This window comes from Cibotium barometz, chromosome 21 (assembly GCF_041138505.1).
Source record: "Cibotium barometz isolate CiBa-2024 chromosome 21, ASM4113850v1, whole genome shotgun sequence".
NCBI classification, from domain to species: domain Eukaryota; kingdom Viridiplantae; phylum Streptophyta; class Polypodiopsida; order Cyatheales; family Cibotiaceae; genus Cibotium; species Cibotium barometz.
The window spans coordinates 29,735,127-29,807,215 of record NC_141066.1 but is presented as its reverse complement, the minus strand read 5'-3'; positions in this window follow the sequence as shown (position 1 = coordinate 29,807,215).

The following is a 72,089-nucleotide window of genomic DNA, read 5'->3' as shown; positions in this document are numbered from 1 at the left end:
TAGCCCACGACTTGGTCCAAAATGACAAACTGATTGCATCATTCAACTGGGACAACAATACTATAGCTGAGAAAGCATCAAGAAGAATGACAAGGGCAGGTCCTCGTCAAATAATCATATAGAAATGAAGCTATTATCTTACATTGATTTAATGTATCCAATTAGAAATTGAGATTCAAACTCATTCGAATTATTATGTCTATGTTCCTCCGGAATCCCCCATCACTAACTTCTTCATTTTCTAACAAGACTTCCCCTTGGAGGAGCACTAACATTGAATATTCACTTAGTATCAAGTCAACACCATTAAGCTTCTCAACTGAGTGAATGCTCAATACCCATTAAGCACTTAGTACTAATAAGCTTCTTAATCAATTGAATGCTCAAGACCCATTGAAAACTTACTCAGTATCAAGTATTGGGGGCATTCACTCAACACCATCAAGCTTCTCAATTCTCCCCATAACAAAGTCTTCTACTTGATCACGAGGACATAATCAACATTAGGAAGGGGAAAATGTTAACCCATTTTAAGATTAACTGATGTCACCATTAATATTCTACATCGAAGAGCAAAGATAGACACACCAAAAGGATATACAATCAAGCTACTATAAAGCAATGATGCCCAAATATACAACTTGGACATGCATTGTAATGGTCTCATGGTGATTGTCTCTTCAAGAGCCTATGGTGGAAGCAAGCTAGGATGACCCTTACCAATTTATTTCATTTATATATTTTTGATATAATGCATTATATACAAAATTGGCCACAATTTAAGTATGTGTGAACACTTATAGCTTTGTATATATCCTTATGTTTGTGTAGCCATAGGTGTGAGATAGGAGTGTGTGGCTACCCAAGGAACTACAGCCAAGCTAGTGTGACAACAGATCAAGAGGAATATGATATAGACTCTCTAAAATAAGATCCATTGTGGCATAGTGGTAAGATTCCCATGATATGTTGAGTTTTCTTCTTTCTTCCTCTTGTGAATGTGTTTGGGATCGACCATAACATTTTTAACTCCTCCTAATCCGTTTTCACACCGGGTCACATATGATGGCTACATTTTTAACTCCTCCTAATCCGTTTTCACACCGGGTCACATATGATGGCTACACAAGCATAAGGATAGAGTAGAGAAGCAAGAATCATATACTCCTCTCTCTCACATATATGATGGCTACACAAGCAATTGTCCATCATGCTATTAGAAAGATCTCAAAGAGTGTATTCCTTAACATGTCACATCATCACCAATTTGGGAGCTTCTTGAATATGAAAAATCACCCGTCATGCTATATATCATTGGAATGATTTCAAAGAGTAGATTCCCAATATACAATCTTTGATAAATGTTGATTTGATTTACAAAAAATTAACCATCAACCCATTTTTAAAAAGAAAAAGATGACATGGCATTTATTAGAGGACCCTTCTTGATTCCAAAAAATTCCTAATGGTATAGTTTTCACGAGCTTTGTTATAGTCTAATATGGTCCTAGATGGATGATGGGTTTGGTTGGTCATTTTGGACTAAGACGATGTGGCCAACCAAAGTCTACAATCTATGTCTATGTTAACCCTAGGTACCATGTATAGATTACTTTGGTAGCCTTAGTTCATTATCGAGTTTCATCATAAAGCTCCTCATCACCTAAACCCTAAACCATTAGAGAGGCTAATGAAAGAATTTAATCATCGTACAAGGCTAATGGAGAATTTCTTAATTATTCTTGAGAGTGGAATGTGGGTTTTATGGTGAAGATATATATAACGTGAAGGTTGAGGCTCCCCCATTGTTGGAAAGGTTGGAGTAGTAGTGGTAACTTTAAAGATAACCTTTTGTGCTTGCACTTTTCACTAGGTGCTGGGTCATGCCATGGATCAAGGTTTCCCCAATAATGGCCCTCTAATCCAAAGATATACCTAAAAGGATGTCGATTTGGTGCTTATAAACTTTGTAGTTCTTTCACATTTACTCACGAAGCATCTACTATAGTAGTTAGCTAGTTGAAATAAAGAATGGCAATCTAATTCGCTTGTATTGATATGGTTGATTGTTGATGATTTAGGATCTATGTAGGTTATTGAAATTAAGAATGGTGAGCTAATTAGCTCACCCATTTATATGGTTGGCTTAGAAGATTATTAGATTATGATGAGTATTTGAACTCCTATTTATGGACTTGTGGTGGTTGAAGTGACCATTTCACGAGTGTAAAAAGCTAGATATTTTCACGAGTATGAAAATGAAGACATTTTCAAGGCAATATCATGTGGTATTTTTATCTTGGGGATGATTCTGGATGATGTTAATACTTCCCTTTGGTTATGAAAAAATCAATTGGTTTTTCACGTCACATAGGGTCTTCTAGAAAATCGTCAGAACCATCACGTACGGTTGTGAAGTTAAAAGCATTATGAAATTAGATAACCTTCCTTGATGTAGCATGGTTATTTTTTAGGTGACCCTCTATGATGTGAAAAACTAGTTGAGTTTTTCATGATATCAAGTTTAAGCTTATTTTGGGTTTGTGGCACCCATGAAGTAAGAGAACCATGTAGATACACTTATGATGCTAAATGTGCAGTAACATCTTATGATGGTAAATGTGTACCACCACGTAGATATGCACTTATGATGCTAAATGTGTACCACTTTGTGAAACCAGAGTTTAGTTTTTCATGGCATGAAAAACTAGAGTTTTTCACATTGAACCAACTTCTTTCTTTTGGTGGTAATTGCATGATTCCATGTTAGTAAAACACATTAGTGATGATATATCAATGTTTGGATGCTAAATATCAAGCTTGATTTTTACATGAAAACCCAAGGTAGTTTTTCATGACTTCTTCCCTTTTTGATTGTTAATTGATCTTGACATTCAACAAGTCAGTAAAACACATCAGTGATGATATATCAATATTCGGATGCTAAACATCAAGCTTGATTTTTACATGAAAACCTCGGGTAGTTTTTCATGGTGTGAAAAACTAGAGTTTTTCACGACGACTTCTTCACTTTTTTATTGTTAATTGATCTTAACATTCAATGTCATATAGAAGCATTAGATCAATGAGGACTCAAATGTGGTGTGAAAAAATAATTGAGTTTTTTCATGGCATAAAAAACTATAGTTTTTTCATGGTGCTAAATTCTTAGGGAAATGGTTACTTGAGATTATCATCCTGGCACATTAACTTTTGATAAATCGCCATTTTAAATGTCTTTCTTGATGGTGTGAAAAACCAAAAACACACATGTGATTTTCATGGCATGAAAAACTCTTGGATGGATTTGAGAGTTAATGATAAGGTTGGGGAGAGGTAACTATTATTTGTAGATGACTATCAACTTCATCTCCCTTTTTATGTTGATTTTTACTCGCCTAAAAAATGATTTGTTTTATGGCATGAAAAACTCCATATTTTCACAAAGATGAAAATGCTGACTTTTCCAAGAGTTGCATCTACCTTTGATGAACATGCCCAGTGTGATGACTAAATATCCAACTTAAATTGCAGAGAAGATGGGTTTAGATTATCCATTTTAACCTTGGTATAATTCAAGTTATCTTCCATGATCCCTTTATCAAAGCACCATCAAAGCACCATGAACACTTTGATAGGTTCCTATCTCGGGCGGGGGGGCGGGGGGGGGAGGGGGGGGTCCCTCATAAATATGTAAGCATAGCACGTGGGTTCAGTAGAAGGGGTTTTTTTAATCCCTTTTTTACACAGTTTTTACATACAAAAGGGGTACCAATTAAATGGGGTATTTACAGATTGAATAGAAGAAGGGTGTGTTTTAAATGAAAAAATTATAGATAAGGGGTTTTTGAATTAGGCCTTGAACGCACATGATATAGAGAGTTTACATATAGTGAACCCCCCGAGGTTCCTATTTGGGTGGATGCATGGTAAGGTGGACTCGAAACCTATGTTCTGGACATGGCTTTTAAACTTGTTTTTAGACATTTGAAAAATTCATTTTCTCCCACATTTTGTACGTTTAAAAAGTTTGAAAACAAAAAACAGCAGCTCATGGTGCACTCATTTTGCCACCTCTCCCATGTCTCTCTCTCTCTCTCTCTCTCTCTCTCTCTCTCTCTCTCTCTCTCTCTAATAAGCTCTCTCTCTTTCGCTTACCCACTTTGTCTCTTTCCATCTCCTCTGTACCCTAAACCTACTGTCGCCTTGTTGTTTAGTCCTCTCTCTCTCTCCCTCCCTCCCTCCCTCTCTCTCCCTCTCTCTCTCTCTCTCTCTCTCTCTCTCTCTCTCTCTCTTGCTCGCTCTTTGTGCCTATTTGCAAGCCCCTTATTGTTGTTTCACCGACACACACACATACACATGAACCTTTCACCCATCATAGTTTCCTAAGCATTTAGAGACAAATGTAGACGTTTAGCCTGTGTAGAGGGTTTCTAGTGACACATAAAGTTTTCTGCCAATGCAATCAAGGATTATCATGCACAAAGGAAGCAAGAACAACGTGCAAGGATGAAGTATAAGGTATAAGAAGAACAAGAACACAATACAAGTCATGGTGCAATGAATGGCACTGGCACAAATACATCCTCTCTTAACATTGCAGATGCTTCAAGGTAGTTGAACATACGAAGACGTAATTTCTATGGAGCTAGAGAGCGTTTGCAAACCTCTACTGATGGTATTTTCCTGTTATCTTCATGCCATCGACGACAAGCCTGTGCAGTAGGCATAACCAGTGATGAGGTGAAAGAGCTTATTTTCAATTTTTGGTTAAGCCATACTCGTGTTTCACCCAACAAAAAGGATGTGTCACAAGCGCCTTGGTCTTATGTGAAGCATCCGACACACCTTCTTGATCAATCTCAGGTAACAACAACAACCCATGCTCCAACACGTGCTGATTTGGTGTGCTTTTAAATTACATATTTCTTTAGTATAGACGAGATACTAGATTAGATATTTCCAATCAGTATACAAAAAATGCCAAATTCCCTACTCTTCCATGATTCTATCATCCTTGTATACATGTGCGTTGTTTCCTTCTTTTATCATGTGTCTATGTGTATTGTCTGACTGTTAGATTTTCGGTCAGTCAACCCATAGCTCTTGGACTACTTGGTATGTTTAGGACTAGAAAATGTAGCAAATAAAAAGAAACCATCCTCCCTCACAAGGTAGGACATGGCTCTAAATGATTTTCAACGTGGGGTGGTAATAAACAAATCCAAGAAAACCGGTGTAAAACCAATAAGAGATTGGTGTTAAACTAGTAAGATACTTGATGGAAAATAAGATGTATACACTTAGGCTATAGCAAAAACAAGCTTAACAGGCTTTTCACCAGTATCATACTGCTCCCAAACCAATATGATACCGGTTGTGGAACGATAGTTGTATACAACTAACACTACCACCAATAGGGAAAAGACCAGCTATCGGTTAAACACTGCTATCATACTGGCTTAAGATTATGGTCTCCTCTAATGTACTTTGTATTTAGAAAATTTTCTAGCCACCGATATTATATCGGTTGAACAGTGGTATGATACTGAGTAAATACCGGAAGGAGAACTTGGGATGGCTCTATGATACCAATGTTTTGTACCGATATGATATTGGTTGTGCCTCCGATTCTAGTTGTGTCTGAGGTTCTAGTTGTGTGGCATCTTGCTGCGATTGGTCTTGTGCTTTTGCTCTTCTTTGAGTCCGAGAGTGGGTGTCCCTATCGTGACCAGCATGGGTGTTCTTAATTGGCCTTGCACGAGGATGGAGGGGCGCGACTATAAGGATCTCCAGCATGCGATGATCACAAATAGAAATAGATGCTAATAAATGGTCATATCTATACCTTAATCTACGTAGTGTATCAAAATCCCTAGGAATTATTGTAAGTCTATGGGCATGGGCAATGAGCAAGGAAATATACATCTTCAAAAAACTCAATGAGCCAATCTTCAGTAATTTCCTAGAGACACAAAAGTGCAAATGCTTGCCATCACATGCCAGTACTCCAATGTTCACAAATTTCATGCACAAGCCTTTGAAATGGTAACTTGGATATTGCAGGTTGCATATGTTGCTCAATCTCTCAAAGCTCTCATAGAATTGCCGTGTGTGCTTGATATCTTCTCCTCCTACCTTGCACCTGAAGCGACTTTGTAAATCTTTCACTTGTATCTACCCTTTGGGCAGTTCGCTTGGTCTGACAACTGAAAAATTATTCAGAGCCAGTACCAAGCGATAACAGACAAGCGGGATGTCCGCTCATAAAAACTAATCTCTTGGTAGTGACCCCCGTTATCTAACAAGATCTTATTGTATAGTCCATGACCAACATGACCCAAAGGGAAGTCAGTACCAAGCAATATGGGGCCTGCAGGAGGATGCCAACGAGCCTCTTATCGCTTGGTATTGACCCTATGAGCAAAATGACTGCAAGGGGTAAGTACCAAGTGATATGGGGCCTGAAGGATGCCAACGAGACTTGCGTCACTTGGTACTGACCCCGTGAGATAAGAGACTTGCGTCGTAAAAGATGGTCAGTACCAAGAGATATGGGGCCTGTAGGATGCCAAACGAGACTCTTTGTCGCTTGGTATTAACCCCGTGAGAGCAACATGTCCCAAGGGAAGTTAGTACCAAGCGATATGGGTCCAATCCACTTTAAGCTCTAATGATCTGTCTCATCAAAGTGAATCTTTGACCGAGTAGGGAATGTCTCCCACAACTTCAGGGCATCGCGTAAGCTCATAATCACTTGATACTGACCCCTTTTTGTTTTCTTTTGTTTTGTGGTCAGTACCAAAGCGACAAGGTTCTTGCATGCATTGCCTAAACCCCTTATCGTTTGGTACTGACCCCTTGTATATTAAGAGTGCTTGTCCTAATCCATTGAAATGTTTCTTTAGGCATGTTGGCAAATGAGTTGGACGTTCTCTTGGAATTGGATGACGAGATGGAAGAGTCTTGCGCAGAAAATTGTATATGTTCCTACAATACACATGCCCACCACCGTGATCCTAAATCATCTTTAGTGTTCAATGTAGAATTTCCTTTTTTTGAGAACATTATCAAGATTTATAGGATTGTTCTCGTCGGTGGATCGGGAGCAAGATTATGAATAGATAGTTTCAGGCAACATCACGATGTCTGATGGTGGTGAACAATATGTTCATCCATCTAATTTGCCATGAAAAGAAGGCTTAACCGTTGTCTTGAAAAGATCCCCAACTGTGGCAGTAGAGTAAAGGAGAAATGCCCATTACACTCAAAGAAGTGTTACCTTCTTTGATACAATTATGGATTTCTTTGTTTTTTGCATCTCCTTACTGAGAAGACTTTGAGCCCCACAAAACGGATTTACCAAGCAGTTAAGTGCAAATCGAGGATGATGGATTTGAAGAAGAGGTGGCTATTGATCCAGTAGAGGAGAGGGTAGATGCCAAAAAGGAAACATTTCTCACTAGTACATCCCTTGTCGGTGTCGATGCAGCAGCACCTATCAGTATAATCCCATTGGAAGCCAGTCCACCTAATGAATGAACAGGGGGACTTGTCACTTCCTTCTTTGCCTAGCTTTACTATGGCAGACCAATGTGATTATATATTATTAACAGACATTATTCATCATTTTAATATTCGTGAAGACTATTTCTTGGTTGCTTTAGTAAATTATAGTGAAGCAGACATGGGGTAGGTAGAGCAAGGAGTTGACAAATAACTCCTAGTTGATTTTGCAGTCTAGGACTCTGAGTATTTGCATGGTCCATGTGATCTCCTATGATATATCAACAAGAATGACATGAATGCCCTCAGGAGGTTGCAAAAATTCCAAGATATTTTGCTCCTTGATGGTCACTACAAGAAGATCACCAAGGAGGAGATGCTTGCACTTCAGAGGGAGAAGATTGGCCTTGATTTCCTCTCTTGGGTTGCCACTTTCATATACCTTCGTGGTGAGCAAGACTCTAATGAAAAGGTAGAGGTGGAGGATGTCTCAATTGGAGGCATGGAACAAGGCAAGGAGGAGGGTCCTAAACCTAAGGTCTTCAACCAGCTTGTTGAGGCCGTTATGGTCAAAGATCTCCTCCTCCAAATTGAGGCAACCTCAATCTAGTGAGGCATCCTCATCAAAGGCATTGGTGGAGAGGCAAGTGCCTCAGCCATAACAGAGGGTGGAGAAGAGGTGGGGGAGGGTCGTATAGAGGAGGGTACCTTAGATGTACTAGATGTAGTGGGCAAGGGAAAGGAGGGTACCTTAGATGTAGTGGGCAAGGGAAAGGAGGGTACCTTAGATGTAGTGGGCAAGGGAAAGGAGGTTACACAACATGAGATGTCAGAGCTTGAGCTTAGTAAGCTCAGCTCTGTGGTGATTGAAGAGGAGGAATTCCTCTTTTTATATGACCTAGAAAAGGTCTACAAGCTCAACCAAGACGAGTGCCTCTCCTTGTTAGCTGTGAATGATGAATTTCCAATCAACAACAAGGGCTTGAGAACTTTGCAACAAGGGCTTGTTCCGGTGTGGTGTGCATGAGTTGGTGATGATCCTGAAATCAGCAATTGCAAAGGCTGATCAAAGCCTTGTGACTAAGGAGGAGTTTAGAAAAGCTCAGGAATAATTGCCGTTGATACCAGAGAGTCTGAGGATGCTACATTAGTGTCGTTGGAGGAACACAAGTCCTTCAATGACATTTGCAAGGCTGAGGTGGTTAGCTCTGATTTCAAACACATGGTAAGATAAATTATGTATGAATCTAATAAATATAATTGATAATACTACTAGAATTCCACTAATCCTCTTTCTTGTGTGCAGCATATATAGATGCTTGGGCTCAACGTAAAGGTGGCACATGCGAGGGTTTTGAAAGAGATGTTGTGTTGGCCCATTACATGGGTCGTATTGCATTCACATGTACACCTTGTTGTGGTGCACAATGCATTCACCCCCATGGTGGCAAGCTTCTACATGTTAGCCCTCAAAGTACTTAGCAAGGTCTTATGCTTGTCAACGATTCCAAGAAATGCTAACAAGATAGTGCTCATCAACAAAGCTGCAACGTCGTACGCTGCCTTCCAAGGGGGTTACGCTTCTAAAGTGCTCGCACACACTACATTTGTGGAGAGTATTGGTGGTCAGAAGGAGCCGGATTGTGTCGTCAATGCCATATTGTCGGGGACCCCTTCACTTAGCAAGAAGAGGCACAAGACTGTAGCTAGGCATCTCAAGAACATTATGAGTTCACCTAGAAAATTATCGTAGATACTGTGTTCGACACTACTAATTTGTTTAAAGACAATTAATGTAACTCCTTTTTATTAATACGAGCGGGTTTTTCTATACATAATGTCTACGTAAAGTTTGAATAATTTAAGTTTCCATGATATGAGAGAGAGAAAGAGCCATTATGGATAACACTGGATTGCATGCATGTTTAGTTTGTGGTATCAATGGTGATTAATTTGGGCCAACTTCCCATGATGTCCCCTGTCCTCTCTAACCACAATGGGTGTGTAGTTCTGTCCTATCCAGCCATGATATGAGAGAGAAATGAAATGAAATGATATATTAACATCTCTAAGAGGCCATAATGGCCTATGAGACCAAAACTGCGAGTACATCTGAAGTTGGTGTCTCATCAAAGAGAACAACTTAATGAGACTAAAAATTCCAATAAACTGATTGGCCTACAGTTATAAGAACAGAACTATAAGACTCCGAGATGATATTGAGTAGAAAATACTGGAAAATACTGAAAAATGTATATCAGGTAGATCCATGTATGCTGATCAGTTTGAAGTGTTGCCCTCTCCTTAGATCAAGTATCTCCGCCATGGGGCTGTCAAGAATGGAGAGGTCGTAGAAGCGAGGTAGGCGCCTCCCGATGCCGAGAAATAATGGCTCTGATCTGGCGATGGTGAGGATGTCGTGGTCGGGATCCTGGTGGGTGTGGCCAATGAGCATGACATAAGATAACTGGGAGCGTGGTCGATGCCCTGATGGCCCAATGGAGGAGGTATCAGGAGGTGTGTGGGATGGGTTGCTGGTGCTAGTGCCGAAGAAATCTGTTAGGGTCCTCTGTCTAGGTACATCATGGCTCGGTCTCCTGTCTGCCAAGAGGGTCTCTCTGTGTCTCCTGAGCTCAAGTAGAAACAATCCCAGGCATCTCTAATCCTCAAACTCCATGACCCTGTGTAACGGCCCAAAACCCTCTCGTCGGAAGAGGTAGTTATATCTCCCTCGGATCTCATAATAGACTATACATCGGCAAATGTAGTGTTCCTCTGTATCTACCTCCTAGTAGCATAGCTACAAATGTGGTCATCCAAGATCTGATGCACATGTTGCTCTGCCTAAATCCGCAACTGGTGTGATAAGGTCCGAATCTATCCAATGGCACAATGTATCCCATGTGACAGGTGTACATCCATGTACGCCAGGCGGGTGATAAAATCATCTGGTGAGAGGTGTAGAAAATGGCTCTTGTAATGAGCCATTTTCATGCCCAAGGGCTCAAGGGGGCTAGTCCACGTCCTCTCTGTGTCCACTCTGATGATATTCATCCTGATGATGCGATTTTGCTCTGAGCGGGTGAGATCAAAAAATGGACAATCCAGAGTGTACTACTGTGAAAGGAGAGAGAGAGAGAGAGAGAGAGAGAGAGAGAGAGAGAGAGAGAGAGAGAGAGCCATTGTGGATAACATTGGATTGCATGCATGTTTATCATGTGGTATCACTAGTGATTAATTTGGGCCAACTTCCCATGATGTCCCCCCCCCCTCGTCCTCTCTGACCACAATGAGTGTGTAGTTCTGTTTGATTTAGCCAACGCCCAGCTCTAATTGATATCAAGGCCTATGTGTATGTGAATGTGAATGCTTGTACATGTGACAATTGGAGGCCACCAAACACAAAAAATAGCCCCAACCTGAACAGGGTGACTTTTGCCCAGAGAGGCTTGCTGTCTGGGCAAAAGTCGCCGTGTTGATATATAGTGCTCTACAATGTAGTATTAAGATCGTAAAAGATACCCTTTTACATGATGAGAGAGTTCTTACACATGGAAGGAGAGAGTTTGATTAATGTGAACCATAGATAAATACATTTTTCCCATGATGAGCTACCGCCGATAAAATAAAAAATGTGGTGTCTTCACACTGGCCCTGACATCACGAAGCATATTTTGAGAACTATCTATATCATACATTGCAAGCATGTATCATTTGAAGGCCTAGAAAAGAAAAAAAGCCCCAACTTGAACAGGGTGACTTTTGTCCAAAAAGCAAAAAAGCCCCAACCTGAACAGGGTAACTTTTGCCCAAACAGGCTTCCTATCTGGGCAAAAGTCGCCCTGTTCAAGTTGGGGGTTTTTTGCTTTTCTAGGCCTTCAAATGATACATTCTTGTAATGTATGATATAGATAGTTCTTAAAAGAATTTATAGTCTCACAGTTAGAAATGCAAGCAAGAGTGGGATATGGTGGATCAAATATGGGGCAAGACATGATTAAGCATGTGATTAGAAAGTGATTAAGGTAAGATTAGTGAACAATAGGATAATGTAGGCATGGATACTCAAAAACCAAAAATTTCTCATTAGGCTAATGCCTCAATTTATAGGTTTTACATCCACAAGATGCCAAGCATCTAATCCCACTGATTTCTCCTTGATTTGTGCCACCTCCCCTACATGTGGGGGTACCTATTCCTAGAATCTTTCCACACCTCTATATTCACTCATGCTATCCTTGATTCTCCCACATCAGTAGATTCTTCTTATCTTTTCACTGCTACCCACTCAATTACTAACTCCCTTTTATGATCTCTAGCTAAGGGCTTGTTCCCGCACACACCCATTCACTTGCATATTTCAACACCTCCCCTCAAGTGAATAACTCTAGCACACCTAGACCCTATACCAAGTTTCCCTCTTACTTGGTTGCGACTAATGCCTCAAGTCCCTAACTCATAGTCCTTGGACACTCTCTCTCTATGTGTCCAAGGCTACTACAAGTGCCCGTGACCTTGACTAAAGTGCTCACACATACATCTACCACATGGCCTACATCATCGGTGGCTCAGAGGTGGTTTTACTCTATTGGGGCAGGTTACATTGGGTTGTGGGGTTTCTCTCTCTTTCTCTCTCAGAAAAGATGTCCTGACTCCTCTACCTTAGGAGTCTCCATGAAGTTTGCCGATGTCGATCCTTCTTCATTTGGTTTGCTGTAGAGCAGTCTAGCCATGTGTCTTGGGTTTTCGGAGTTGTGTGGCAAGTGAAGGTCCTTCCTCCTCCCCCTGCCTCTTCCTCGTCCTCATGCAACAAGGCCTCCTCGGGTGTAGAATGCTTTCTCCTCTCCAGTTATTGGTTCCAATCCTTTCTTCTCTTTGACCTTGTTCTCTTGCTCTAGTAGAGCTCCTTCTATCTCATGCAGCTTCAAATTTGGTACAGTCTTTAATGTTGCCACAATGTTCTCATACTCTCCCTTGTCCACACTCTTCAGAAGCACTAAAAATCTATCACCGCTTCATGATTCTATTATATCAGATCAGAATGTATCAGCAGAAATTGGTGCTTGCAGATAAAGCTCCTAAGAGAGATATACTACAAGAGGATATAAGCCACAAGAATGAAGAGGCAACCTCTGCACGTCCGAAGGCCCCAAATGAAAGCCAAGAAGTGGAAAAAAGAAAGAGAGCCGAAGAAGCAATAAGCCTCAGCAAACAAGCGACAAATAGCTGGATGATGAAGACCAAATCTCGGTGGATTCCTTTTTGCATAATTTGGATGATGACCGCTTCTTGACAAAGACTATGGAGGGCTTGGACGGCTTGCTACAATTACCACTACATGATTTAGACGGTGCAACTTCAACTAGTGTTTCCATCTGTGAACAAGAACAAAGAGTGTGGCACTACCATTTGTTAACTACTCACATTCTCAAAGACAAAAATGCAACACTCTAGAGATAAGCCCAAGAAGCAAGTGACCATGTCCAGATGCTCCAAGAACAAATGGCAACAGCAATGGCCATAAAGATGTCATCCTCAAAAACTTAAAGGCTGTAGAGAAGAAGAGGAGGCAAGATACCGAGTTTTAGAAGGCAACAACCATGTACTCAGTCAAATAATTGTGTAACAGATTAAGGAAAATACGGAGCTGAAGGCACAAGTAGAGCAAGCAAAGGATCAACTTCAAAAAGAAGTCACACATACTAAGGAACAAGAAAGGCAACATGCTCAACAGCTTCATGAGGCTAACAAAACATTCCAAGCCAAAGAAGAGGCATTCACAAAGACCATGAAGAGGACTGACACTTGTAAGACCTCTAAGACTCAGAGACTAACCTACATAGCTCGTGCTTGACTATCCCTGGACTAAGGGCTCACAATGGGGTCATGACGTACGACAAATATTTCTAAAAAAGGTGCTACTTTTGTACAAATGCTGCATTGATAATCATGTGTAACATGCGGAAGCTTCGGAGAAGATCGGTAACTTCAATGCTCAAAAATCAGCACTCTTTTCGCGAGACGGAATTCATGCACAAAATTGAATGAAGATGTGCAGAAAATAGAGAGAGGGAGAGATGGAGAGGACACATTATTGGGTCCCAAATACCCTCTATAGGGCCCCACCACGGATGGTCTATTTGCTTTATTAGAATGATGTAAATCTGAAAAGAAAATACAAAAATCTTGACCTTTCTTGGCTGAGAAATCTCTGTCCTTGACCTGCAGTCCTTCACCCCTTTACTTTAGCAACTCCTTGGCTTGTTTGGCCCTTGTTTGCCTTGGCTCTTGGTGAAATATGAGAACACAAATGAATTGTGGCTCTCCTATTTATACTACTCTAGGATGACCAGTCGGCCTGCAATACTGTAGTCGGCTGTCCTAAATTTAGCGCACGACTGGAAAATACAGCAAATATTATTATTAAATGCTACACATGCATTCATACCTGGCTGGGCAACTATGCACTTGGATAAAAGTGGATGGGCACTATGCTTGTTGCTTGGGAGGCTCGGCACTGATTACACATTGTCACATTGTTCTGAAGGCTGAGCAGCCTGTATGGGTTGCCCCATACTTGCCCTACACCCCTCCTAGGGCTGGATAACCAATCGACTATCCCTGGCCTATCCCTAGGGCTGTCCTACGGTCCTCCATGGTCTACTCGTGGGCTGGTGGTACATCCAGGGCCTTCGTGGCCCTCATGGTGGGGGTGGTTTCACACCATCCCCATGTCCACACTAAGACTTGGGGTAGCCCTATGGGCTGGCCTCTTTTCCTAAAAGCAAATCCTAACTTTCTATACAATGATCTGGCATCCGGTGTACCATACCAGATACACAGAATCACTGACATCATTCCAGAGGAGGGAGACTCACAGCGCGGACTGGCACTGTTTCATGTGCAGGACAATGCACACCTAACCTTGGACTCCTGTGAAGGACAATGCACACCTGACCTCTCGGATGACTGAGATGGATCCCTAGATGGCTGACTTGTCCCGGAGTGGGCTCACATGGGACCAGTTTACCATCCCAGGTCCTGCACCTTCTGTATAGATATGTCTACATGGCATCCAAGTGCGGGACACACATGACATCCCCTTCTGCTTAACTTGACATGGGACCAGTTTACCATCCCAGGTCCTGCACCTTCTGTATAGATATGTCTACATGGCATCCAAGTGCGGGATGCACGTGACATCCCCTTGTGCTTAACTTGACATGGGACCAGTTTACCATCCCAGGTCCTGTACCTTCTTTATAGATATGTCTACGTGGCATCCAAGTGCGGGATGCACGTGACATCCCCTTCTGCTTAACTTGACAAAAGCTGCATAGCCTCCAAATAATCCGTCAATAACGCCGGGTAGTCTTCGAAAAAGTCTTTGTCAAACCATACGGCTTCGTGGGTCCCTCAGTCTTGAAACTTCATGAGGAACTATCTTTGTCTTTGGCTTGAGCCATGCTTGAAACGGTGCAGAAGGATCTGTTCTGGAACCATATCTTTTGCTTCATCAACAATATCAGGTTCCGTCTCGTCTTTAACTTCTGAAGGGATTGGACCTACATATGGCTTTAACTAACTGACGTGAAACACATCGTGTATAGTCCAACTCCGAGGTAACTTTAACTGCATAGACACCTCGTTAATCTTCTACCTGATGGAAAAATGTCCGAAGCTCCTAAAAGACAACTTTGGGCATCGCTTTTCCACCCCTATGACCACCAGTAAAGGCATCATGGGCATCATGGAGAAGAGCTACCCTGAACAACTTCATGACACAGAGTCAGTCTTTGTAGAAAAGCCAACCATCACGTATTAGAAAGTCACATGGTCCTGTGGCATCCAATGCATGTTCCCACTGTGTAGTACCGAACTCCTCAAAATCCATGTACGTGCGCTTCATGTGCAGGACAATGCACACCTAACCTTGGACTCCTGTGAAGGACAATGCACACCTGACCTCTCGGATGACTGAGATGGATCCCTAGATGGCTGACTTGTCCCGGACTGGGCTCACATGGGACCAGTTTACCATCCCAGGTCCTGCACCTTCTGTATAGATATGTCTACATGGCATCCAAGTGCGGGATACACATGACATCCCCTTCTGCTTAACTTGACATGGGACCAGTTTACCATCCCAGGTCCTGCACCTTCTGTATAGATATGTCTACATGGCATCCAAGTGCGGGATGCACGTGACATCCCCTTGTGCTTAACTTGACATGGGACCAGTTTACCATCCCAGGTCCTGTACCTTCTTTATAGATATGTCTACGTGGCATCCAAGTGCGGGATGCACGTGACATCCCCTTCTGCTTAACTTGACAAAAGCTGCATAGCCTCCAAATAATCCGTCAATAACGCCGGGTAGTCTTCGAAAAAGTCTTTGTCAAACCATACGGCTTCGTGGGTCCCTCAGTCTTGAAACTTCATGAGGAACTATCTTTGTCTTTGGCTTGAGCCATGCTTGAAACGGTGCAGAAGGATCTGTTCTGGAACCATATCTTTTGCTTCATCAACAATATCAGGTTCCATCTCGTCTTTAACTTCTGAAGGGATTGGACCTACATATGGCTTTAACTAACTGACGTGAAACACATCGTGTATAGTCCAACTCCGAGGTAACTTTAACTGCATAGACACCTCATTAATCTTCTACCTGATGGAAAAATGTCCGAAGCTCCTAAAAGACAACTTTGGGCATCGCTTTTCCACCCCTATGACCACCAGTAAAGGCATCATGGGCATCATGGAGAAGAGCTACCCTGAACAACTTCATGACACAGAGTCAGTCTTTGTAGAAAAGCCAACCATCACGTATTAGAAAGTCACATGGTCCAATGCATGTTCCCACTGTGTAGTACCGAACTCCTCAAAATCCATGTACGTGCGCTTCATGTCCTCTAGTCCTGTACCAACAAGATCGAGTCTAGTGGTCTGAATCGAAGTCACTCGTCCCTTCCTACTCAAAGCATCGGCCACTGGATTGGCCTTTCTTGGAAGGTACTCAATCATACCACTGAATTGCTGGAATATCGCAATGTTATCTTCGTCTTTCCCTTCTTTGTATATATCTGTAAGATTAAAATAAAATGCTATTACTTTTAGGATTTAAATAATACACCAAGGCTAATACAATACTAGTCATTTTTATATCTACACATATACTTTGTATCCAAACTTAGATTACTCAACATTGAGTGATGTACCATAATGAATTAGGAACTATATTACCTGCCAAGACTTTCACATAAGGGTCAAACTTGAGTTTGTTGAGCCTCACTTACAAGGGCAAAGTAAAGATCGCTCAACTTGAGATTGTGCCTTGTGTTGGAAGACATCCCCAAGGTTGGACATAAGTGGAGGTATGGCTTAAACTTAAGTTTGAGCCTCACCGCTACACTAGGATATGGAGTAAGTGTAATTTCTTAATAGTAAGTGTGCATCATCATTTGTATTAGGCTCAAACTTAATTTTGAGCCTCACTGCTACACTAGGATATGGAGTAATTTCTTAATAGTAAGTGTGCATCATCATTTGTACCAGACGTTGGCATGAAATAAAGGATAATTAGAATAGAAATATTCACTTTAATAGAAAAATGTTAAAAGTGAATCCAAAAAAGCCAATGTATTAATCAAAAGACTAATAATTATTTTAACAAATCCACACTTTGAATAAGACCTATGTTAATATTAGTTGTTGATAAGCTCCTTTCAATGATCACCATTCATTGTACATTCATAAGCACTATCAATGCACTTTTCTACCTTTCTTTGGTTGAGAGCTTGATGGGCTATGAGCATGGAAAGCCTTGTTGACATCTGTATCCCCAATCTTCTCAACGGCCATAGCAACCCCAACATTTGAAGCTTCCATGGCTTTTGCAATATCTAATATATCATCACCATTCCCACCTTCATCATCATTTTCATGCCTTGCAATATCTTCAAAATTGTCTTCGGCATCCTCATTGAATAGAGCATCATTCCCTTCATTCCTTTGCCCTGCATCTTCAAAGTCTATAGCATCCCCAACTTCTTTATCATCATCTGTGTCATTTTTGTTGTCAATATCATCACCTTCGTCTTCCTCCTCTGTACTTGCCGGGTCGTCAATGTGAAGATTTTGAAGGTTCTCTTTTTCTGCATCATCTAGTGTTTGCTTTTTTGTGCCGCCACTTGCACCACACCACTCTTGCAACAAGGACGGGTGACCGTCTAAAAGAGAAGAGCACTTTGATTCTAATGCCATCGCTTCCAAATTATCTTTGCATAAAGAAATACATCGTCTCTTCTTTAGCAAGCTCTCCTCTAGCACAACTCCACCACAATATATCTCTACAACATAGCTGTGTTCAAGACAAAACCCTGTGATGAGATCGTCAATAAAGCCTTTGTCGATGAATTCTCTATTTTGGCCACTAGAGCCTAAGATGAATACATTTTTTGTGAGAACCTTATCAATGGCCTCAAACTTGTCAACCTTGCTGATGAAAAGAATAACAGTTGCAATCTCAACTGTTCCAGATGCCCAGGCATCATCTTTTTGTGTGTGGATCACGCCAAATTCATAGTCCAGATGTCCAGATGTTCCAGATGTCCAGGCATCATCTTTTTGTGTGTGGATCACGCCAAATTCATAGTGCACCTTTGTTGACTGGCTAGAAATCCCTTCGATAAGCATTCTAATGGTGATGAAATCAACAAAACACACAAGAATATATTCATATTGTGAGTTTAGTGTGTTCAAAGCAAGTGCCAACTTGGAGAAAAATTCTGACGAGAGCTGCTCCTTTGTACCATGTAGGTCCATGATTGCCAGTTGAAATGGTACATGCTCTTCATTACAGAAGGCTATAATATTTGTCATATCAAAACCCACCCCCCTAATTGTCCAACGAATAGACTCTTATTGAGATACAATACCCATAGATGCTCTATATAGGTGATTCAGTAAAGTTACTACACTTTTTGGAAGTGAAGGATTTTTTTTTGAACGATTGAGAGCGTCCCTAACAAAGGACTGGCTGTAGCTCCTCAATTGATTATACTCATACTCCTAGCTTATATGTCTCACACACCTATTCCCAAGTCATCTTTTCCCTTATCAGATCAAAATAGAAGGCGGTTATTGCATCTTTGAGCACTCGATCTGTTTTTAGCTTCCAAGCCATCTCCTCCATATCCATTCTTTGATGGGTTTACTTTCCCTTCCTAAGCAATATTCTCTTGTCAAGAAGTGCTATTTGAATGTCCAAAACTTCACTATTTTGAAGGCCTAAAATGCACCTAAACAACGTTAGGCCTAGCGTGACTGTTCCTAGTGCCTGCTGAATTTGCCCACTCTTCAAAGTTGGAAGTTTGGGATTTTGATCAAGACCTTTAGTTTGAGTTTTGCCCTTTGTATTTGGTAGCAAGCCTTTTGCATATAGCCTCATGATCTTAACCCAATTCTGCCGCCATACATCATCATCACATAGAAGCAAGTGTAAATCATTTTTGACAAAATTCTTATGTAGTGTGTGCTCCGTGGTCTCCACAAAGGCTTGCAAAGTTGCAAAGTAAGAAGTTAGACCCCTTACTATAGATATCACAAAATATTAGGAGGAATCATGCATCTATGGGTTTTCAATTATTTGGAGCTTATGCTTAAACTTGAGTTTGAGCCTCACTTGCCACTACTGCTAAACTAGTATATAATGGTGATGCTTGATCTTAGGTTTGAGCGTCACCTCCGTATGCAAATCTAGCACTTGCAAGTGAGGCTCCAACTTAAGTTCGAGCCACAATTAGATATGCAAGTGCTACACCATCACAGAGAGGTAAGGCTTGAAGTTCAATTTCAAACCAAACTATTAAGTTTATGCAGTTTGAGAAGAAGCCTCACATGCATCTTTCTTATGCTACTGCTACACTTAAAACTATAGATCCGTAAAAGATATTATGAAAAGTAAAGAAGAAGTAATGTATGTCTATGATTTACCAAGGTATAGCAAAGAATCAAAAGAGTACCTTCCAAGACTCGTCCATCTTGGGTTGATTGACACGAGGCAAAGGTTTACTAGGATGACCGTTTGCATGCCATTGTGCTCGAGCTTGTAGAAGTTGATCGAGGAATGGCTCCTTTTGCATTGACTTTGCAACAGATAAATTTGCATCCTTGGAAATGTCACGAGAAATCTTGGGCGGGTAATTTACAATTATCTTTGATCTCCTGAACCTAAATTGTTGACACAGTTGAGGGGTCACTTTAGCCATATTTAGAGCCTGCAAGCTTTTTGCAGCACTAATGGAGTGTTGACCAGAGATAATCCAATATTCAACTTTATGAATATATTTTTTTGTGAGTTTATCAAGGGGTTGTTTCGTAGCACGATTACAAGGCATCAAAATTGCAAGTATCTCCTCTTGCTTTGGGTCCTCAATAAAGTCTTGGGTCAAAATACGAACCCAATCCTTATTTATCCTTCTATACACATAGTTTGAAGGAGCAGGATAACATTTCATCACATCAATGTTGAAGACCTCATTTAGACCAAAGGGATAATACCCCTTCTTTATTTCTAATGAGATCATTGCTTTGCTGCCCTTATTTGGAGTCTCAACCTTCATTAGCTCATCATCGGACACATCTATCTCCTTTGAACCACTTACTGGTTTTGTCCTTTGCCTCTTTGAAGAGATTTCTTGAACCTTTGTAGAGTGCTTTGCCTTTCTCTTCTTTGCAAGCGCTTGCTCCTCTTCTTGCACCTGAGAGCCTGCCATGTCTTCAGCTGTTATTGTGCTTACATCAAGGATTTTTGTTTTGTCACCCTCCTTTTTATGTTTTGAAGAAGTTGCACCAGCATTTCTAGATGCTTCAAGTGCACTCTTCACTATGGCCCTGTCTTTTTTCTCCACAATTTTCCAAACTTGAGTGGTTGTTGTCTCCTTTTCAGGTATGGACTTTTTTCGTGAATCCAAAGCCTTCTTTGCATGCCTCACCGCATTCACCAGGTCCTCCACATTATCCACCCCTGAGTCTTCTTGATTGGAAAAGTCAATGATCTTCAATCCTAGCTTTATAATAGAATTATCCTTTCCTAGTTTACTGCCAGTCATGTCTGCTGGGTGAAAAGTGTCCAATGATAAGCAAAACTTATTTGCTTTTGTAGTTTCTCCTTCTGGCAATACATTTTGCATGTGAAGCATGGGTTTGCTCTTGCATCCACATCATCCTTAGTGCCTACCACAATCCCCATATCTCCATATGATGTATCACCTTGAGATAGAAACAAATGGAGGACTCCTTTGAAGTTTGCACTAGCATCGTAGCTATCCACAAACCATTTTACTCCTTCTTTGTTACTCAATTCGAAGGTTTTATCCACCTTAATTCTAGGAGTGACACTTTTAGCTTGAGTTGTTGTTTCGAGAGCATCCAGAGTAAAGATTAGTGCACCATGTGGTTGTGAGGTAGCGGGCGCTTTGCCAGCTTCCGTTCCTGTGAAGCACAAAAAAAGTTTCAAAACCTTAGAAAAAAATGGATTTAAATGCTGCATATCAAATCAGAACCTATCAAACTTAAGAAAATGCATGCTACAATTATTGATGCTTCACTTAGTTTTCTTGAATAGCGGGGGCCTCACTTGCATTTACTTAATCCATACAGAAGCTCGAGTTAAGCTAGAGCCTAGATCCAAGTTCTGCACTCATATGCTAGGGGTACGCTAGCATAGAGAGGCAAGGCTCAAACTCAAGTTTGAGCCTTAAGGCGAAGTTCCATGTATGGGAGGCTTCAACTTAAGCTGGATTCTATATCCAAGTTGTGCACTCAGATGCTAGGGGTGCACTAGCATGGAGAGCAAAGGCTCAAACTCAAGTTCGAGCCTTGAGGCCGGAGTACACTAGCATGGAGAACAAAGGCTCAATCTGAAGTTCGAGCCTTAAGGCCGGTGTACACTAGCATCGAGAGCAAAGGCTCCAACTCAAGTTCGAGCCTTAAGGCCGGTGTTCACTAGAATGGAGAACAAAGGCTCAATTTGAAGGTCGAGCCTTAACACCGGGGTGTACTAGCATGGAGAGCAAAGGCTCAAACTCAAGTTCGAGCCTTAAGGCTGGGGTACACTAGCATGGAGAAGCATGGAGAACAAAGGCTCAATCTGAAGATCGAGCCTTAAGACCGGGGTGCACTAGCATGGAGAGCAAAGGCTCAAACTCAAGTTCGAGCCTTAAAGGGCCGGGGTACACTAGCATGGAGAACGAAGGCTCGATCTGAAGTTCGAGCCTTAAGGCCGGGCCGGGGTGCACTAGCATGGAGAGCAAAGGCTCAAACTCAAGTTCGAGCCTTAAGGCCGGGGTACACTAGCATGGAGAACGAAGGCTCAATTTCAAGTTCGAGCCTTAAGGCTGGGGTGCACTAGCATGGAGAGCAAAGGCTCAAACTCAAGTTCGAGCCTTAAGACTAGGGTGTACTAGAATGGAGAGCAAAGGCTCAAACTCAAGTTTGAGCCTTAAGGCCGGGGTACATTAGCATGGAGAATGAAGGCTCAATTTGAAGTTCGAGCCTTAAGGTCGAGGTACACTAGCATGGAGAACGAAGGCTCAATTTAAAGTTCGAGCCTTAAGGCCAGGGTACACTAGCATGGAGAGCAAAGGCTCAAACTCAAGTTTGAGCCTTAAGACCAGGGTACACTAGCATGGAGAGCAAAGGCTCAATCTGAAGTTCGAGCCTTAAGGCCGGGGTGCACTAGCATGGAGAGCAAAGGCTCAAACTCAAGTTCGAGCCTTAAGACCGGGGTGCACTAGCATGGAGAGCAAAGGCTCAAACTCAAGTTCGAGCCTTAAGGTCGGGGTGCACTAGCATGGAGAAGGAAGGCTCAATCTGAAGTTCAAGCGTTAAGGCCGGGGTGCACTAGCATGGAGAGCAAAGGCTCAAACTCAAGTTCGAGTCTTAAGACCGGGGTGCACTAGCATGGAGAGCAAAGGAGCAAAGGCTCAAACTCAAGTTCGAGCCTTAAGGCTGGGGTGCACTAGCACGGAGAGCAAAGGCTCAAACTCAAGTTTTAGCCTTAAGGCCGGGGTACACTAACATGGAGAACAAAGACTCAATCTAGGTCGAGCGTTAACACATAAGTTCTATGTAGGGGAGGCTCGAACTTAAGGTGGAGTCTATATCCAAGTTGTGCACTCAGATATGTGACCCATATACCATGTTTATATAGGGAACCCTTGTCATTTAGATTATATAATGTGACAAAGATCAGTTTTACAGGTTCTCGACATATGTGAAGACACAAAAGAGAGCAGCAAGAAGTGCATATGACGAGCAATGATTGACAAATAGCACACTTAGCGTGCAATCAAGTAAGCGTTTATATTGATTACTGTAATCAATTAAAGAAGGACTTACTTGTTGCATAAAGTATTCAATTAGATGAGGGAACACACGAAACGCAGATGGGCGCACGAAAGTCTCCGATGTCGCATAGACGTGACGGATACTTGAAGTCTCCGATGGTGTGTGGGCGTGATGGTTTTGCAAGAAATAGAGGTCGGAACCAACACAGACATGTCGATTGTTGCGGGAGGAAAAGAAACTGTTTGAAACGTAGGGCTGAGCAATGCACGATGGTGATTACGATGACGAGCACTGTACGCTCACCACACAGAATCGCTTTGGGTGCAGGGTGCAAAATCGCGTCCACGATGGCGATTACGATGACGAGCACTGTTGTACGCTCACCACACAGAATTGCTTTGGGTGCAGAATCGTGTTTAGGATTTGCAGGTCATTTGGTTTCGTTCAAACGCGAGGTCGGACACTTTGCACTTTGTTTCTAATTAAGGCGGTTGGGGGGGAAGGGGGAAATTCAAATTTCAAAGTTGGGGGGGAAGGGGGAAATTCGAATTTCAAAGTTGGGGGGAAGGGGGGAATTTCAAACGAGAGGGTTGGGGGGGGGAAGGGGGGGAAATTCGAATTTCAAAGTTGGGGGGAAGGGGGGAATTTCAAACGAGAGGGTTGGGGGGGGAAGGGGGGGAAATTTGAATTTCAAAGTTGGGGGGAAGGGGGGAATTTCAAACGAGAGGGGCGGGTGTCGCAACGAAGGGGGTGGAAGAGCACCGCAACAAGAGAGACGGGACGGGGCGGGCAGCAGCAGCGGCCGTGCGGCGAGGAGAGAGATGGGACGGGGCGGGTGGTAGCAGTGCAAGGAGGGAGAAAGAGCGGTGGTAGCAGTGCGAGGAGGGAGAAAGAGCGGTGGTGCGCCTTCGGGACGGGGCGGGTGGCAGAGCAGCCGTGCGGCGGGAGCACGAGTGCGCCGGGACAGGGCGGGCAGCAGCGACGACGAGGAGAGGAGACGACGGGGGCAGCAGCCATGCACGGTGGGAGCGCCTTCAGGACGGGGCGGGCAGCAGCGGTGAGGAGAGGAGATGGCGGGGGCAGCAGCCGTGTGACGGGAGCGCCTTTGCTCTTTTTCCTGATACCCGAGCAAAACATAACCAAATTTTTATAAAGAAATCCCACCAATGCAGTGGTTGGGCGGTTGGCTAACCCATGGTCCGGTTGGGGTCAGACTGGATCGGGGGATTCCTGTGATACAAATAAGTTACGATTAGTTATGTTTGTTAAATTAAGTGCTAGGAAGACCCTTGTTCTATGGGAGGGAATTAGCGGCTATGCCTCGTTAAAGGAGGAAAAAAGCGATGATTCTATGGACCAAGTGCAAGTCTCTTCTTTGATCTGACCATGTGACTTCACGTTCAATCGGATCAATTTGAATAGTTAAGACTTTGACCCGTTAGATGATTTCTTGGCGAAATCGCCCATGTCTTCCGGGCGAGGGAAGTTTTTTCGAACTCGGTTTCAAAGGAACTGCCGAGCTAGTCTCTTATCCGGATATCCGTAGGCGAGGCCCCGAGTGTGGATCCCTGCCCCGCGCGAGAGGCTGACACTGCTTCCGTCGCCAGCGACCTTGGAGAGGGCACCACGGAGGGGGCAGGGATCTCACATGTTTTGACAAATAAAGCCGTGAAATGGGGCGGGCGGTAGCAACCATGCGGCGAGGAGAGGAGACTGTAGGAGCGCCTTCAGGACAGGGTGGGTAGCAGCGGCGACAAGGAGAGGAGACGGCGTGGGCAGCAGCTGTGCGACGGGAGCGCCTTCAGAATGGGGCGGGCGGCAGAGCAGCCGTGCGACGAGGAGAGGAGATGACGGGAGAGTGCGCCTTCGAGACGGGGCGAGCAGCAGCAGTTTGAATTTCAAAGTCGGGGGGAAGGGGGGATTGGGAGAAGAAACCAAAGAGACAGAAAAAAGGTTTCGATTTCTTCTCCCAATCCCAATCCCAATCCCAAGCCTAGGCCCAGGTCCCAGGTCTTTTGATTATAGTTAGTTTCACTTTTGTTTATATACCCTTCTTCACCCACACCCCACTTGTTCTCTGGGATTATCCTAGCTTCCCTCTCTATTCCTACTTGTTTGTGTAATAGATAAGGCTCAAACTCAAGTTTGAGCCTTGAGCTTGAGCTTGAGCTTGAGATTTCTTCTTTTCTTCCCTCTTTCCCCATACACCAAAATATACTTATAAACTATGCGATTAAAAATTCAACTAAAATCTATATAATGCATAGTGGCTCAAACTTGAGTTTGAGCCTCACGAAGGAGAAGAGTCTCAAATCCAATGTCCATTTGCTCATTTCCATGTCACATTCTCTTCACTAGCATATTATTTCTCTCTATTGCTTTCTCTTTGCCTTTGCTATTGTTGTAACCACTCACCTTTGCCTTTTGTAGCTATGAAACATTTATGGCTAATTGACACGATACCTTGACTCAATATCCCAATGAAACGGTGTGGCGAGATGCAAAGGGTGATGAAGCCTACCTCTTGGGAAACTAGCATATACATGAGGTGAGGATTATCACTTCAATTGGGACCTCTTTAATAGCAAACTAGCATATGAAGGTGAGGCTCAAACTTTGGTTGGAGCCTCCAAGCAAACTAGCATCTGTGGGTGAGGTTCAAACTTTACTTTCGACTTCCTAGAAGCGAACTAGCATCCATGGGTGAGGCTCAAACTTTTGTTGGAGGAGCCCACCCTTCTAGCTAACATATGCAAACTAATATATTATGCAAGTGAGGATGATAACTTTAACTAGAGCCTCCTAGCAAACTAACATATGATGGTCATTGGTGAGGCTCATGGAGCCTCCTATTATAACAAGCTAGCATATGTAGGCAAGGCTCAAGCTTTAGATGGAGCTTAGCCTCCTAGCAAACTAGCATTGATAGGTGAGATTCAAACTTTGGTTGGATCCTGAACTCATGTTGAAATTGAATTACATTTATAGTTTTGTGTACTATCGTAAAAACATCGCTTCAATCTTTCTTATTGAGATCTTGATTTTCGCAGGGATTGCAGGGTCTAAAACAAGGTGCTTCAGTGTTTCTCATTGATGGTTCTGCAAAGGAAGGCACGCGAGGTTATTCATTCCATTGATGCATCTCAAACATGTGGTTTTCAATTCATTGGTGAGACATGTGCAGCAATACATGTTCTCAACAAAGCTTTGATGACACATTTCTCATTCCATTTACCACAATGGATGTAAGAACAATGTCTCACGCAGTTGGAAGCATCATCAAATGGCGATTGGTCAACCTTGTTATGGACAAAGACATTACTAATACCAAAGAGGATAATTTTGCGAAACTTCTTTTGTTGATCAAGAAGATCACTTTATAGATAGGGAGAGCTGGAAAGAGAAAAGTGTCATCCTTTGGGGATGACAACAGATCTACAAAACTTGGCAATAGAGTAGTATTGTTGGTCCACCCATACGAGGCTATAAATTGTAGAGAACTAAGGGAGAGTAGCTTGGGTGTCATTATAGAAGGATCTTTGCGTCCAAGTTCAACTTGTGTTTCAGGTCTGAATTTGGTTAGTTGGCCAATCAGGCAACTCACATTTGAGAATGGTGAACCATTAGTGAAGGACACAGAATCTTCTTCTATTGATGAGGGTATTCAAGATCACTTCATGCAAAAAAATATTGACAGCCTAAACAATTCAAGTGATGAAAAAGAGGATGATGATGTAGAGGGCAATGATGGCGATAGTTCTGATGACAGACACCATGATGCCATGATCACTGACTATGATATCATTGAAGGGACAAATAAGAAAAGGAGCTATGTCCATAGGGTAAGGGTAATGAAAAATTACGATAAAATCCATGGAGCTAGCAAGAAATGTGATGTTGCAAACATTCACAACGTTGCAACCATTGATTGTTTGCGAGAAGCGATCTTGTCAATTTGGAGATAGATCCAAAATCATGCAAGCTAGGGTACACTTTTGGGGACAGAGCTATAGTACACGATACACATTTGTACTGGATTGCATGGGCATGGCCTATACACAAGGTCAAGATGACGAGTGCTTTGAGTTCACATTTGATGGGAAGAAGGTTTGTAATAAAGCATGGTATGTAATGCATGGCATTGGTAAGTCAACGTTCTATAGGCTCAGAAAGAAGTTCTTGAATGGTGCATGTAATGTCAATCATGGCAACAGTGGGATAATACGGAAGGGCATGACACATGTTGAGATGGCAAAATCAATCATACAGGGCTTCATAGATAATAATGCAGATCAAATGCCACATAGGTAAAGGACAACTATACATGGAGCCCGCGAGACCCAACGTGTTCTACTAGCAATGTACAAATAGTGGACATATTGCGTGAAGTGAATGACACACTTGTCTCATTCGAATACCAGCCACTGTCACAACCATCATTCTCAAGATTGTGGAACACAGAGTTCAAGACAGTTAGTTTATCAAGAACCAGCACCTTCTCAAAATGGGACATTTGTACGGAAATCAAGGTCAAGTTGAAATCAACAAAAAATCAAGAGGAGCGTGCCAGATACATGGCACAAAGAAGGGCACACATGTCGCAGCAAATGAGTTGTAGAAATCTATACTATGCTTGGAGGAGCTCTTCCGAAATGAACCCAAACAGGTATTTGTGTATTATACATGATAAGATGGACCAGAGCAAGACTGCCATACCACAAATTAAACTAGTTCCTAAATCTCTCAACGGGGTTGAGAGGCTTCTAGTATCCTTAACAGGAATGCTCACTCATGGACATGGACAAACAGCTTATGGTCACTTTGCCTTGGGGTTATGGCCAAGTGATCCCAACTTCACAATTTCATCTCTCTCAAAATATTTAAGAAACTTAGAAAGAGGAGAGAAACACATGTATGGTGACTTAAGCTCACAAAACTCAGATGTAGAACCACAAACACATCTTTTTAATTGTGTTTTCTCTACTATGGCCCTGTATTAGCATATGGAAGTGCTGAAGGAGAGAAACACATATTGCAAGCAGAGCATTGAGGATGCAAATGCAGAGACACATGTAGAAACAAATGTGGATACAGAGGGAAATTGTTCTTCACATATGCAGTCAATCTTTCATACTAACACACATGTGCAGGATAGGGGCAATGGCAATGCCTCAAGTTTAATGCCATCAAATTTAAGGACATTTTTCAAGAGATTGCCAAGGACGTTGTTGTTTTTGCAACCTGACAATTGTGGTTCTGAAAATAAGAATCGTTATGTATTTGCCTATCTATCCCTATTGGTTGCACGAGGAGTGTTTGACATGGTGCAGCTTGGTTTTCTTATGGTTGGTCATACTCATGAAGATATTGATGCATTGTTTAGTCGCTTCTCTGAGAAGTCGAGGAAACAAACCATTTTCACATTTTCACATTTGATGAAGATCTTTAATGAGTGTGTTAGCATGCATCCAGCACCCTTTCTCCTACAAAAGGTGGCAGACTTTAAAGGCTTTGTAAGGGATGCTTACATGATGGAGCCGATAGCTTGATTGGACATTCAAAGCCATTGCAATTCATGTTTTATATGAGTGATGGAATACCTTTGATGCAATACAAAGTACACCCCAAAAATGTTGATTGGTTACCAGAAAGCGGTATAGAGTTATGGAAGAGAAATGACCAGGGAGGACCGAAGCTTCCTGAAGGTTTTCCAAAAGTATTGCCACCCTTTGAGTATGTTAAGGAAAATGAGAAGGTTGTGGAGGGCTTAAAAAAACATGTCAATTGGTGGAAAGAGCACTTGCAAGAGAAAAGGAGACCAAAGTGATTATGCTAAGTGGATCAATTCGGTCCTTGCCTATTGGGAGAATCTTATGCTAAACATGCAAACCCCTAGTGCAAGGGAAGACATTGGATTTCATGACTTTTGGCCAAGGAGTGTATGCGAAAAAGCTGAGCCTCTTAACCTTCAAGTGGAGGATAATGTAGATGAAGGGTTTGATGTAAATGAGGACCATTATTGTGGTCCAATGTGTAGCTTCGTAATCTTTTAGCAATGTTGTGTGAAGCTACCAAACTCATAGTTCAATCATTATTCAGATTGTAAGGCTTTCTTAAGCTTTTAGATTTATGGTTCACCCATTGTTCAAGTATTTTGATTCAATACAGATGGTGATCTTTTTAATTCTATCACCTAGTCTTTCTTACAACTTAAAGTTACATTGAATATCCTTTCTTTGTTAAAGTTTCTGTGTTTGATGGTCAATTGGAGGCTATGTGATATAAATAAACTTAATTCTTGGTGTGCATGTGTGTGTGTGTGTGTGTGTGCAGGCAAATTTACATCCCACCAACATCATATATACTTGTTACAAATGTACAATAGTACATACACCCAGCGATCCTGAGGTATGTAAATCCCATCTATAGTCACAGAGGTGTTGGCCGTGGGGTACCGACGAACCAAAATAAACGGATCATCTTCAACTTTTCAATCTAACGAATCCGCTTTAGGTCGGTGGTAAGGTTCCCAATTCGATCTGCTCGGATGAAGAAATATCTCAGCCCACGACTCCAAAAATCTATACCCCATCCTCTTTCAATACGAGAGAAATGAGGGAGGAACATCTTCTCTAGTATGTGCACCATGGTGTCACGGAACTCGAAATTTGAGGAGTGACTACTAGCAGTCTCGAAGATGCATTGGAAAACTAGAAACTTCGAGTAGGCATCTTCCTCTTCCTACAATCATTCAAACATCAATTCAACTTGTTTCTTTAGTAGGATGTTTTTATTAATTAGCATTATGTTAGGTAAAACATTCATTGCAAAACAGTTCTTAAATGGCAAATCCTAGGAACTAAGATTGGCTTCGATACCAATTGTAAGGTTCCCCCTTCTAAAATAGGGAAAACACTTAAGATAGTCCACTAAGTCTTAACTTGGAGAAAATTTCCTATTCATCGACACCTTGACCATGTAGAGATTCAAGGATACGATTCATAGGTAAGACCTAGTCCTATCCCGCAGGGGGAGCGTGATCTTCTAAAAATCAAATCACCCATAGGGTAATTAATCATAAATTGGGCAACTACTAGACTTGATTTTTAGAGGCAACGCTTTTTTCCTTATCCATGCAAGGCACAGCCACTGGCCTAGTCTTCGAGAATAGAGTTACCCAAGAACCTATTTATCTAGCGTAGGGATTTCACTTAATCTATTGGAAAGCTACCCGACTAATCGGGTCCACCCGTCCGTAGGATGGTACCGTCGGGGCATTCCATCCTCCCACTTTCCACCCTACTCACGCGTCAATTTGTTTTCTAATTAATCCTACCACACTGTTAACATAAATAAACATGTTCCTTAATCAAGGCCCTTTTCACAAGGTTTGTTAAAACAGTCTTTTTCCTTAATACAATAATGCCAAAGACAAGATTTATAAAAGAAAGTTTATACATGAATGAATTCCATATAAGCCAGACCGGCTCTCTTATTCTTTTTCTTTATACTGCCGATGATCTAGAATTCGACCTTCCAGCCTCTACATGCTGGGCAAAACCCTACGGGACCATACACCTCATCGTCGGCCCGCTGGCGAGGACTCAAGCCGGCCTGTCGCCCTCTCGAGCTCCATCGCTCGATTCTCCCGCTCCTCAGAGGGATATTTGTGTTAAAATTACACCAATGTGATGAGCTATGGTCCATCAAATACTAGAATCAACATCATTAACAAAGTGATTAGATGATAATTAAGATGTGATTAGTGAGTAATTAACAAATAGTTTAATGTAGGCATGGATAATCAAAAACCAGCAAATTCTCATTAGGCCAATGCCTCAATTTATAGAGTTTACATCCAAGCATCTAATCCCACTGATTTCTCCTTGATTCACTCCACCTCTTTAAGAAGTGATTAGTGAGTAATTAACAAATAGCTTAATGTAGGCATGGATAATAAAAAACCAGCAAATTCTCATTAGGCCAATGCCTCAATTTATAGAGTTCACATCCAAGCATCTAATCCCACTGATTTCTCCTTGATTCACTCCACCTCTTTTGCTTGATTCTCTCCACCTCTCCCAGAATATCTCCACACTTCCTAAATCTTCTCATGCTACCCTTTATTCTCTCCCAGTAGATTCTTCTCATCTTTTCACAGGTTCTTTCACATTTACACATTCTCTTTTATAACCTCTAACCAAGGGCTTGTTCTTGCACACACCCTATTCACTTGTATATTTCAACACCTCCCCTCAAGTGAATACTCCTAGAACACCTGGACCCTATACTAAGTTTCCCTCTTACTTGATAGTCCGCGACCAGTGTCTAGCACACCTCCCCTCAAGTTAACTTAGCACACCTGGACCCTGTACCAAGTTTCTCTCTTACTTGATAGTTTGCGACCAGTGCCTCAAGTCCCTAAACTCATAGTCCTTGACACTCTCTCTCTCTCTCTATGTGTCCAAGGCTACTACAAGTGCCCGCGACCTTGACTAAAGTGCTCACACATACATCTACCATGTGGCCTACATCATCGGTGGCTCAGAGGTGGTGTTACTTTGTTGGGGCAGGTTACATTGGGTTGTGGGGTCTCTCTCTCTCTCTCTCTCTCTCTCTCAGAGATTTTCACATGGCTCCTCACTCTTTGGAGCCTCACATCTTCTTTGGTCTTCAGTCTTCTTGTCGTGGCAGCTTCTCTCCACGCGTCCATGTCTTCCTCTTCTTTCAGTCTTCTTGTGGTGGCAGCTTCTCTTCTTGTGTCCATTTCTTCCTTAAATGCTTCCTTTAGATCTTCTTCTTAGTGTGGATCCTCTTCTTGGAAAGAGATGTTCTTCTTCTTTCATGGTTGGGGCCATGAGCTTGTCCGTCAGGTCTTCTTGCTCCATGTGAGCAGCATGTTTAAATGTTTTGCTGACAGTTCCTTTGGGTTTTTGATGTTTATCTTGTGTCATTATGCAATGCAAACCCAAATCTATGCAGGAGGTCTTACCTCTTGCCTTATTCTGGACAAGGGCAGTGTCTGATCCCATTTTTACACTAATGCAATGTGCCCAATACATAATACGTATAGCATTCATTCTTATGCACATTCCCAAATGCAACTCTGGTTGTGAATAATCTTGAATTTGAGTGAGATTTACAGCCATTAACCAAGGGTTAAATGCAAAATGATGATTACCATAAATTTATCAGCATATTTTTACCAGAAATTACATTAAATCAAGGGTAACCGATTTGTACGGAATGATTGGAGTATCAAACCAACTCCGAATTGTAATCTGAAGTTATAAGAATCTGTACCAGATACCTAATGGTTAATTTGAACCCTCAATTGCACCAAAATATAGTGATTAGCACTGATTAATCATTGATTAGCAAATTAATCCTCTGTTTTGTGTGCAGAAAACAGAGTATGCGAGGAGTCCAGATCTGGGGCCTTAGACTTCAAATGAGCTCAAATGCTTTCAAGGCCATCAATAGCAATTAGGCTAGTAGAGGATTAAGCCAAGAAACACAAGATTTGACCAAACATTGAATGCTTAATCTCTGTTTTACCAAAGTCACCTGCAGATTTGATGAAGAGCTTGGATCTCACTGTAGACTTGATCAAATCAATTTCTGACTTCACCATCTTGTAGAGCATGCTTGAAAATCCCCGAGGCTAAGAGGAATTAGGCTGATTTGATTTGATGAAGTAGAGATCTTTGATTTGCTGCAGAAAAAAGGTGCCCACTAATCAGCCAATTTTCGGAGTTCTACGTGGCGGTTTGACGTTTTGTCTTGATGGGCTGAATCATGGGGATCATGGTTGTTTGTGGCTAGAAGGGTTTGGCCTAATGTTGAGTGTGCAAGGAGATAGAGCTCCTCCACCACCTGGGGGTACAGAGGCTAGTTGAAAAATAACTAAAATTTTGATTATTTTCTAATTATCTACTAATCCTAGTTAACTAGATAATGGGCTCATAAACGTGATGAATTCTAGGCTTGGCTTTGATACCATGTTAAAATTACAGCAACGTGATGAGCTATGGTGGATCAAATACTAGAATCAACACCATTAATAAAGTGATTAGGGATGATAATTAAGATGTGATTAGTGAGTAATTAAAAAATAGCTTAATGTACGCATGGATAATCAAAAACCAGCAAATTCTCATTAGGCCAATGCCTCAATCTATAGATTTTACATCCAAGCATCCCACTGATTTCTCCTTGATTCACTCCACCTCTTTTGCTTGATTCTCTCCACCTCTCCCAGAATATCTCCACACTTCCTAAATCTTCTCATGCTACCCTTTATTCTCTCCCAATAGATTCTTCTCACCTTTTCAGTTCTTTCACATTTACACATTCTCTTTTACAGCCTCTAACCAAGGGCTTGTTTCCCGCACACACCCTATTCACTTGTATATTTCAACAGTTTGCACACTAGGGTGGGCTTATTCACTGCACTAGCCTGGGCCCTCTCAGAACTAGATAATATCATAATCTCTCGCCTCAATCGGCAAACCTTATTCTCCCAATGGTATGAGGGATACCTTGGTCCATTCCTGGGCTTTGCTAACGACGCCGCCCGGCTACACAAGCACGGAATGGAGTTAGCATCGAAGCCAGGAAAAACTTGCACTCTTTAAAGATAACAATTTCAATGCAATTCATTGAATACAACATCACTCAATTCGTAACTTCATACAATTTTATGTCATTATTAAAAGGAAAAGATACACATTTATTAACACTAATATTTTAAAAAAACTCTTCTTTAAAAGATAACCAAGCTAACCTGGCCACCATTTTCTTGAGGAGCTTGTAAAGGGAGGGTTGGAGCCGCATCATCGGGAGCATCTTCTCTAATCTCGTTGTTGTGCGCTCCTCTCGAGGTAATATTCTGATGTTTCCGGGAAGGGGCCATCTTGGACGTCGTCTTGTAGGGCTCGCTGTCGCGGGTCAAAACGCTCTAGTCAGATCTCAATTTTGAGATCGTTTGCTCACCGTATGAGCAAAAGACCACAGTGCATGAACCCTCTCAAGGCAAAAACCTCTTGCTAAAGTCCACACAAATGGGGGAGGTTGTGAGATGTCAACACAAAAACGTTTTGCTGAAGGGGAGAAGGGCTGCTGTAAGTCTCTTCACACGAGGGGGGGTGGCTGGGCCGCGCCGCGGGGAGAAGAGTTAAGGACACTGCCTCCTAGCAAGAGGAGGATGGAGGAAAATTGCCTTATCTGAAAAGTGGCAAATGAGGGGGTGTGGAGAGGGGTGGCTGCAAGGGGCGGCTGTGCTATAGCAAGTACACTGCATTGGGACAGAAGGCGGTACGGATGGCGGCACAGCAGAGCATAAGCTACGCAGAAATGCGTGTTGCTCATGGAGCACCTCGAGGGTTTATATAACTGTGGGGTATGGGTGTGGACACTGTGCAAAGCAGGGACGAAAGGACGATGTACCAGCAAAGTCTGTGGATCAGTGGCCCGCATGGCTCAGGGGGAAAGGTACGACGTCGGTTAACAACAAGGAAAGGAGTGGTACGCATGTACCTTATCGGGTCAGGGGCAACATAGGTGTCCACGTAGCATCTCTCCTCATATAGGGTTTGACCCTCGTTTGACCTAATTACAAGCTCCAAATTTGAAATCCTCAATTCAAATGCTACTAATCTTAATTATGAGATATTTCCTAAAAATCTCTATTTTTTTATAAAGATTCATCATGAATTATGCTATTTTGAGTTCAACTGTGGAGCCCCTTGATCAAGATTTGTGTGCGCACTCTTCAATGCACGATGGCCATGGATGCCACCTGACAAGGGTCTCTAAGACCTCGTGGTCTATAGTACCCCTCCCCCCCTCCCCTTTTTCAAGGCCTTAACATCTAATTATGAATGACATGTTAATATGGTATGCAAGGCATTTACTCCTAGCCGCTACATGTCATGTAATATGGTGTACTCAAGAGTAAATACTAACTCCATCTCTCTGTTCTTTTTTGTAAGTGTTAGTTTTTGCTTAAGTTTTCAATCATCATATCTCCATCTCTTTGTTCTCTGTAAGTGTCCTAACAACTTCTCAATATCCTAGCAGTTGCTCAAATAAAGCCTTGTATGAATTAAAACATATGGCCAAGCAGTTAGCGAGATTTGTGTCTTTGTTGGGAGGGGAGGAGAGCTTGGTTGGTACGTGACCCAACGACTTATTAAAGGGTAACCCATAGTTTGTCACAAAGGATGAGGCACAATTTTTCTTTGCTGTAAACTTGATTTTTTTTGGCTAATTTGAATCCATAGGATTATTCTTCACATTTAAGAAATAATAATAAAAATTTGTGAAAGAAAATTAAAGAAACTCTACCGTGATTTTTTAAAGTGTGCAGGGCCATTAATACAATACATTACTCTCAACCGTCAGGTAGTACTTTGGAAGTATTTTGACATCGCTAATTTATCATGATCTCTTGAAAGCCTTCATGTTTGAAAGAGGCTAAAAGCTTTTTTGTTGCTCTAGAAAATCTTGTGTCATTGCTACAATCTAGTTGATGTCTTTTTGACCTTGTCGTTAATGTTGATGCATCTCTAATTTGCATTTGAACCATTTAATTTTGTTTTTAAAGTGAGAGCCTAAGCTGCGGCTTCAAGAATGTATGGAGCTTTTGAAATGTCGTGTGCATGGGTACACTAGTCATAATGCGTCTTTTACTATATAAGTTGCCCATAATAATTGAGTGTAGGACCTTCTTCACAATCATTTCACTTCTCTATTGGTGAAACTTGTAGTCAATCACATGTTTGGAGGTTGATTTTGGGTTGATGTTTTTGTCTTAAAAGTGTATTGGACCTTTTTCAGTACTTGTATATAAATATATACTATTGATAAAAAAAGAAAAAATTATTCTACTCAATAAATGCTACAAATAAACTCTCATGTACACTTTTGACTAATTCCCACTCTAAACGACTCAAAAGTAGCTCACAAAATGGACAAAATCAAGATAGCGCACAAACTTTTTGTAAAAACTTATTCTGACAATATCCCAAAATGTTTCCCTCAACCTCTACTTCCATTCTAGACACAAAATAAAAATACAAGTCTTCATTCAAAACAAAAAAAAAACATAAAAAGTGGAGCCTTGCACCCATCATCCCTTCTTTGAGATCTAATTACTTCTATGCTAGTGGGCCATCTTATGCTTTTGTGAAGACCTTTGACTGGTTGTCCTTGACATATTACTCCATGCAAAGATCTCACCTTTGTGCAAAATGTGGTTGTTGGTATCACCACCTTGCCATAAATAATCTCAAAAGTAACTTTTAATAGCCCAGAAGAATGTAGCATGTTATTGTATGAAAACTCCACTAATGGTAAGTAAAACTTCCACAAGGTCTCGTGATTAGGTTTCCATAATGTTTTTTGATCAAACACATAGCAACCATTTTATGTTGTTGTTGATACCTCTGAGTGATTGTCCATACCTTATAAAAAGGGCATCTTGCAAGTCCTTGACATATCCATGTAAATATCTCACCTTTGTGAAAAACATGGGTGGTATCATCACCTTGCTATACATAATCTTAAATAGTACTTTTACTAGGGGATGAATTCATCATGTTATTGTATGAAAAATCCAATAATAGTAAATACTTTTTCCATAAGATTTTGTGATTGGTTTTCCACAAGGTTTTGTGATCAGACACATAGCAGCCCTCTTAAGCTTTTGTTGAGACCTTTAAGTGGTTGTTCACACCTTACAAAAGGCATCTTGCAAGTCCTTGACTTATTAATCGATGTAAAGATCTCACCTTTGTGCAAAATATGGTTGGTATCACCACCTTGCCATAAATAATCTCGATAGGTGCTTATGTTGTTATATGAATTGTAAATACTTTTTCCACAAGGTTTTGTTATTATACACATGGCATCTAGGCAAGTCCAAAATGCCTGAATTTGTTGCTTTATTTTGCACATACATGAATGGGTGATAAGATGAAGAAAAATCTAGCTTTGTGTCCATATTGTAAAACAAAGCTCTGCAAAACAAAAAAAAAGGACTTCTTAAGATCTTGACCACCCACAATTGGCAATCCCCTACTAATTAAAAACCTGGGAAAAAACTTGGGAAAGAAAGATATTAACCGTATGATTTGGCTTTATGGTCTTCTTGTGACCAATAGAAAATGAGCATGTTCACCAAAGCTATCCATATTAATGATACTCCTTAAGAAACTCCTTAAAAATCTCATTCACTTATGACATGATCTCTTCCTATTATTTCAGCCAACTTGATACGTTATTGCTTAGGTGGCGGGCTATGAGGAATTAATCTATGGTACGATCCTCAGGCCACTCGTAGCATGCTAACAAGCAAACTACCAACAAAACAATTACTTTATTCATAAAGAAATTCTAGACTCTTAGCATCGAGTGTATCTACATGCATATTATCATGTTCAAGTACATATATTGCAAAGATCAAGCAATGAGAAACCTTCATTGATTTATTAATTTTAATGTAAGATACAATAGGCATGTTGTCCCTACCATGGCCTAGTGCCTCCATCAATAACACAAATGACCAAATCTATCCATAATGATACTCCTCAAGAAGAACATCCACTTATAACATGATCTCTTTTTCTTACCTCAGCTACCTTGATAAGTTTTATCTTAGGTTGTGGTCTATGAAGAGGGATTAATTCTATGGCATGATCCTTGGGTCTCTGGTGACATGCTAGTAGGAAAACTACCCACAAAATAATTAGCTTATTCATAAAGAAATTTCAACCTATTAGCATCAAGTATATCCATTTGAACATTATTATGTTCAAGTATATCTATTGCAAAGATTAGGTACACAAAAACATTATTGTTCATTGCTTTATTAATTTTAATGTAAGATACAGTAGGGATGTTGTCCCTACCATGGCCCAAAGCTTACATAAATAACATGCTCCTTACGTTTAATAAATGACTACAATTTTCTTGCTTTGGTAATCCTTTTTAGAATTACATCCTAATTAGTATAACACATTTATGCAATAGAGAAACCAAAATGTCACGATGATCACCTATTGGGAAACACATACCCTTTTAAATATTAAGTTGCATGTAAATAAAAGCATAGAGATAAAAACACACTATTGGGTCCAATTTGCCTAGCACACGCTTTCTCTTAATGTATTCTTATTATATTGCTTGAAATAACTTCTAGGGCTTAAAATAGCTTCTCTTTTACAAACATGTCAACTTCAGTAAAAATGGTTTGCTTTATTGAACGTGCAAGCTAAACTACTCAAAATAGGTGTAAACCTCAAACCATATATATAATTGTGTATATCCTTTATAAAATCAAATATGCATAAGGGAACACAAATATGTCCAAATAAATATATGTGTTGTCAATGAATATGGACACCACCTAAAAAGGAATAAATAGTGTGCATTGCACAAAACCAAATAATAATTTACCAATACCTAAAGTTGAGTGTCGCAAAATGTTCCTAACCAGGATCTACAACTACATTAACTAAGGTAATTAATTAATCAAAAGTACAAATAACCATACGAAACTCAATAGACGATGTAACCCTATATGGTGTCACTTGTGTACATGCAAAGTAAGCTATGAATGCCCGGATTTAGAAAGGCATCCCAATCTAGACATGTCTAGGAGAATTCATAAATAGTGAATAACATGGGAATATTAAATTTCATGAATTACTCCTCATGGCATGCCTTGGGGGTGAGAAGCAACTGTCCTTAGCTGTCACAAAATTTGAAATAATCATGAGCGACTATTAAAATAAGATACAACCAAGGGTGGATAGGCATCGAGACTATGATTGTTATGGCTACCACACCTCCAAAGAGAGAACTCTAACATTCACCATTGGATGAAGCAATAGACAATAACCATCATTGGGGACTTACCAATGCTCCAAGCTCACGTTGCTTGAGGTCTCCAAGCTCGCTTTCGAAAGCTCCAATCCTCCACGCTATCACCGTAGAGTCGCTCGCACCACCACACAAGGCAATCTCCCTCTCACTCTTCTACAGATACATGCATATAAAAGGTACATGCACTAGAGTACACTCTCACACTCTCTCTCTCTCTCTTTCACAAGACAAGGCAAGAGCTCCCATAGCACAAGGGGGATTGTGTCCTTCTATTATGATAAAATGCCTTATATACAATTGGCCCTTATTCACACTTGGTTGCCCAAAACTTATTAACTAAGACCTTGGGTGGCCAATATCTCATAATATATAACTTTTATAGTGCCTTTGCATAACACTTATTAATTATCTCAAATGGAGGAGCATATTTGTTAATCCAAAATGAGATTAATATCCCCCCTACTTGATGTAGGTTCTTTCTTCCGAACCTCTGAAAGATCTAGTTGCCGAACTCATGCCTAAAAAAGTTACGGTGTGATTGAAGATTTTTTAGGGTTCTATAGGCGATGATAGTATAACATCATGCCTCTTTCATCAGGACCTGTGCATGTCAAAGCAAAGTTGGTCAACTGCAAATCCATCACAACGTTCCTTAGATTAATCTATTAGGACTACTATCAGCTTTAGAAATTTGACTACTGCCAAACATGAGAATCCCGGCGTTTGGCATCATGGAATTGTAACCGTGTCAACCTCCATTTGATAGGCATGTATAGTGGATCAACCCTTTGGGTTGGCAGTAGGGAGCATTGATATTGTTGACTATATTCTGGAATTGTAAGATATTCCTTACGCCATTCTAGTTCTATACCGAAATCCTCCATGTGGGGATTGGTATTATCTGTGATGATGGCCATGTAACCTCCCTTTGTGTGAAATTGATTTGCTTTGCGCCACCTGCGAAAATAATAACTAATCATGAATGTAACCATTTTGATCTCCAGCAGGTCCGTTAAGTGGGAGTTTGCTAGCTTTGTATACTTTGCCACATTTTCCCATAATGTACCTTATGCTGCATTGATAACAACTCCTCCAAATTAGGCATTGGTGCATGGAGCAGATAGGGCACATAAGGTTACTGTCTTGATGTCATTCTAGCATAGGCATCTAGAAAGATTCTACGGGTTGGTTCAAACAGTGTTATTTGCATCAACACATTAGCTTTGGCTTCAATAAGGGGTTGTCTGCCCTGATAAACCCTTCATACTCTGCACAATATTATTAGCAAATGGCTCGAGGTCATCTCTTAATTGAATGGGACATACCTCTTGAAGCGACCTTGTGGAGACAGGTGGGGTGCCGACAACTCTTCGAGGGCGAGTGTCGGTGGGAAAATCTATAGGTATAGAAGGAAGACGAGAGAAAATGCACTCAGCCTCAGATTTGTTAGTTGGACTAACACTTGGATAAGGGTTTAGTATTTTGCTGACGATAAAAGAAAACACCGGATAAGTATATGGAGTTGAAGAACCTTGTGTTTCTTCCTGGCCCTCTCTTGAACTAGGGGGTGGGTGGGTGGACTTGTGTATTTTCATAAACTCTTGGAGATGTGATATCTTCTGAAGTTATGTTAGGATATTCAATATGTATTTTATCAAAGTTATATACCATAGTAGTGATCATGGCTTCTACGTGTTTATGTATATAGCGATAGAGCTTCAAAATGCCATATGGGTGATAAAGGGTGGATTCGGTTAGATTTAAGTGCTGGTGTGTATTATAGACTTATACCTACCCATGGCTAATGTTCTAGTGGTAGCTTTGTGCTACAACCTCGTAATTGGCCAGTCTATTAGGAATATCATCTGGTATAAACCGATCAAGTTTGTCGACATTGTTATCTAAGATGTCAGATTGCTGCAACACCCGACACCAATTACGTAGGTTTAACACAATTGGATGCAAGGGGTAGGGTAATATATCACTTGCATCTCTTAGTACTAAGTCTCCCAAAAAAATACCCATGATGATAGTTGGGTCTGCATCTCTATCTGTATATGTTTAATTAGTGTTAAGTCCCCTAGACTAAGGTCTTCAGATAAGTTAATTTCATACTGAAGAAGTGAGAGGATTAGTGTAAACAAAAACAAAGTTAGAGTTTGAGGAGGGGCACGAGGAGTCATTGGGGCAGAACGAACCTATTTCTAAGGCTCGTTCAATAAGTAGTTGCAATTTGTCTCTGTAGGTTCCTATCTTTCACTTCTTTCTCGGATGGAGCTGGTGCTCCAATTCCTGTATTCTTGAGTCTTTGGTTGATAGAAGATCTGATATGGCTGTTTCACGAACCATTCGAGCCGCATCTAAGTCCTCAAATTTGTCTCTGTAGGTTCCTATCTTTCACTTCTTTCTCGGATGGAGCTGGTGCTCCAATTCTTGTATTCTTGAGTCTTTGGTTGATAGAAGATCTGATATGGCTGTTTCACGAACCATTCGAGCCACATCTAAGTCCTCAAATTTGTGTGTGGCAGCTTCCTGTGCCCTTCTTGCTGAAGCTTCCAAAGCTTGAGCTTCTTCAATCTACTTGAGCCTTTCTACTGCTAATACTTGGCTGGCCTAGAGTTGTTGAGCGACCCGTTTCACTTCCTGTTTGTGGGTGGCTAATGGACATCTGTTTGATCTACAAGGATTTGGCAGTGATCATCTCATTCAATTCTTTAACTTTCTCTTCATGTGGCCAGTTGTTGCTTAATGCTTTTATATCTGTTCAAGTGTGTGATTAAAGGTTCACTTTCCTTCATGTCCAATTTGTAGAATTGCATTAACAGATTTATCTTTGAATTTTTAGCTTGTGTGCCAAATAATTTATTCAGTTCATCCCATGCATCTTTTGCCCATTGTATCCCTGTGATGTGATGTGATGAATGATTTCATCATTTAAACTGAGTGTAATAAGTCCCAATGCTTTTTCATTCCTGCTCTTCCACTCATTTTCCCCTCTCTTTGGACATTCATCTCTTCCCTCAACTAGCCCCCACAGATTTTTCCTCATGAGCAAATACATGGTTTTTGTCTGCCACATGTGTAAAATTGCTCCCCATTAAATTTGGCTATTTCCTGTGTTGTACTCATGATGATGTGAAGGGGGTCTTACCTCTTGATCCGCCGATTTCAAGATTCAAGGACAGTGTCTACCCTTTTACAACTCAATCTGGTGTTTAAGAGATGATTACAACAAATTTATCAGCATAAAATCACCAGAAATTACATTAAATCAAGGGTAACCGATTTGTACGGAATGGTTGGAGTATCAAACCAACTCCGAATTGTAATCTGAAGTTATAGGGATCTGTATCAGATACCTAATGGTTAATTTTAACCCTTAATTGTACCAAAATATAGTGATTAGCATTGATTAATCACTAATTAGTAAATTAATCCACTATTTTGTGTGCAAAAAATAGAGTATGCGGGGAGTCCAGATCTGGTGCTTTAGACTTCAAATGAGCTCAAATGCTTTCAAAGACATCAATAGCAATGAGTCTAGTAGAGGATTAAGCCAATAAACACAAGATTTGACCAAATATTGAAAGCTTAATCTCTGTTTTACCAAAGTCACCTGCAAATTTGATGAAAGAGCTTGGATCTCAATGTAGACTTGATGAAATTGAATTCTGTCTCTTCACCAGCTTGTAGAGCATGCTTGAAAACCCCCGGGGCTAAGAGGAATTAGACCCATTGTAGCTGAGCAAGACAACATCTCCATTCTTCTCTAGAAAAACGATGCTAGCAAATCAGCAAAAATCAGCAGAGCTATACTCGGCGGTTTGCGCTTCTGTGTTGATGGGCTGAATCATGGGGATCATGGCTATGCTGGGCTAGAAAGGTTTGGCCTAATGTTATGTGTGCAAGGAGCTAGAGCTTCTCCACCAGCTGGGGGTACAGAGGTTAGTTGAAAAAAGAGAAAAAATTATAATTTTCTACTAATCCTAATTAGCAAAATAATTAGCAAGATAATGAGCTCACAAAATGATGGATTCTAGGCATGGCTCTAATACCATGTTGAAATTAGAGCAATGTGATGAGCTATGGTAGATCAAACACTAGAATCAACATCATTAACAAAGTGATTAGCAAATAATTAAGACATAATTAGTTAGCAAATAGCTTAATGTAGCATGGATTAGTAAATAATTAAGACATAATTAGTGAGTAGTTAGCAAATAGCTTAATGTAGGCATGGATAATAAAAAACCAGCAAATTCTCATTAGGCCAATGCCTCAATTTATAGAGTTTACATCCAAGCATCAAATCCCATTGATTTCTCCTTGATTCACTCCCAGAATATCTCCACCTCTTGCTTGATTCTCTCCACCTCTTCACTTTTCCCAGAATATCTCCCAGAATATCTCCACACTTCCTAAATCTTCTCATGCTACCCTTTATTCTCTCCCAGTAGATTCTTCTCACCTTTTCACAGGTTCTTTCACATTTACACATTCTCTTTTACAGCCTCTAACCAAGGGCTTGTTCTCGCACACACCCTATTCACTTGTATATTTCAATAGTCCTTCCCAAAATAGAGGGTCTACAATTGAGCCATGAATATTAAATAGATTATGAAAAACAATAATGCCTATATCAAGCAACCGTCGAGAAAATATCTTGTCCATCACCATAAACAAATGAAAATGATCTTCTTGCCACATACATCCTAAGTAATATACCTATGATATCAAATATGACACTCACTACACTAATCATTTACATAAGACTTTAAAGTCTCTCTCTCTCTCTCTCTCTCTCTCTCTCTCTCTCTCTCTCTAGACGTTAAGTATTTTGAGCCAAGCAAGATAAATAAATAATGCCATTGTATATAAAAGCAAGTCAAAAGAAATACATTTGCTTATCCAAATGTTAAAAAAAAACAAACAAGAATTCACTGAGCCCCTTCAATAATTTAAACCACTCCTTAAGCAATGATGGGACACCCCATATTATGGATTTGCATGGTGGCTTTACCTCAATGTCAACCATAAAATCCACACAATGTAAGTAAATTTATACATAGCATCAATGTGAGAGATAAATAGAAAGAATTTTCCATCCAACTCCTATTTAACTTCATGTCTTTGCATCACATAATTGTCATTCTAAAAGAAACATCAATCAACTTCAAAGCATGCACACTTACTGAAAGACAACATAGATTGCACATACCACATCTTTGCAAACATTCTCCTTTCAAATGCTTACTTTATTGATACAGAGATATCTATGAATGTAGTCTCTAGCATTTATAGGCTGCTATATCAATAGCTCTTTCTCTACCTTTTTGGGCATAGATTACTTTACATTCTTCTGTGTGCTATTTGCAATACCTCTTTGTACACAACATTGGTTTTGTAAAGACTGATGTATTAATAACGCGTTCTCTACCTTTTAGGCATAGATTACATTTACATTCTTATGTATGCCATTTGCAATACCTCTTTGTAGACAACATTGGTTGTAAACACTTTGTTTGGACCTTCTATGTTGCTTTCGTGTTCCACAATATGCTTTACATACACTTTTAATGCATCAGATGATCTAACATGTGACATAGCAATGTACAATTATCCATGTGTGAATACTTGTGTGGCCAAATAAAGTCTCAACACACTCAATGTTTATCCTTGGGACTTATTTATTGACATACCAAAAGTGAGCCTCACAGGAAATTGTCTCCTTCTCATGTTAAAAGGCAATTGAAGCATAGTTTGTATGAATTTTATCCTAGGAATAAAGACCATGTCTCCAATGTTTGTACCTGTAGTGATTTCTACTTCTACCACCTTTGAGTGAAATTTCTTGCATATCAATCTAGTACCATTACAAATTCCCTGTTGAGGATCTAAATTGCGGAGTAGCATGATAAGAGTGTTAATATTTAGAAGCAAGCAGTGAGGAGGGTGGCCACCACCTAAGTTCAAACGGTTCAAGTACTCAATTGGATACAATATTATATCATTCTCAGAAGAAACAACCAAATCTGCACTGAGGTATTCTCTTTCAAGACCGGGTAATGCACTCAAGGCCAGTTTATTGGTCTTATCAACCTCTAGATTTAGTGGTGCAAGAATAGCACGGTCTTTAAAGAAGCATGCATAATCCTCCACTCTTTGAAGATCTTTACATACCCATTCTACCAAACTCAAAAGGGAGTTTCCATGGATCAACATTTGTGGTAGAATTACCACTTTACCTTAATTGTTATGATGGCCTATAGAGCTATCTCCAATTTCTAAAGAAGCATGCATAATTCTCCACTCTTTGAAGATCTTTATATACCCATTCTACCAAACTCAAAAGGGAGTTCCCATGGATCAACATTCGTGGTGGAATTACCACTCTACCTTGATTGTTATGATGGCCTATAGAGCCTCTCCAATTTTTAAAGTCCATTTGACAAATTCTAGTTTTGTACAATCATAAGCACTTTGTCTAACCCATATGTTTTGTTGTCAATATCATCACCTTTGTCTTCCTCCTCTGTACTTGCCGGGTCGTCAATGTGAAGATTTTGAAGGTTCTCTTTTTCTGCATCATCTAGTGTTTGCTTTTTTGTGCCGCCACTTGCACCACACCACTCTTGCAAGGACGAGTGACCGTCTAAAAGAGCAGAGCACTTTGATTCTAATGCCATCGCTTCCAAATCATCTTTGCATAAAGAAATACATCGTCTCTTCTTTAGCAAGCTCTCCTCTAGCACAACTCCACCACAATATATCTCTACAACATAGCTGTGTTCAGGACAAAACCCTGTGATGAGACCGTCAATAAAGCCTTTGTCAATGAATTCTCTATTTTGGCCACTAGAGCCTAAGATGAATACATTTTTTGTGAGAACCTTATCAATGGCCTCAAACTTGTCAACCTTGCTGATGAAAAGAATAACAGTTGCAATCTCAACTGTTCCAGATGCCCAGGCATCATCTTTTTGTGTGTGGATCACGCCAAATTCATAGTCCAGATGTCCAGATGTTCCAGATGTCCAGGCATCATCTTTTTGTGTGTGGATCACGCCAAATTCATAGTGCACCTTTGTTGACTGGCTAGAAATCCCTTCGATAAGCATTCTAATGGTGATGAAATCAACAAAACACACAAGAATATATTCATATTGTGAGTTTAGTGTGTTCAAAGCAAGTGCCAACTTGGAGAAAAATTCTGACGAGAGCTGCTCCTTTGTACCATGTAGGTCCATAATTGCCAGTTGAAATGATACATGCTCTTCACTACAGAAGGCTATAATATTTGTCATATCAAAACCCACCCCCCTAATTGTCCAACGAATAGACTCTTGTTGAGATACAATACCCATAGATGCTCTATATAGGTGATTCAGTAAAGTTACTACACTTTTTGGAAGTGAAGGATTTTTTTTTGAACGATTGAGAGCGTCCCGATCAAGACCTTTAGTTTGAGTTTTGCCCTTTGTATTTGGTAGCAAGCCTTTTGCATATAGCCTCATGATCTTAACCCAATTCTGCCGCCATACATCTGTTGAAAAATACAAGTGAATAGGGTGTGTGTGGGAACAAGCTCTTGGATAGAGGTTGTACAAGAGGAGATGTAATTGTGAAAGAACCTGTGAAAAGGTGAGAAGAATCTACTGGGAGAGAATAATGGGTAGCATGAGGGAATTTAGGAGTGTGGAGATATTCTGGGAGATATTCAGGGAAAAGAGAAGAGGTGGAGAGAATCAGGCAAGAGGTGGAGATATTCAGGGAGTGAATCATGGAGAAATCAAGGGGATTTGATGCTTGATGTAAACACTATAAATTGAGGCATAGCCCTAATGAGAATTTGCTGGTTTTTGAGTATCCATGCCTACATTAATCTATGTGCTAATTATTCACTAATTACATCTTAATCATTTCTTAATCACTTTGTTAATCATGTTGATTCTAGTGTATGATCCACCCTAGCTCATCATTATGCTCAAATTTCAACATGGTATCAGAGCCATGCCTAGAATCAACTAGATTTATGAGCCCATTAGTGAATTAATCAGGATTAGTAAGATAATTAGCAAAAAAATCAGTTTTTAGTGAGTTTTCTCTCTTCCCCTTCACCCCCAGCCAGTGGAGGGTCTCTAGCACCTTGCACACATAAAATTAGGGCACATGCTTTATACACAAGATAGCTAACCTCATTAGCTTCAAGCCTATCTACTCCACGCAGCAAACCGCCGGCGGATGCATCGGATTTTCGCTAATTAACAGGCACCGTTTTTCTGAAGTAGAATGAAGATTGCTCCTTGCTCAGGTCAAAACTCTCTAATTCCTCTTAGCAGAAAGGGTAATCAAGCATGCTCTACAAGCTGGTGAAGACAGAAATCAATTTCATCAAGTCTACAGAGAGATCAAAGCTCTTCATCAAGTCTGCAGGTGACTTTGGTAAAACAGAGATTAAGCTTTCATTATTTGCTCAAATATTATGTTTCTTGGCTTAATCCTCTACTAGACTCATTGCTATTGATGCCTTTGAAAGCATTTGAGCTCATTTGAAGTGGAAGGCATCAGATCTGGGCTCCCCGCATACTCTGTTTTCTGCACACAAACCAGAGCATTAATTTGCTAATCAGTGATTAATCAGTGCTAATCACTGTACTTTGGTGCAATTGAGGGTTCAAATTAACCATTAGGTATCTGATACAGATCCCTATAACTTCAGATTTCAAATCGGAGTTGGTTTGATACTCCAACCATCCCGTACAAATTGGTTACCCTTGATTCAGTGTAATTTCTAGTAAAATTGTGCTGATAAAATTGTGAAAATCATCATTTTGCATTTAACCCTTGGTTAATGCCTGTAAATATCACTCAAATACAAGATTATTCACAGCCAGAGTTGCATTTGGGAATGTGCATGAGAATGAATGCTATACGCATTATGTATTGGGCACATTTTATCAGTGTAAAAATGGGAACAGACACTGCCCTTGTCCAGATTAAGGCAAGAGGTAAGACCTCCCGCATAAATTTGGGTTTGCATTGCATAATGATACAAAATAAACATAAAAAGCCCAAAGGAACTGTCAGCAAAACATTGAAACATGTTGCTCACATGGAGCAAAATAACCTGACGGACGAGCTCATGGCCCCAGCCATGAAAGAAGAAGAATATCTCTTCCCAAGAAGAGGATCCACACCGAGAAGAAAAGTTGAAGGAAGACATGGACACGAGAAGAGAAGCTGCCACAAGAAGAGAAGCTGCCCCAAGAAGACTGGAAGAAGAGACGGACGCGTGGAGAGATGCTGCCACGAGAAGAAGACTGAAGAAAAGAGAAGATGTGAGGCTCCAAAGAGTGAGGAGCCATGTGAAAATCTCTGAAAGAGAGAGAGAGAGAGAGAGACCCCACAACCCAATGTAACCTGCCCCAACAAAGTAAAACCACCTCTGAGCCGATGATGTAGGCCAAGTGGTAGAGAGATGTATGTGTGAGCACTTTAGTCAAGGTCGCGGGCAACTATAGTAAGCCTTGGACACATAGAGAGAGAGAGTGTCAAGGACTATGGGTTTAGGGATCTGAGGCACTGGTCGCAGGCTATCAAGTAAGAAAGAAACTTGATACAGGGTCCAGGTGTGCTGAGATAACTTGAGGGGAGGAGTAGACACTGGTCGCGGACTGCCAAGTAAAGGGAGGCAAACTTGGTATAGGGTCTAGGTGTGCTAGGATTATTCACTTGAGGGGAGGTGTTGAAAAATACAAGTGAATAGGGTGTGTGTGGGAACAAGCTCTTGGATAGAGGTTGTACAAGAGGAGATGTAATTGTGAAAGAACCTGTGAAAAGGTGAGAAGAATCTACTGGGAGAGAATAATGGGTAGCATGAGGGAATTCAGGAGTGTGGAGATATTCTGGGAGATATTCAGGGAAAAGAGAAGAGGTGGAGAGAATCAGGCAAGAGGTGGAGATATTCAGGGAGTGAATCATGGAGAAATCAAGGGGATTTGATGCTTGATGTAAACACTATAAATTGAGGCATAGCCCTAATGAGAATTTGCTGGTTTTTGAGTATCCATGTCTACATTAATCTATGTGCTAATTATTCACTAATTACATCTTAATCATTTCTTAATCACTTTGTTAATCATGTTGATTCTAGTGTATGATCCACCCTAGCTCATCATTATGCTCAAATTTCAACAACATCATCATCACATAGAAGCAAGTGTAAATCATTTTTGACAAAATTCTTATGTAGTGTGTGCTCCGTGGTCTCCACAAAGGCTTGCAAAGTTGCAAAGTAAGAAGTTAGCCCCCTTACTATAGATATCACAAAATATTAGGAGGAATCATGCATCTATGGGTTTTCAATCATTTGGAGCTTATGCTCAAACTTGAGTTTAAGCCTCACTTGCCATTGTTGCTAAACTAGTATTATAATGGTGATGCTCGATCTTAGGTTTGAGCGTCACCTCCGTATGCAAATCTAGCACTTGCAAGTGAGGCTCCAACTTAAGTTCGAGCCACAATTAGATATGCAAGTGCTACACCATCACAGAGAGGTAAGGCTTGAAGTTCAATTTCAAACCAAACTTTAAGTTTATGCAGTTTGAGAAGAAGCCTCACATGCATCTTTCTTATGCTACTGCTACACTTGAAACTATAGATCCGTAAAAGATATTATGAAAAGTAAAGAAGAAGTAATGTATGTCTATGATTTACCAAGATATAGCAAAGAATCAAAAGAGTACCTTCCAAGACTCATCCATCTTGGGTTGATTGACACGAGGCAAAGGTTTACTAGGATGACCGTTTGCATGCCATTGTGCTCGAGCTTGTAGAAGTTGATCGAGGAATGGCTCCTTTTGCATTGACTTTGCAACAGATAAATTTGCATCCTTGGAAATGTCACGAGAAATCTTGGGCGGGTAATTTACAATTATCTTTGATCTCCTGAACCTAAATTGTTGACACAGTTGAGGGGTCACTTTAGCCATATTTAGAGCCTGCAAGCTTTTTGCAGCACTAATGGAGTGTTGACCAGAGATAATCCAATATTCAACTTTATGAATATCTTCTTTTGCGAGTTTATTAAGGGGTTTTTTCGTAGCACGATTACAAGGCATCAAAATTGCAAGTATCTCCTCTTGCTTTGGGTCCTCAATAAAGTCTTGGGTCAAAATACGAACCCAATCCTTATTTATCCTTCTATACACATAGTTTGAAGGAGCAGGATAACATTTCATCAAGACTTCATTTAGACCAAAGGGACAATATCCCTTCTTTATTTCTAATGAGATCATTGCTTTGCTCTCCTTATTTGGAGTCTCAACCTCCATTAGCTTGTCATCGGACGCATCTATCTTCTTTGAACCACTTACTGGTTTTGTCCTTTGCCTCTTTGAAGAGATTTCTTGAACCTTTGTAGAGTGCTTTGCCTTTCTCTTCTTTGCAAGTGCTTGCTCCTCTTCTTGCACCTGAGAGCCTGCCATGTCTTCAGCTGCTATTGTGCTTACATCAAGGATTTTTGTTTTGTCACCCTCCTTTTTATGTTTTGAAGAAGTTGCACCAGCATTTCTATATGCTTCAAGTGCACTCTTCACTATGGCCCTGCCTTTTTTCTCCACAATTTTCCTAACTTGAGTGGTTGTTGTCTCCTTTTCAGGTATGGACTTTTTTCGTGAATCCAAAGCCTTCTTTGCATGCCTCACCGCATTCACCAGGTCCTTCACATTATCCACCCCTGAGTCTTCTTGATTGGAAAAGTCAATGATATTCAATCCTAGCTTTATAATAGAATTGTCCTTTCCTAGTTTACTACCAGTCATGTCTGCTGGGTGAAAAGTGTCCAATGATAAGCAAAACTTATTTGCTTTTATAGTTTCTCCTTCTGGCAATACATTTTGCATGTGAAGCATGGGTTTGCTCTTGCATCCACATCATCCTTAGCGCCTACCACAATCCCCATATCTCCATATGATGTATCACCTTGAGATAGAAACAAATGGAGGACTCCTTTGAAGTTTGCACTAGCATCGTAGCTATCCACAAACCATTTTACTCCTTCTTTGTTACTCAATTCGAAGGTTTTATCCACCTTAATTCTAGGAGTGACACTTTTAGCTTGAGTTGTTGTTTCGAGAGCATCCAGAGTAAAGATTGGTGCACCATGTGGTTGTGAGGTAGCGGGCGCTCTGCTAGCTTCCATTTCTCTGAAGCACAAAAAAAGTTTCAAAACCTTAGAAAAAATGGATTTAAATGCTACATATCAAATTAAAACCTATCAAACTTAAGAAAATGCATGCTACAATTATTGATGCTTCACTTAGTTTTCTTGAATAGCGAGGACCTCACTTGCATTTACTTAATCCATACAGAAGCTCGACTTAAGCTAGAGCCTAGATCCAAGTTGTGCACTCATATGCTAGGGGTACGCCAGCATAGAGAGGCAAGGCTCAAACTCAAGTTTGAGCCTTAAGGCGAAGTTCCATGTATGGGAGGCTTGAACTTAAGTTGGATTCTATATCCAAGTTGTGCACTCAGATGCTAGGGGTGCACTAGCATGGAGAGCAAAGGCTCAAACTCAAGTTCGAGCCTTGAGGCCGGAGTACACTAGCATGGAGAACAAAGGCTCAATCTGAAGTTCGAGCCTTAAGGCTGGTGTACACTAGCATCGAGAGCAAAGGCTCCAACTCAAGTTCGAGCCTTAAGGCCGGTGTTCACTAGCATGGAGAACAAAGGCTCAATTTGAAGGTCGAGCCTTAACACCGACTAGCATAGAGAGCAAAGGCTCAAACTCAAGTTCGAGCCTTAAGGCTGGGGTACACTAGCATGGAGAAGCATGGAGAACGAAGGCTCAATCTGAAGATCGAGCCTTAAGACCGGGGTGCACTAGCATGGAGAGCAAAGGCTCAAACTCAAGTTCGAGCCTTAAAGGGCCAGGGTACACTAGCATGGAGAACGAAGGCTCGATCTGAAGTTCGAGCCTTAAGGCCAGGCGGGGATGCACTAGCATGGAGAGCAAAGGCTCAAACTCAAGTTCGAGCCTTAAGGCCGCATGGAGAACGAAGGCTCAATTTGAAGTTTGAGCCTTAAGGCCGAGGTGCACTAGCATAGAGAGCAAAGGCTCAAACGCAAGTTTGAGCCTTAAGACTGGGGTGCACTAGAATGGAGAGCAAATGCTCAAACTCAAGTTTGAGCCTTAAGGCCGGGGTACACTAGCATGGAGAACGAAGGCTCAATTTGAAGTTCGAGCCTTAAGGTCAAGGTACACTAGCATGGAGAACGAATGCTCAATTTGAAGTTCGAGCCTTAAGGCCAGGGTACACTAGCATGGAGAGCAAAGACTCAAACTCAAGTTTGAGCCTTAAGACCGGGGTACACTAGCATGGAGAGCAAAGGCTCAATCTGAAGTTCGAGCCTTAAGGCTGGGGTACACTAGCATGGAGAGCAAAGGCTCAAACTCAAGTTCGAGCCTTAAGACCGCGGTGCACTAGTTTTGCAGGCAGGGATCTCACTGACGTAAACAAAAACATGTGAACATGTTAATAACATATGTTAATAACACAAAAAATCTTGTGATCACATGTTATATTCACAAAGCTTTCACAAGGGCCTAAAAAAATTATCTTTGTCGGGCATAAAAAATCTTCTTAGGTGGCCACTGACGTGCTATTATGTGAAGATGGTAACATGAGAACATGTAAATAGCTTATTCCCATGTATAGCCAAGCTTTTAAGGGGTTCCCAAATGGCAAGTAACCTGTTATTTTGTGAACGGTAACATGAGAACATGTGAATAACTTGTTCACATGTGTTATTATCACAAAAAATCTTGTGATCACGTGAATATTAAATCCCTGTTTGCAAGAAACAGAGGTCGGAACCAACACAAACATGTCGATTGCGGGAGGAAAAGAAACTGTTTGAAATGTAGGGTTGAGCGATGCACGATGGCGATTACGATGACGAGCACTGTACGCTCACCACACAGAATCGCTTTGGGTGCAGGGTGCAGAATCGCGTCCGCGATGGCGATTACGATGACGAAGCACTGTTGTACACTCACCACACAGAATCGCTTTGGGTGCAGAATCGTGTTTAGGGTTCGTAGGTCATTTGGTTTGGTTCAGACGCGAGGTTGGACACTTTGCACTTTGTTTCTAATTAAGGCGGTTGGGGGGGAAGGGGGAAATTCAAATTTCAAAGTTGGGGGGGAAGGGGGAAATTTGAATTTCAAAGTTGGGGGGAAGGGGGGAATTTCAAACGAGAGGGTTGGGGGGGGAAGGGGGGGAAATTCGAATTTCAAAGTTGGGGGGGAAGGGGGAAATTTGAATTTCAAAGTTGGGGGGAAGGGGGGAATTTCAAACGAGAGGGGCGGGCGCCGCAACGAAGGGGGTGGCAGAGCGCCGTAACAAGAGAGACGGGACGGGGCGGGCGGTATCAGTAGCCGTGCGGCGAGGAGAGGGACGGGACGAGGTGGGCGGTAGCAGTGCGAGGAGGGCGAAAGAGCGGTGGTGCACCTTCGGGACGGGGCGGGTGGCAGAGCAGCCGTGCGGCGGGAGCACGAGTGCGCCTTCGGGACAAGGCGGGCAGCAGCGACGACGAGGAGAGGAGACGACGGGGGCAGCAGCCGTGCATGGCGGGAGCGCCTTCAGGACGGGGCGGGCAGCAGTGGTGAGGAGAGGAGACGGCGGGGGCAGCAGCTGTGTGACGGGAGCGCCTTTTCGGGATGGGGCGAGCGGTAGCAGCCATTCGGCGAGGAGAGGAGACGGCAGGAGCGCCTTTGGGACAGGGTGGGTAGCAACAGCGACAAGGAGAGGAGACGGCGTGGGCAGCACCTGTGCGACGGGAGTGCCTTCAGGATGGGGCGGGCGGCAGAGCAGCCGTGCGGCGAGGAGAGGAGACGGCGGGAGAGTGCGCCTTTGGGACGGGGCGAGCGGTAGCAGTTTGAATTTCAAAGTTGGGGGAAAGGGGGGATTGGGAGAAGAAACCAAAGAGGCAGAAAGAAGATTTTGGTTTCTTCTCCCAATCCCAATCCCAAGCCCAGGCCCAGGTCCCAGGTTATTTGATTATAGTTAGTTTCACTTTTGTTTATATACCCTTCTTCACCCACACCCCACTTGTTCTCTGGGATTATCCTAGCTTCCCTCTCTATTCCTACTTGCTTGTGTAATAGATAAGGCTCAAACTCAAGTTTGAGCCTTGAGCTTGAGATTTCTTTTGATTATAGTTAGTTTCACTTTTGTTTATATACCCTTCTTCACCCACACCCCACTTGTTCTCTGGAATTATCCTAGCTTCCCTCTCTATTCCTACTTGCTTGTGTAATAGATAAGGCTCAAACTCAAGTTTGAGCCTTGAGCTTGAGATTTCTTCTTTTCTTCCCTCTTTCCCCATACACCCAAATATACTTATAAACTATGCGATTAAAAATTCAACTAAAATCTATATAATCCACAGTGGCTCAAACTTGAGTTTGAGCCTCACGAAGGAGAAGAGTCTCAAATCCAATGTCCATTTGCTCATTTCCATGTCACATTCTCTTCACTAGCATATTATTTCTCTCTATTGCTTTCTCTTTGCCTTTGCTGTTGTTGTAACCACTCACCTTTGCCTTTTGTAGCTATGAAACATTTATGGCTAATTGACACCATACCTTGACTCAATATCCCAATGAAACGATGTGGCGAGATGCAGAGGGTGATGAAGCCTACCTCTTGGGAAACTAGTATATACATGAGGTGAGGATTATCACTTCAATTGGGACCTCTTAATAGCAAACTAGCATATGAAGGTGAGGCTCAAACTTTGGTTGGAGCCTCCAAGCAAACTAGCATCTGTGGGTGAGGTTCAAACTTTACTTTCAGCTTCCTAGAAGCGAACTAGCATCCACGGGTGAGGCTCAAACTTTTGTTGGAGGAGCCCACCCTTCTAGCTAACATATGCAAACTAATATATTATGCAAGTGAGGATAATAACTTTAACTGGAGCCTCCTAGCAAACTAACATATGATGGTGAGGCTCATGGAGCCTCCTACTATAACAAGCTAGCATATGTAGGCAAGGCTCAAGCTTTAGATGGAGCTTAGCCTCCTAAGCAAACTAGCATTGATAGGTGAGATTCAAACTTTGGTTGGAGCCTGAACTCATGTTGAAATTGAATTACATTTATAGTTTTGTGTACTATCGTAAAAACATCGCTTCAATCTTTCTTATTGAGATCTTGATTTTCGCAGGGATTGCAGGGTCTAAAACAAGGTGCTTCAGTGTTTCTCATTGATGGTTCTGCAAAGGAAGGCACGCGAGGTTATTCATTCCATTGATGCATCTCAAACATGTGGTTTTCAATTCATTGGTGAGACATGTGCAGCAATACATGTTCTCAACAAAGCTTTGATGACACATTTCTCATTCCATTTACCACAATGGATGTAAGAACAATGTCTCACGCAGTTGGAAGCATCATCAAATGGCCATTGGTCAACCTTGTTATGGACAAAGACATTACTAATACCAAAGAGGATAATTTTGCGAAACTTCTTTTGTTGATCAAGAAGATCACTTTATAGATAGGGAGAGCTGGAAAGAGAAAAGTGTCATCCTCTGGGGATGACAACAGATCTACAAAACTTGGCAATGGAGTAGTATTGCTAGTCCACCCATACGAGGCTATAAATTGTAGAGAACTAGGGGAGAGTAGCTTGGGTGTCATTATAGAAGGATCTTTGCGTCCAAGTTCAACTTGTGTTTCAGGTCTGAATTTGGTTAGTTGGCCAATCAGGCAACTCACATTTGAGAATGGTGAACCATTAGTGAAGGACATAGAATCTTCTTCTATTGATGAGGGTATTCAAGATCACTTCATGCAAAAAAATATTGACAGCCTAAACAATTCAAGTGATGATGTAGAGGGCAATGATTTGGCGATAGTTCTGATGACAGACACCATGATGCCATGATCACTGACTATGATATCATTGAAGGGACAAATAAGAAAAGGAGCTATGTCCATAGAGGGCAATGATGGCGATAGTTCTGATGACAGACACCATGATGCCATGATCACTGACTATGATATCATTGAAGGGACAAATAAGAAAAGGAGCTATGTCCATAGGGTAAGGGTAATGAAAAATTACGATAAAACCCATGGAGCTAGCAAAAAATGTGATGTTGTAAACATTCACAACGTCGTTGTTTGCGAGAAGCGATCTTATCAATTTGGAAATAGATCCAAAATCATGCAAGCTAGGGTACACTTTTGGGGACAGAGCTATAGTACACGATACACATTTGTACTGGATTGCATGGGCAAAGAGGATGATGATGTAGAGGACAATGATGGCGATAGTTCTGATGACAGACACCATGATGCCATGATCACTCACTATGATATCATTGAAGGGACAAATAAGAAAAGGAGCTATGTCCATAGGGTAAGGGTAATGAAAAATTAAGATAAAACCCATGGAGCTCACTATGATATCATTGAAGGGACAAATAAGAAAAGGAGCTATGTCCATAGGGTAAGGGTAATGAAAAATTACGATAAAACCCATGGAGCTAGCAAAAAATGTGATGTTGCAAACATTCACAACGTCGCAACCATTGATTGTTTGCGAGAAGCGATCTTGTCAATTTGGAGATAGATCCAAAATCATGCAAGCTAGGGTACACTTTTGGGGACAGAGCTATAGTACACGATACACATTTGTACTGGATTGCATGGGCATGGCCTATAGACAAGGTCAAGATGACGAGTGCTTTGAGTTCACATTTGATGGGAAGAAGGTCTGTAGTAAATCATGGTATGTAATGCATGGCATTGGTAAGTCAACGTTCTATAGGCTTAGAAAGAAGTTCTTGAATGGTGCATGTAATGTCAATCATGGCAACAGTGGGATAATACGGAAGGGCATGACACATGTTGAGATGGCAAAATCAATCATACAGGGCTCGTTGGAGGAACACAAGTCCTTCAATGACATTTGCAAGGCTGAGGTGGTTAGCTCTGATTTCAAACACATGGTAAGATAAATTATGTATGAATCTAATAAATATAATTGATAATACTACTAGAATTCCACTAATCCTCTTTCTTGTGTGCAGCATATATAGATGCTTGGGCTCAACGTAAAGGTGGCACATGCGAGGGTTTTGAAAGAGATGTTGTGTTGGCCCATTACATGGGTCGTATTGCACCTCAACACCTTGTTGTGGTGCACAATGCATTCACCCCCGCATTCACCCCCATGGTGGCAAGCTTCTACATGTTAGCCCTCAAAGTACTTAGCAAGGTCCTATGCTTGTCAACGATTCCAAGAAATGCTAACAAGATAGTGCTCATCAACAAAGCTGCAACGTCGTACGCTGCCTTCCAAGGGGGTTACGCTTCTAAAGTGCTCGCACACACTACATTTGTGGAGAGTATTGGTGGTCAGAAGGACCCGGATTGTGTCGTCAATGCCATATTGTCGGGGACCCCTTCACTTAGCAAGAAGAGGCACAAGACTGTAGCTAGGCATCTCAAGAACATTATGAGTTCACCTAGAAAATTATCGTAGATACTGTGTTCGACACTACTAATTTGTTTAAAGACAATTAATGTAACTCCTTTTTATTAATATGAGCGGGTTTTTCTATACATAATGTCTACGTAAAGTTTGAATAATTTAAGTTTCCATGATATGAGAGAGAGAAAGAGCCATTATGGATAACACTGGATTGCATGCATGTTTAGTTTGTGGTATCAATGGTGATTAATTTGGGCCAACTTCCCATGATGTCCCCTGTCCTCTCTAACCACAATGGGTGTGTAGTTCTGTCCTATCCAGCCATGATATGAGAGAGAAATGAAATGAAATGATATATTAACATCTCTAAGAGGCCATAATGGCCTATGAGACCAAAACTGCGAGTACATCTGAAATGGGTGTCTCATCAAAGAGAACAACTTAATGAGACTAAAAAGTCCAATAAACTGATTGGCCTACAGTTATAAGAACAGAACTGTAAGACTCCGAGATGATATTGAGTAGAAAATACTAGAAAATACTGAAAAATGTATATCAGGTAGATCCATGTATGCTGATCAGTTTGAAGTGTTGCCCTCTCCTTAGATCAAGTATCTCCGCCATGGGGCTGTCTAGAATGGAGAGGTCGTAGAAGCGAGGTAGGCACCTCCCGATGCCGAGAAATAATGGCTCTGATCTGGCGATGGTGAGGATGTCGTGGTCGGGATCCTGGTGGGTGTGGCCAATGAGCACGACATAAGATAACTGGGAGCGTGGTCGATGCCCTGATGGCCCAATGGAGGAGGTATCAGGAGGTGTGTGGGATGGGTTGCTGGTGCTAGTGCCGAAGAAATCTGTTAGGGTCCTCTGTCTAGGTACATCATGGCTCGGTCTCCTGTCTGCCAAGAGGGTCTCTCTGTGTCTCCTGAGCTCAAGTAGAAACAATCCCAGGCATCTCTGATCCTCAAACTCCATGACCCTGTGTAACGGCCCAAAACCCTCTCGTCGGAAGAGGTAGTTATATCTCCCTCGGATCTCATAATAGACTATACATCGGCAAATGTAGTGTTCCTCTGTATCTACCTCCTAGTAGCATAGCTACAAATGTGGTCATCCAAGATCTGATGCACATGTTGCTCTGCCTAAATCCGCAACTGGTGTGATAAGGTCCGGATCTGTCCAATGGCACAATGTATCCCATGTGACAGGTGTACATCCATGTACGCCAGGCGGGTGATAAAATCATCTGGTGAGAGGTGTAGAAAATGGCTCTTGTAATGAGCCATTTTCATGCCTAAGGGCTCAAGGGGGCTAGTCCACGTCCTCTCTGTGTCCACTCTGATGATATTCATCCTGATGATGCGATTTTGCTCTGAGCGGGTGAGATCAAAAAATGGACAATCATGAGTGTACTACTGTGAAAGGAGAGAGAGAGAGAGAGAGAGAGAGAGAGAGAGAGAGCCATTGTGGATAACATTGGATAGCATGCATGTTTATCATGTGGTATCAGTAGTGATTAATTTGGGCCAACTTCCCATGATGTCCCCCCCCTCGTCCTCTCTGACCACAATGAGTGTAGTTCTGTTTGATTTAGCCAACACCCAGCTCTAATTGATAGCAAGGCCTATGTGTATGTGAATGTGAATGCTTGTACATGTGACAATTGGAGGCCACCAAACACAAAAAATAGCCCCAACCTGAACAGGGTGACTTTTGCCCAGACAGGCTTGCTGTCTGGGCAAAAGTCGCCGTGTTGATATATAGTGCTCTACAATGTAGTATTAAGATCGTAAAAGATACCCTTTTACATGATGAGAGAGTTCTTACACATGGAAGGAGAGAGTTTGATTAATGTGAACCATAGATAAATACATTTTTCCCATGATGAGCTACCGATAAAATAAAAAATGTGGTGCCTTCACACTGGCCCTGACATCACGAAGCATATTTTGAGAACTATCTATATCATACATTGCAAGCATGTATCATTTGAAGGCCTAGAAAAGCAAAAAAGCCCCAACTTGAACAGGGTGACTTTTGTCCAAAAAGCAAAAAAGCCCCAACCTGAACAGGGTAACTTTTGCCCAAACAGAAAAAAAAAGAAATGGTACCTAAACCCATGGCTGGGGATTTGACATCATTTCCGACTGATACTAGGATGTGACTTGAAGGATGTATACTAGCCCTTTTGAGTGGTCATATGTCGGGATGCTCCACTGTCAAATGATCCATGGATACTGAGGAATGTTTTGCTTTTGTACATACTTTTTCTATTGTTGTAAACAGCTCAGCTTCCGCTTCAGCACTGCTCTCGAACTTCTTCCAAGGCTTCAAAGTGCCATTTTTCTTATTTATCTACATGCTTTGACCATGTGACTAGGCTTGTTATAAAAGAAATGCTTTGCCTTAGATTTCTTCGTCTTTTCAGAAAGCATTGGGTTATTACCAGAGGCCTTCCCCTTGTCTTTCTTTGCATTTGTGAAGAATGCCACATCACTACCATCTTTGGATTTAAAGCGCATCTCCTCCTCCACTAGCATTGCATTGTGAACTCCTCAGGTTACGCACCTGCATGCTTAGTGAGTGAGGTCACCAAACTATCATACTTGAGGACAACACTTTGATGTACCGCGTGCCAGTTCTTCACTAGTCTTAATGATCCCCACCATTGCTATCTAATGTTATAGATTCTTCATGTATGCCCTATGAATTTCTCTACTGCTTCTCTCAAAATGCCTTTTTGATGCAAAAGCTGATTCTTAAGGTTTTGAATACTTGTCTGATTTCTCATCTCATGTTGGTTCGTTAGAACTAGCTATGCTTCAAAAGCTATGGTAGTGTGTTCAATCAAGGTCATCATCAATGATGGTGATGTTTGTGCATAACATATTTGCATTCCTTTTTCTCCACACTAGAATCAGGCGGTATGGTTTGTAGTGGTGTAGATGCTGGATCCGGAGTAGGACCCGACTTTGTATCAACACTTGTTACAGTTTACCACAACTCATATGAATCGGCGGAGGGTAGGCACGGGCAACTACCTACTACGTTATTTGCAGGTTGGGCCATCCGATCCAAATTTGCCTTAACTGCCAAAGACAAGCTTTGCCTAGAGCCTATCATTTGATACCATGTGAAAATACATAGTATAGCGGAAGCTAGATTGACACAATACAACACACTAAATTGCAGAAAGAAGTGAAGAGTAAACAATATTACCGCTTGCAAAAACTTGATTACAAAATAATGATGTCGACTACCCACCCTTGTGCTTTGGGTAAGGAGCTTTAATGGCAATCTAGATAGATTCGAGATGGAGGATATCTTGCTTACAAGAGTGCTTGAATGCAATGAACTCGATAACTAAGATGGCCAAAATAGTCTATATATAGTACCCAAGGTCGACATAGATGTAGGTCAACCATGTCGGACTTGGTCCAAAATGACAAACTGATTGCATCATTCAACTGGGACAACAATACTATAGCTGAGAAAGCATCAAGAAGAATGACAAGGGCAGGTCCTCGTCAAATAATCATATAGAAATGAAGCTATTATCTTACATTGATTTAATGTATCCAATTAGAAATTGAGATTAGAAATTGAGATTCAAACTCATTCGAATTATTATGTCTATGTTCCTCCGGAATCCCCCATCACTAACTTCTTCATTTTCTAACAAGACTTCCCCTTGGAGGAGCACTAACATTGAATATTCACTTAGTATCAAGTCAACACCATTAAGCTTCTCAACTGAGTGAATGCTCAATACCCATTAAGCACTTAGTACTAATAAGCTTCTTAATCAATTGAATGCTCAAGACCCATTGAAAACTTACTCAGTATCAAGTATTGGGGGCATTCACTCAACACCATCAAGCTTCTCAATTCTCCCCATAACAAAGTCTTCTACTTGATCACGAGGACATAATCAACATTAGGAAGGGAAAAATGTTAACCCATTTTAAGATTAACTGATGTCACCATTAATATTCTACATCGAAGAGCAAAGATAGACACACCAAAAGGATATACAATCAAGCTACTATAAAGCAATGATACCCAAATATACAACTTGGACATGCATTGTAATGGTCTCATGGTGATTGTCTCTTCAAGAGCCTATGGTGGAAGCAAGCTAGGATGACCCTTACCAATTTATTTCATTTATATATTTTTGATATAATGCATTATATACGAAATTGGCCACAATTTAAGTATGTGTGAACACTTATAGCTTTGTATATATCCTTATGTTTGTGTAGCCATAGGTGTGAGATAGGAGTGTGTGGCTACCCAAGGAACTACAGCCAAGCTAGTGTGACAACAGATCAAGAGGAATATGATATAGACTCTCTAAAATAAGATCCATTGTGGCATAGTGGTAAGATTCCCATGATATGTTGAGTTTTCTTCTTTCTTCCTCTTGTGAATGTGTTTGGGATCGACCATAACATTTTTAACTCCTCCTAATCCGTTTTCACACCGGGTCACATATGATGGCTACACAAGCATAAGGATAGAGTAGAGAAGCAAGAATCATATACTCCTCTCTCTCACATATATGATGGCTACACAAGCAATTGTCCATCATGCTATTAGAAAGATCTCAAAGAGTGTATTCCTTAACATGTCACATCATCACCAATTTGGGAGCTTCTTGAATATGAAAAATCACCCGTCATGCTATATATCATTGGAATGATTTCAAAGAGTAGATTCCCAATATACAATCTTTGATAAATGTTGATTTGATTTACAAAAAATTAACCATCAACCCATTTTTAAAAATAAAAAGATGACATGGCATTTATTAGAGGGCCCTTCTTGATTCCAAAAAATTCCTAATGGTATAGTTTTCACGAGCTTTGTTATAGTCTAATATGGTCCTAGATGGATGATGGGTTTGGTTGGTCATTTTGGACTAAGACGATGTGGCCAACCAAAGTCTACGATCTATGTCTATGTTAACCCTAGGTACCATGTATAGATTACTTTGGTAGCCTTAGTTCATTATCGAGTTTCATCATAAAGCTCCTCATCACCTAAACCCTAAACCCTAAACCATTAGAGAGGCTAATGAAAGAATTTAATCATCGTACAAGGCTAATGGAGAATTTCTTAATTATTCTTGAGAGTGGAATGTGGGTTTTATGGTGAAGATATATATAACGTGAAGGTTGAGGCTCCCCCATTGTTGGAAAGGTTGGAGTAGTAGTGGTAACTTTAAAGATAACCTTTTGTGCTTGCACTTTTCACTAGGTGCTGGGTCATGCCATGGATCAAGGTTTCCCCAATAATGGCCCTCTAATCCAAAGATATACCTAAAAGGATGTCGATTTGGTGCTTATAAACTTTGTAGTTCTTTCACATTTACTCACGAAGCATCTACTATAGTAGTTAGCTAGTTGAAATAAAGAATGGCAATCTAATTCGCTTGTATTGATATGGTTGATTGTTGATGATTTAGGATCTATGTAGGTTATTGAAATTAAGAATGGTGAGCTAATTAGCTCACCCATTTATATGGTTGGCTTAGAAGATTATTAGATTATGATGAGTATTTGAACTCCTATTTATGGACTTGTGGTGGTTGAAGTGACCATTTCACGAGTGTAAAAAGCTAGATATTTTCACGAGTATGAAAATGAAGACATTTTCAAGGCAATATCATGTGGTATTTTTATCTTGGGGATGATTCGGGATGATGTTAATACTTCCCTTTGGTTATGAAAAAATCAATTGGTTTTTCACGTCACATAGGGTCTTCTAGAAAATCGTCAGAACCATCACGTACGGTTGTGAAGTTAAAAGCATTATGAAATTAGATAACCTTCCTTGATGTAGCATGGTTATTTTTTAGGTGACCCTCTATGATGTGAAAAACTAGTTGAGTTTTTCATGATATCAAGTTTAAGCTTATTTGGGTTTGTGGCACCCATGAAGTAAGAGAACCATGTAGATACACTTATGATGCTAAATGTGCAGTACCATCTTATGATGGTAAATGTGTACCACCACCTAGATATGCACTTATGATGCTAAATGTGTACCACTTTGTGAAACCAGAGTTTAGTTTTTCATGGCATGAAAAACTAGAGTTTTTCACATTGAACCAACTTCTTTCTTTTGGTGGTAATTGCATGATTCCATGTTAGTAAAACACATTAGTGATGATATATCAATGTTTGGATGCTAAATATCAAGCTTGATTTTTACATGAAAACCCAAGGTAGTTTTTCATGACTTCTTCCCTTTTTGATTGTTAATTGATCTTGACATTCAACAAGTCAGTAAAACACATCAGTGATGATATATCAATATTCGGATGCTAAACATCAAGCTTGATTTTTACATGAAAACCTCGGGTAGTTTTTCATGGTGTGAAAAACTAGAGTTTTTCACGATGACTTCTTCACTTTTTTATTGTTAATTGATCTTAACATTCAATGTCATATAGAAGCATTAGATCAATGAGGACTCAAATGTGGTGTGAAAAAATAATTGAGTTTTTTCATGGCATAAAAAACTATAGTTTTTTCATGGTGCTAAATTCTTAGGGAAATGGTTACTTGAGATTATCATCCTGGCACATTAACTTTTGATAAATCGCCATTTTAAATGTCTTTCTTGATGGTGTGAAAAACCAAAAACACACATGTGATTTTCATGGCATGAAAAACTCTTGGATGGATTTGAGAGTTAATGATAAGGTTGGGGAGAGGTAACTATTATTTGTAGATGACTATCAACTTTATCTCCCTTTTTATGTTGATTTTTACTCGCCTAAAAAATGATTTGTTTTATGGCATGAAAACTCCATATTTTCACAAAGATGAAAACGCTGACTTTTCCAAGAGTTGCATCTACCTTTGATGAACATGCCCAGTGTGATGACTAAATATCCAACTTAAATTGCAGAGAAGATGGGTTTAGATTATCCATTTTAACCTTGGTATAATTCAAGTTATCTTCCATGATCCCTTTATCAAAGCACCATCAAAGCACCATGAACACTTTGATAGGTTCCTATCTCGGGGGGGCGGGGGGGAGGGGGGTCACTCATAAATATGTAAGCATAGCACGTGGGTTCAGTAGAAGGGGTTTTTTTAATCCCTTTTTTACATAGTTTTTACATACAAAAGGGGTACCAATTAAATGGGGTATTTACAGATTGAATAGAAGAAGGGTGTATTTTATATGAAAAAATTATAGATAAGGGGTTTTTGAATTAGGCCTTGAACGCACATGATATAGAGAGTTTACATATAGTGAACCCCCCGAGGTTCCTATTTGGGTGGATGCATGGTAAGGTGGACTCGAAACCTATGTTCTGGACATGGCTTTTAAACTTGTTTTTAGACATTTGAAAAATTCATTTTCTCCCACATTTTGTACGTTTAAAAAGTTTGAAAACAAAAAACAGCAGCTCATGGTGCACTCATTTTGCCACCTCTCCCATGTCTCTCTCTCTCTCTCTCTCTCATAAGCTCTCTCTCTTTCGCTTACCCACTCTGTCTCTTTCCATCTCCTTTGTACCCTAAACCTACTGTCGCCTTGTTGTTTACTCCTCTCTCTCTCTCCCTCCCTCCCTCCCTCTCTCTCCCTCTCTCCCTCTCTCTCTCTCTCTCTCTCTCTCTCTCTCTTGCTCGCTCTTTGTGCCTATTTGCAAGCCCCTTATTGTTGTTTCACCGACACACACACATACACATGAACCTTTCACCCATCATAGTTTCCTAAGCATTTAGAGACAAATGTAGACGTTTAGCCTGTGTAGAGGGCTTCTAGTGACACGTAAAGTTTTCTGCCAATGCAATCAAGGATTATCATGCACAAAGGAAGCAAGAACAACGTGCAAGGATGAAGTATAAGGTATAAGAAGAACAAGAACACAATACAAGTCATGGTGCAATGAATGGCACTGGCACAAATACATCCTCTCTTAACATTGCAGATGCTTCAAGGTAGTTGAACATACAAAGATGTAATTTCTATGGAGCTAGAGAGCGTTTGCAAACCTCTACTGATGGTATTTTCCCGTTATCTTCATGCCATCGACGACAAGCCTGTGCAGTAGGCATAACTAGTGATGAGGTGAAAGAGCTTATTTTCAATTTTTGGTTAAGCCATACTCGTGTTTCACCCAACAAAAAGGATGTATGTCACAAGCGCCTTGGTCTTATGTGAAGCATCCGACACACCTTCTCGATCAATCTCAGGTAACAACAACAACCCGTGCTCCAACACTTGTGCTAATTTGGTGTGCTTTTAAATTACATATTCCTTTAGTATAGATTGAGATACTAGATTAGATATTTCCAATCAGTATACAAAAAATGCCAAATTCCCTACTCTTCTATGATTCTATCATCCTTGTATACATGTGCGTTGTTTCCTTCTTTTATCATGTGTCTATGTGTATTGTCTGACTGTTAGATTTTCGGTCAGTCAACCCATAGCTCTTGGACTACTTGGTATGTTTAGGACTAGAAAATGTACCAAATAAAAAGAAACCATCCTCCCTCACAAGGTAGGACATGGCTCTAAATGATTTTCAACGTGGGGTGGTAATAAACAAATCCAAGAAAACCGGTGTAAAACCAATAAGAGATTGGTGTTAAACTAGTAAGATACTTGATGGAAAATAAGATGTATACACTTAGGCTATAGCAAAAACAAGCTTAACAGGCTTTTCACCAGTATCATACTACTCCCAAACCAATATGATACCGGTTGTGGAATGATAGTTGTATACAACTAACACTACCACCAATAGGGAAAAGACCAGCTATCGGTTAAACACTGCTATCATACTGGCTTAAGATTATGGTCTCCTCTAATGTACTTTGTATTTAGAAAATTTTCTAGCCACTGATATTATATCGGTTGAACAGTGGTATGATACTGAGTAAATACCGGAAGGAGAACTTGGGATGGCTATATGATACCAATGTTTTGGACCGATATGATATTGGTTGTGCCTCCGATTCTAGTTGTGTCTGAGGTTCTAGTTGTGTGGCATCTTGCTGCGATTGGTCTTGTGCTTTTGCTCTTCTTTGAGTCCGAGAGTGGGTGTCCCTATCGTGACCAGCATGGGTGTTCTTAATTGGCCTTGCACGAGGATGGAGGGGCGGGACTATAAGGATCTCCAGCATGCGATGATCACAAATAGAAATAGGTGCTAATAAATGGTCATATCTATACCTTAATCTACGTAGTGTATCAAAATCCCTAGGAATTATTGTAAGTCTATGGGCATGGGCAATGAGCAAGGAAATATACATCTTCAAAAAACTCAATGAGCCAATCTTCAGTAATTTCCTAGAGACACAAAAGTGCAAATGCTTGCCATCACATGCCAGTACTCCAATGTTCACAAATTTCATGCACAAGCCTTTGTAATGGTAACTTGGATATTGCAGGTTGCATATGTTGCTCAATCTCTCAAAGCTCTCATAGAATTGCCGTGTGTGCTTGATATCTTCTCCTCCTACCTTGCACCTGAAGCGACTTTGTAAATCTTTCACTTGTATCTACCCTTTGGGCAGTTCGCTTGGTCTGACAACCGAAAAATTATTCAAAGCCAGTACCAAGCGATAACAGACAAGCGGGATGTCCGCTCATAAAAACTAATCTCTTGGTAGTGACCCCCGCTATCTAACAAGATCTTATTGTATAGTCCATGACCAACATGACCCAAAGGGATCTTAGTACCAAGCAATATGGGGCCTGCAGGAGGATGCCAACGAGCCTCTTATCGCTTGGTATTGACCCTGTGAGCAAAATGACTGCAAGGGGTCAGTACCAAGTGATATGGGGCCTGAAGGATGCCAACGAGACTTGCGTCACTTGGTACTAACCCCGTAAGATAAGAGACTCGCGTCGTAAAAGATGGTCAGTACCAAGAGATATGGGGCCTATAGGATGCCAAACGAGACTCTTTGTCGCTTGGTATTAACCCCGTGAGAGCAACATGTCCCAAGGGAAGTTAGTACCAAGCGATATGGGTCCGATCCACTCTGTGCTCTAATGATCTGTCTCATCAAAGTGAATCTTTGACCCAGTAGGTAATGTCTCCCACAACTTCAGGGAATCGCGTAAGCTCATAATCACTTGATACTGACCCCTTTTTGTTTTCTTTTGTTTTGTGGTCAGTACCAAAGCGACAAGGTTCTTGCATGCATTGCCTAAACCCCTTATCGTTTGGTACTGACCCCTTGTATATTAAGAGTGCTTGTCCTAATCCATTGAAATGTTTCTTTAGGCATGTTGGCAAATGAGTTGGACGTTCTCTTGGAATTGGATGACGAGATGGAAGAGTCTTGCGCAGAAAATTGTATATGTTCCTACAATACACATGCCCACCACCGTGATCCTAAATCATCTTTAGTGTTCAATGTAGAATTTCCTTTTTTTGAGAACATTATCAAGATTTATAGGATTGTTCTCGTCGGTGGATCGGGAACAAGATTATGAATAGATAGTTTCAGGCAACATCACGATGTCTGATGGTTTCTTGGTTGCTTTAGTAAATTATAGTGAAGCAGACATGGGGTAGGTAGAGCAAGGAGTTGACAAATAACTCCTAGTTGATTTTGCAGTCTAGGACTCTGAGTATCTGCATGGTCCATGCGATATCCTATGATATATCAACAAGAATGACATGAATGCCCTCAGGAGGTTGCAAAAATTCCAAGATATTTTGCTCCTTGATGGTCACTACAAGAAGATCACCAAGGAGGAGATGCTTGCACTTCAGAGGGGGAAGATTGGCCTTTATTTCCTCTCTTGGGTTGCCACTTTCATATACCTTCGTGGTGAGCAAGACTCTAATGAAAAGGTAGAGGTGGAGGATGTCTCAATTGGAGGCATGGAACAAGGCAAGGAGGAGGGTCCTAAACCTAAGGTCTTCAACCAGCTTGTTGAGGCCGTTATGGTCAAAGATCTCCTCCTCCAAATTGAGGCAACCTCAATCTAGTGAGGCATCCTCATCAAAGGCATTGGTGGAGAGGCAAGTGCCTCAGCCATAACAGAGGGTGGAGAAGAGGTGGGCGAGGGTCCTATAGAGGAGGGTACCTTAGATGTACTAGATGTAGTGGGCAAGGGAAAGGAGGGTACCTTAGATGTAGTGGGCAAGGGAAAGGAGGTTACACAACATGAGATGTCGGAGCTTGAGCTTAGTAAGCTCAGCTCTGTGGTGATTGAAGAGGAGGAATGCCTCTTTTTATATGACCTAGAAGAGGTCTACAAGCTCAACCAAGCCGAGTGCCTCTCCTTGTTAGCTGTGAATGATGAATTTCCCATCGACAACAAGGGCTCGAGAACTTTGCAACAAGGGCTTGTTCCGGTGTGGTGTGCATGAGTTGGTGATGATCCTGAAATCAGCAATTGCAAAGGCTGATCAAAGCCTTGTGATTGAGGAGGAGTTTAGAAAAGCTCAGGAATAATTGCCGTTGAGACCAGAGAGTCTGAGGATGCTACATTAGTGTCGTTGGAGGAACACAAGTCCTTCAATGACATTTGCAAGGCTGAGGTGGTTAGCTCTGATTTCAAACACATGGTAAGATAAATTATGTATGAATCTAATAAATATAATTGATAATACTACTAGAATTCCACTAATCCTCTTTCTTGTGTGCAGCATATATAGATGCTTGGGCTCAACGTAAAGGTGGCACATGCGAGGGTTTTGAAAGAGATGTTGTGTTGGCCCATTACATGGGTCGTATTGCACCTCAACACCTTGTTGTGGTGCACAATGCATTCACCCCCATGGTGGCAAGCTTCTACATGTTAGCCCTCAAAGTACTTAGCAAGGTCCTATGCTTGTCAACGATTCCAAGAAATGCTAACAAGATAGTGCTCATCAACAAAGCTGCAACGTCGTACGCTGCCTTCCAAGGGGGTTACGCTTCTAAAGTGCTCGCACACACTACATTTGTGGAGAGTATTGGTGGTCAGAAGGACCCGGATTGTGTCGTCAATGCCATATTGTCGGGGACCCCTTCACTTAGCAAGAAGAGGCACAAGACTGTAGCTAGGCATCTCAAGAACATTATGAGTTCACCTAGAAAATTATCGTAGATACTGTGTTCGACACTACTAATTTGTTTAAAGACAATTAATGTAACTCCTTTTTATTAATACGAGCGGGTTTTTCTATACATAATGTCTACGTAAAGTTTGAATAATTTAAGTTTCCATGATATGAGAGAGAGAGAAAGAGCCATTATGGATAACACTGGATTGCATGCATGTTTAGTTTGTGGTATCAATGGTGATTAATTTGGGCCAACTTCCCATGATGTCCCCTGTCCTCTCTAACCACAATGGGTGTGTAGTTCTGTCCTATCCAGCCATGATATGAGAGAGAAATGAAATGAAATGATATATTAACATCTCTAAGAGGCCATAATGGCCTATGAGACCAAAACTGCGAGTACATCTGAAATGGGTGTCTCATCAAAGAGAACAACTTAATGAGACTAAAAAGTCCAATAAACTGATTGGCCTACAGTTATAAGAACAGAACTGTAAGACTCCGAGATGATATTGAGTAGAAAATACTAGAAAATACTGAAAAATGTATATCAGGTAGATCCATGTATGCTGATCAGTTTGAAGTGTTGCCCTCTCCTTAGATCAAGTATCTCCGCCATGGGGCTGTCTAGAATGGAGAGGTCGTAGAAGCGAGGTAGGCACCTCCCGATGCCGAGAAATAATGGCTCTGATCTGGCGATGGTGAGGATGTCGTGGTCGGGATCCTGGTGGGTGTGGCCAATGAGCACGACATAAGATAACTGGGAGCGTGGTCGATGCCCTGATGGCCCAATGGAGGAGGTATCAGGAGGTGTGTGGGATGGGTTGCTGGTGCTAGTGCCGAAGAAATCTGTTAGGGTCCTCTGTCTAGGTACATCATGGCTCGGTCTCCTGTCTGCCAAGAGGGTCTCTCTGTGTCTCCTGAGCTCAAGTAGAAACAATCCCAGGCATCTCTGATCCTCAAACTCCATGACCCTGTGTAACGGCCCAAAACCCTCTCGTCGGAAGAGGTAGTTATATCTCCCTCGGATCTCATAATAGACTATACATCGGCAAATGTAGTGTTCCTCTGTATCTACCTCCTAGTAGCATAGCTACAAATGTGGTCATCCAAGATCTGATGCACATGTTGCTCTGCCTAAATCCGCAACTGGTGTGATAAGGTCCGGATCTGTCCAATGGCACAATGTATCCCATGTGACAGGTGTACATCCATGTACGCCAGGCGGGTGATAAAATCATCTGGTGAGAGGTGTAGAAAATGGCTCTTGTAATGAGCCATTTTCATGCCTAAGGGCTCAAGGGGGCTAGTCCACGTCCTCTCTGTGTCCACTCTGATGATATTCATCCTGATGATGCGATTTTGCTCTGAGCGGGTGAGATCAAAAAATGGACAATCATGAGTGTACTACTGTGAAAGGAGAGAGAGAGAGAGAGAGAGAGAGAGAGAGAGAGAGCCATTGTGGATAACATTGGATAGCATGCATGTTTATCATGTGGTATCAGTAGTGATTAATTTGGGCCAACTTCCCATGATGTCCCCCCCCTCGTCCTCTCTGACCACAATGAGTGTAGTTCTGTTTGATTTAGCCAACACCCAGCTCTAATTGATAGCAAGGCCTATGTGTATGTGAATGTGAATGCTTGTACATGTGACAATTGGAGGCCACCAAACACAAAAAATAGCCCCAACCTGAACAGGGTGACTTTTGCCCAGACAGGCTTGCTGTCTGGGCAAAAGTCGCCGTGTTGATATATAGTGCTCTACAATGTAGTATTAAGATCGTAAAAGATACCCTTTTACATGATGAGAGAGTTCTTACACATGGAAGGAGAGAGTTTGATTAATGTGAACCATAGATAAATACATTTTTCCCATGATGAGCTACCGATAAAATAAAAAATGTGGTGCCTTCACACTGGCCCTGACATCACGAAGCATATTTTGAGAACTATCTATATCATACATTGCAAGCATGTATCATTTGAAGGCCTAGAAAAGCAAAAAAGCCCCAACTTGAACAGGGTGACTTTTGTCCAAAAAGCAAAAAAGCCCCAACCTGAACAGGGTAACTTTTGCCCAAACAGGCTTCCTATCTGGGCAAAAGTCGCCCTGTTCAGGTTGGGGCTTTTTTGCTTTTCTAAGCCTTCAAATGATACATGCTTGTAATGTATGATATAGATAGTTCTTAAAAGAATTTATAGTCTCACAGTTAGAAATGCAAGCAAGAGTGGGATATGGTGGATCAAATATGGGGCAAGACATGATTAAGCATGTGATTAGAAAGTGATTAAGGTAAGATTAGTGAACAATAGGATAATGTAGGCATGGATACTCAAAAACCAAAAATTTCTCATTAGGCTAATGCCTCAATTCATAGGTTTTACATCCATAAGATGCCAAGCATCTAATCCCACTGATTTCTCCTTGATTTGTGCCACCTCCCCTACATGTGGGGGTACCTTTTCCTAGAATCTTTCCACACCTCTATATTCACTCATGCTATCCTTGATTCTCCCACATCAGTAGATTCTTCTTATCTTTTCACTGCTACCCACTCAATTACTAACTCCCTTTTATGATCTCTAGCTAAGGGCTTGTTCCCGCACACACCCATTCACTTGCATATTTCAACACCTCCCCTCAAGTGAATAACTCTAGCACACCTAGACCCTATACCAAGTTTCCCTCTTACTTGGTTGCGACTAGTGCCTCAAGTCCCTAACTCATAGTCCTTGGACACTCTCTCTCTATGTGTCCAAGGCTACTACAAGTGCCCGTGACCTTGACTAAAG